Source organism: Phoca vitulina, unplaced genomic scaffold (assembly GCF_004348235.1).
Source record: "Phoca vitulina isolate PV1807 unplaced genomic scaffold, GSC_HSeal_1.0 scaffold23, whole genome shotgun sequence".
NCBI classification, from domain to species: domain Eukaryota; kingdom Metazoa; phylum Chordata; class Mammalia; order Carnivora; family Phocidae; genus Phoca; species Phoca vitulina.
Genome location: NW_022589726.1, coordinates 13,310,998 through 13,383,086, shown reverse-complemented (window position 1 = coordinate 13,383,086; position 72,089 = coordinate 13,310,998). Strand labels below are relative to the sequence as shown.

At 39.3% G+C, this 72,089-nt stretch overlaps 1 protein-coding gene across 1 annotated transcript; it reads right to left on the bottom strand.

Moving 5' to 3' along the window:
* Window positions 1-20,111: 20,111 nt before the first annotated feature.
* Window positions 20,112-65,688, bottom strand: LRIG3 (leucine rich repeats and immunoglobulin like domains 3). Its single transcript, XM_032420943.1, has 19 exons — window positions 65,164-65,688; window positions 59,439-59,510; window positions 59,160-59,234; window positions 37,040-37,171; window positions 36,350-36,493; window positions 35,205-35,348; window positions 34,769-34,912; window positions 34,220-34,363; window positions 33,238-33,318; window positions 32,258-32,329; window positions 30,013-30,084; window positions 29,368-29,531; window positions 27,083-27,403; window positions 25,665-25,946; window positions 24,957-25,409; window positions 24,005-24,163; window positions 22,254-22,397; window positions 21,880-22,155; window positions 20,112-20,566 (listed from the first exon to the last, which is right to left on the bottom strand). Exons 1-19 carry the CDS (start codon window positions 65,406-65,408, stop codon window positions 20,322-20,324), a joined length of 3,369 nt encoding a protein of 1,122 aa, XP_032276834.1. The 5' UTR covers window positions 65,409-65,688; the 3' UTR covers window positions 20,112-20,321.
* Window positions 65,689-72,089: the final 6,401 nt, after the last annotated feature.

Below are 72,089 nucleotides of genomic sequence, written 5' to 3'. Positions count from 1 at the left end.
AGGAGTAGCGCTACAAATTAAATGTGAATTGACAAAATAATTTCTCTTTTATTCAGTCATTGTAAGTAAAGAAATTGTTTCCCACAATCAGTGTTTTAAAATGATGAATCAGTGCCTTTCATCTACTATGGCAACTGAAAAACATCGCATAGTGGTTTTTGGTTAATTAAATATTTTTCATAAAAATTTGTTTCTTTTGCACAAATGATCTTAGCTATAGGGTGTGCAAATATTATGCTTCCTTCTTGTTTTACAAAAGAAAGACCATGAAAAGTACAGTGTAGGGAATATAGTCAACAATCTTATAATACTGTTGTATGGTAAATAATAATAATAATAACCCAAACAAAAGAAAGAAAACCAAGAAGTTGCTTGGCTAGAATTCTATATCTAGTCAGTCCAAAACCCATATTCTTTCCAAATCACAGCACTAAGACTCATAAAATGACACTTTGAAATATGCCTTTCCAAAATGAAGGGGGGTTAAAAATCTAGGAACTGATATGCATAGACATAAGAATTTAGTATGTGATAAAGGAAGCATTTTGTATCAGTAGAAAAGGAAGGGATAGTTTATGAATGGTCATGGAACACTGTTAAATCATCTGAAAAAAAAGGTAGGTCCCTTCCTCACATCAACATAAATTCCAGATGGACTAACAATTTCAATGCCAAAAGGTGAACCCCTGAAAGAACTAGAAGAAAATAGGTGGCTATTTCTGTACCTCTCATATGAAGATCACTTGCTAAATATTACAGCAGGGCAAAAGCCATGAAAGAAGCAACGGATGATAGTAAAGAGATACACTAAAAAAAAAAAAAAAGAAGAAAAGCAAGTGATGTATTTGATTATATAAATTATAAGACTTCTTTAAGCCAAGTTACCATATACAGAATTAAGACAAATGACTCACCAGAGAAACATTTGCAAACTATATCACAAAATGTTTTTATGGTTGATATACAAATAGTTCTTACATATCAATAAAAGATGAACACCTTAAAATAACAATGGGAAAATGTCTTCAATAGTAAATCCATAAAAGTAAAAGAAAGAACCAATAAACATATACAAAATTCAATCTCACTGTTATAGGGATTAACTAAGCTCAAAGTTGGACTGTGTATGTTCAAATCCAAGCGTGGCTACAAAGCTAAACTTTTTTTGACCTAAGATAAATTATTTAGTTTAACATTTTCATCCATGAAATGGACTTAACTTTTTTGTGCCTCATTTTCCTTGCCTTTATTATGATAGTATTAATAGGGCATACCTTATAGTACCTACTTCATAGGATTAATGTGAGGATCAACTAATGTAATTCATTTTAAGTGCTCTAAAAAGTGTTCTTTTAAATCAGAGGGGGAGACGAACCATGAGAGACTATGGACTCTGAGAAACAAACTGAGGGTTCTAGAGGGGTGGGGGGTGGGGGGATGGGTTAGCCTGGTGATGGGTATTAAAGAGGGCACGTATTGAATGGAGCACTGGGTGTTATATGTAAACAATGAATCATGAAACAGTACATCAAAAACTAATGATGTAACGTATGGTGATTAACATAACAAAAAAAGTGTTCTTTTATAGCAAATATTGGAGAATTTTTGTGTAAATTAAAATAGCAATAGGAAAATAAATAGCAATAGGAATCCATTTTTTACTTTTCAGATTGTCAAAAATTTATAGACATCATAATACTTCTGGTTAAGACTGGGAAATTAGTCCCTCATATACACTGCCAATTGAATGTAAATTGATGAACTCTTTCAAAAGAATATATCAAGCTTTAAAATGTATAAATCCTCTGATCTAATATTTCCTCTTCTAGACATTTGTTCTGAGCAAATGAGTAATGTTTGTTAAACATGTTATTTTCATTAGGGAAAAATTAAGTAACTTAAATGTCCAACAATATGAAAATAGTTAAATAAATTATGATATATATATTGTTTTTATTGAGGTATAATTGAAATATTATATTAGTTTCAGGTATACAACATAATGACTTGTTATTTGTATATATTGTGAAATGCTCACCACAGTAAATCTAATTATATTCTTTAAAAGTATACAAGTGTTAAGTATATACATGTAATATATATATGTATATATACAGGTATGTTATATTTAATGCTATATATATAATTTGTATATATGATGTTCTATGTGGAAAATAAGGCACAAAAGTATGATCAGATTATATGTAGATAATACATGAATATGATGTACACACAGGCTTACCACTGAACAAGGGAATGACAAATGATTTGAACTTTCTTAACTATTGTTTCTAAAGCTTTACAACAATTACTTTTATAATAAGAACAACAATAATAAGTGCATTGCTGTTGTTTTCCTTAAAAAGACAAAGGAGACATGGGGAATACAATAGGCATGTAGAGGAAGTTGGTTTTAGTATCTATGTGGTTCAAATTCTAACATGGTAAGTGGGAGCATTATCTCTAGGGCTGCACCTCATCCAAGTGATGAGTGCCAACCCAGCCCTTGTTCATGGATTTTTAACTAACTAGACTGAACGGTTCTTAAAACAAAGGGAGAGGCTGTGAATGTCCTGAGTTAAGACAAAAGGCAACTTCTTGACTTTCCCATTGACATCATTTTTTTTTTTTTTTAATTTGAGCGAGAGAATGAGATAGAGCATGAGAGGGGGGAGGGTCAGAGGGAGAAGCAGACTCCCTGCTGAGCAGGGAGCCCGATGCGGGTCTCCAGGATCATGACCTGAGCCGAAGGCAGTCGCTTAACCAACTGAGCCACCCAGGCGCCTCTCCCATTCACATCATTTAAACTTTAGCAAATCACCGCCTAAATGCATATGAATTAGTAACTCACATGGATAATAGAAAAATTGCATTTGGTTTTCTGACAAACATTTATTGAACATCTAATTCCACGCCAGTGCTTTGCTAGGCCTCGGGGATACTACAGAAAAGAATAAAGGCTCTGACATGCTCTAGCAAACTGCTCTCTCAGGCGAAGCAGAGAGACATGTAACAAGTACTGGCTGTAGAGTAAGGCAGATGTTATGATGAGGGAAGGGCCGCATGTTGCTATTCACCAGATATTTACAAAGTGTTTACTATGTGCAAGGTGCTGCCACACACACTGAGGATATAGCCATGAACCTACTGATCCCTGCCTTTGTGGGGCTTACACTCTAATGAAGGAAGAGAGAAAAATAAAAGAAAGATATAAACTACAATGGAGGTAAGATGGTGGGAAGTTGTAAAGAAAGCCTAAAGCCAGGAAAAATGGTAGGGGAGCTGTTGTAATTAGGTAAAAGATAAAGGGAGCCTGCCAGAGAACATAATATTTGACTGAAGACCCAATGGAGTGAAAGGAGTGAGCCATATTTAGGGTAGGATCATTTTGGAAGAGGGAAAGGAAGAGGAGGGAGAGTCAAGCAGAAGCAGAGGACCCAGCAAGGGCAAAGACTCTGAAGTGAGAGCATGGTGGGACTTTCCAAGGGTTGTAAATGGTCCATGTGGTTAGAGGTAGTGAGGGAAGAGAAAATATAGTAGGTGATGGTGTTAGAGAGGTAAGGGTAATAATTCAGATCCTATATGGCCTTGTAGACAAATGTAAAAGTCTTTGCCTTTTACGGTGAAGTCACTGCAGTGTTTTGAGCACAGGAAGGGCATGATCCGTATATTATAGTAGGATTACTGTGTTATTTTCTTGCAAATACAAAAACAAGGATGCCAAATATGAGTATATTGCAGTGATTTAGGTGAGGATGGAGGTAGATTGGAACAGGTTGGAGGCAAGGGATAAAGTGAGAAGTTTCTGGATTCTGGATATATTTTGAAAGCCGAGTCAACAGAATTTGCCGATGGATTAGAAATAGGGTATCACAGAAAGAAACAAGTTAAAAGTGACCATTTTTTTTTAACATGAGTAATGAAAGAATGGAGTTGCCATTAAATAAAATGGGGAAGACAATAGGAGGAGCAACTTTTGAGAGTGGAAGGTAGGAGTTCAGTGCTTGACATGTAAAGACTGAGATTCCTGAAAGCCATCTAAAAGGAGATGTCAAAGAAGCAGAGGAATAATAGTTCAGGGCAGAGATTAGGGCTGGGGTACAGACATGAGCATCATCAGCATTTAGATGGTATTCAAAGTGATAAGATAGGATAATATTCAGAAAGACTGGGTGTAGACAGAGATGACAAGAGGTTCAGACTCCAATGTTAAGAGACTGGGAGTATGAGATGGAGCCACCAAAGGAGAGTGAGAAGCAGCAGTCCTAGGGGTAGAGGGAAAACAATCTGGAAGCCAAGAGAAGAAAATGCTTTATAGAGGAGGAGATAGATCAACTGTCAAATGCTATTGGTAGGTCAGGTATTGGTAGGACTGAGAAGTGGGCCCTAGATTTGGAAACATGGAAGTCATAGGTGACCATAAACCATAAAAAGGCAATTTTAGGGAAGAGATGGGTATAGAAACATGAAGGAGGTGGGTCCATGAAAGGGCAGGAGGTGAGGAGTTAGATAACAACTGTTCCAAGAGTTCTGTGGTTTAAAAAAATAGAAAAAGAAAAAAAAAGGGAGGAAAATTGAAGCATATGGAGAAGGAAATGGTGTCCAGATGGCATCCAGATTTTTATTTTTAATATGAGAGAGATAACACTGGTCTGTATCCTCATTTTAAAAATCCAGAATGGAGAGAAAAATTGATGATGCAGGAGAGGAGAAATTACTGGATCACTGGCATTGAGAAGGCAAGGGAAGATCGAGTGTCTTAGTGCTATTCTGTAGAAAAACAAAGCTTCATATGTTCACATTTTACTGGGAGGGTAAAATCACAAGGAAGCAGAAATGAGGATAAAGGGCATGTGGTAGGGAAGGAAAGAAAACAAATATGAGAGAATATTACCGATCTGACCACAGCTTTGTGACAAACTGATTGCTCAGTCTTGCAGGACATCTTCAGAGATGCCATATCAGAGAAGTTAGGAAGTCCCCACACAGTGCAGAATTTGTTCAATGGCTCACACCTCCCCTCTGAAAACTCAGGCTAGGAAGAAAGACATGTGCATGCATCGAAAAAAAGTAAGGAAGTTGCCAGTGGGTGGTGCCCACCATGACTCTGGAAGCTGGGAGCCTGCCCCCAGTGGGCCTCTGGTCTGGGACAGTAGTGGTCATGGCAGCAGGAACCTAGTTCTTTGGTTGTGTAAACTGTGGTTACATTGCTCCTGCCAGAGGAGCACTGGTCATTGCCTTGATCTGAGGTGATGCATAAACTGGAAATAGGACAGAAGGTTCTGGCTTTTGACTGGAGAACTGATAGGTTCTCCAAAATAACAAGAACGACAGGAAGTTGTTTGGGCATAGATGCATATAGGTGGGTAGTGGTGGAGTTTGTGAAAATTCTCTTCTGTTTCCTTCTGTTTTCTCAACAAAATCAGCTGGGTGAGAACAGGGGATTGATGAAGTTGGGAGGCTCATGGAGAGAGGAGGTTAAAATGATCATCTAGGAGAGTGGGAGGCATAAAAAGACCGGGAAGCCTGAGAGCGCTCATCTTTTCTAGGGAGTCTGCAAAAGCTTCCTGGAGAAAGGGATCTGGAAATTGAGATGTTAAGAATGAGCTGGAGTTAATCAAATGGGCAGGGGACCTATCTTCTGGAAAAGGGAATATAGTATGTGATAAGACCTAGGGAGTAGAAAAAGCATAACACATATAAATATTACTGACCATAGTGCACAATGAGCAAAGCATAAGAGTTGAGTTTGTAGAAGTAGATGGGTAGAAGATTCGCTTTTCAGGTCTTATATTTTGTAGGGGTTTAGTCTTGTCAACATTGATAATAAAAATACTTGGTGAATTAGGATGATTGAAGTGCAAGTCAAGGGCTAAGAAATTTATACCTACTTGTGCAATCAGATACACTGGGAATTCCTGATGTTCCCAGGGAAAGTCACAATTAGTCCCATGAACAAAAAAGTAAGCATAACTGCAATTCACAATTATGAAAAGTGTTAATCATTTTGCAAATAATAGACTACATTATCTTCAGCTCCTCTGTAATATCTCTATGGCTATTACATCAGAGAGGAATTTGATAATATACTTATGATACTTAGTATCTTCAATAGAAGTATCCTAAGAGCACACTCGGAATTACACAAACACAGATCTATGCACATACATAGATATTCATATATTTGGCAGGGAAGCTAGATAAAATGTGAAATGGAAGAATATAAAAATAAAACCAATTACTATCTTGGCAATAAGAGTTCTTTCACTCTGCTTAGCATCTCTCTGAAAATAAGAGTATGCATTAGCATCAATTCAGATAGTAGTATGTTCCGATACTTATATCTCTAGGAGGCTTTTATCCTTCCCACAAATAATCGAAAGATACTTGGACATAATGACATCTTAAACTGTAGAGAATTAAGAGCAAATATAACAAAGTAAAAGACTCCATTTTTTAAAGAGTCGCACTTGGGGCATATTCAGATTTTAGGTCTTCAACTAAACTTGCTAACACTTGCTAAGTGTCCTACTTATCTAGTATGTCCTGAAATAGTGCATCATCGAGGACACCCCTTTGATTTTATTCATTCCTCACTGTCGCGTTGACGTGTCTACAATGTTCTCAGAGTTACGTTAAAAGCTATAGAGAATACTAAAAGAAGTACCTATCCTTGGGAAGATTCCTAGAGAAAACTCATGAGAACTACAGTTCTGCTTTCATCCCCCACTCAAATAAGGTAATTGGCTTAAGTCCATGAGGCTTCTCAAAGTGAAAGAACGGTCTGGTAGAACCACATGAATCATGAGTGCTTCCATCATTAGCCATTAAAATACAGTGGAAAATTTAAGTCACCACATGCATGACATGCTGTGGTCCACAGAGGGGGAGAAGTGGTGTGCCTCCTTTAATTACTCCCACGGAACTGAGCACATGTCTAGCCATGGTCTTTTCTTTTACTATTTTCCAAATAATGAGTACTCTAATTGCTTCAGTTAGAGCGGCCCTTGCTCATTTTAATGGTTGGCTGCCAGTGTTCTTTCTCTTTCTTCCTTCCCTCTATTCTCTACACACACAGTCTCCCCTCCCTCCCCCGTTTTTGGTCTGAATTTGATGAAAGTCTGGTTTTTACTCCCTGAAAGTTTAAGTGGTTAAATTAAATCACAACTTGCTTTGGTCAATCATCTAGGGAGCTCTTTAGGAATTGGGGAAACATTTTATTTACGACTCAGCTTTCCACCTGTGCTGACATGGCATGGAATTTACAGCTATATTGAAAGCGTTATAGCCAGCACCTCAGAAATTCCACATTCTCCTGAGCTGCATTATTATGGAACATTTGTCAGGCAGCCAATTGCTGTGTCAGCCCCTAATTGATTTATATTAGCGTCTGTAGGAACGAGGTGGAGGGTGGGGGTGACCTGGGCCCACTTCAGACTACCCAATTGCTGAGTCTCCTATGGACATGAGAGATTTGCAAACAGAATTGAATGTAGATACTGTGTTTTCCTTTTGTTTTATTTTTAGGCAACATGTTTAAAATTGCAGATGTTAACAAGGCCAGTATAAACTTTTACTACTTTGTGAAAAGTTTGGGGAGCTTAACTCCCTATCACTCAACTGTAAAGAACACCTGGCCCCCCGAGGAATGGGGTGGGAGGGGGGTGGATAAAGAAAGCTAGAAACACCTTCAAAATGTTTTTCTCTGTCAGCCTTCATTTACAAATAAAGTAGTTAGGTCTAATGGCTCTTTTTTACACTTAGATTCCCCTCCTCCTGGATTAGAAACAAATCTGTATTACTCATTTAGAAACACCTGGACTGAGGTTAGGTCCAAGTTGAGGGAACCTGGAGAAATCAGCAAAAGGGATCATAGAGAGAATGCCCAAGACACTCATTCACCACAACATTGGTTCTCGGGTACAAATCCTTTATACAAGAGCTCCCAAACAGTGATGCTCCCAAACAGTGGTGCTCCCAAAGCGTCTTGGACAATATGATTTTAGATGTTAACATCCTTGATGGGCACCACACTCCCTGCCACTTCCTAATGTATCATATGTGGTTCACTGCACACATTTAGATTATGTGCCTGGCTCCTGTTGGTATATGAATTTACAATGATTCACACTCTGCCATCGTGAAACTTCTGCAAGAGGTATAGGGCAGGGATTGAGGATGATAGGAAATGGCTGTGATGTGAGTGTGGAGACCACAAAACTGTATCATGAAAGGGAGGAGTTCCTTAGATTCATCTAGGCTTTTGGTTACGGGGCAACCACAGCTGAGAGTGACTTTAGGAAAGGCCTGCCTCTTTCTACTGGCCACAGAGAATGTGACTGGCTGGTCAGCAGAGGTCCTGATGGCAGGGCTGGGCTCCGCGTGCCTGGCTCCCAGAGCTCACAGAGCTCACAGTGTTCCTTGATCTCCATGTGTCTGGGTTATAGAATACTTTGTTCATAGCATGCCTGTGTCACAATGTGCCACGTGCCTTGATTACAACCTGCTTCAGTTACACTCCTTAGACTTGACACACCTTGGTCAGAAGGCACCTTGGTCACACCATGCTTGTGCCACAGTGCTCCTTGATCCCCGCATGTCTCAGTCCCTGCATATTGGTCACAGAACCTCTCTCAACATGGTACATCTTTGTTGCGGCACAATGTGCTTTGGTCATAGTATATCTTGGCCACGGTATGCTTGTTTTCTTGTGCCTCTGTCTATGCGGATGGGTCACAGCAGCCCTTGGTCATTGTGGGCCTCTGTCTCTATGGTCTTGGGTCACAGAGTGCCTAGCATGCCTTAGCCATGGCATAATCATGGTCACTCACAGCTGGGTCACTGGGTGCCTGAATCATGCCTCATCTGGGTCATAGCATTATTGTGGTTACAATGTGCCTTCTGTTTACAAAGTAATGGTAATTAGAAATCATCTTTTAGCATGTATATGTTCTCATGGGAGGTGGAGAGATGGGCGGGATTCCAGAAAGACAAGTAAGAGAGGCATCATAGAGCCAGTAAGATAGGTACTCAAAATCAGGTTGATATACATAGCAACAGAATCTGTGTCCCAGAATGTTGAAGTGGGCACTTTAAAAACTATCTCTATGCTAATGACTCCTGAATTTATGAATTCTCCCAGACTCATATATCCATCTGCTAGCTTGACATTACCACTTTTATGTCACTCAGAATTGATGCAGCTCCAAAACTGAGCTGACATGCTCTTCTAATCTGACCTTCCCGCAGTCTTCCCCATCTGAGATCAGACACCTCCCTTCCTCAGGTTGCTCAGACCAAAACTATGATCATTCTTGACTTCACTTTTTCTTGTACCCCACATCCAACACATCAGCAAATCCTGTTGACTCTAAATTCAAAATACGTACACAATATAATCCTCCCTACCTAACTCTAGTTAGTAACTCTAGTCCAAAGGCCATCTTGCCTGGATTATTAAAATAGTCACATAATTAATCTCTTGCCCTCTTTATTATCAACACAGATACTAGATGAACCTGTTAACATAGAAGTCTTTCCTCTGGTGAAAACCCTTCAAAGTCTATGCCTGCTGCACTGGGAAAAGGCCAAAGTCTTTGCAATGACTTCGAAGGACCCACAGTCTGACCTGTGTGACCTCTCTGGTGTTCTCTCCTGCTCTTTTCGCCCTTCGCCACCCCCTTCCGGCTACGTGCTCCCGCTTGGACACCTTTGCACTTGTACTTTTTCTGTTCCATGTGGAGCCCTCTGCCCCCAGATATCAACAGTGCTGAATCCCTCACTTGTTTTCAGCACTTAGCCCAAATGATCCTGAATATTGTCTTACTGCTAATCACATTCCCTTGCTTTATTTTTCTTTTTAGCATTTGTCACTATGTAAAATAGCACGTATTGTACTCATTTTGCTTATTGCCCGTCCTCCACAGTCAATTCAGGGAGGGCAGCAACTTTTTTTAGTGTGTCCTGGTATTCCCTGCTAGTGGAACAATGCTTGACATATAAAAAAGTGCTCAATGCATGTTTGCTGAATGAATGAATATTAGGCAATTACTGCAGTTTAAATTTCATTTCTGCTCTTTGTTTTTTTTTTTTTTTTTTACCCTTCTGAAAACTCTTTTGAGGCTTCAATGTTAATCCCACGTTACCTATTTGTCGCCTACACTTTTGGCTCTTTTATTTACTCCAGCTACAAACTCTTCATCTCATACCTCTCAGGACTTAGACTAATGTACATGCTAATCATTCACATCTCTTCATCAGGAACAATTTTCACTCTCCTCACCTTTCTACTCTCTTTCTAACAGCCCGTTGCAATTTCCATGTGGTTTTCTAATAAGGTCCTTAAATTGTATAAAATAAAATTCATTGCATTCTACCAAACTTGTCATGTTCTATAGCTCAGTTAATGGTGCTACAATCTATCTAATCACAAAAGCTAGAACTTTGGTGTCTTCTGCAGTTTCTCCATGATAGTTACTTCTAACTTCAATTAGAAGACCTCTTTTTGGTCAGGATGACATTTTGATTTCTTGTTTCAATCTTCACCTAGCAAATATAAACATCTATGTATGCGTCTATGGGCATATGTGTATAAGATACATACACACACACAGCACACAACAATAACCCAGAGGCTAAAGTCACAGTTCTTTTTTTTTTTTAAGTTAAATTCAATTAGCCAATATATAGTACGTCATTAGTTTTTGTTCTATTAAGCTCTAAGTCAGAAAACTGGCAGATAGAACCAGAAGTTTGACCAAGAGCCAAAAGTTCCTTGGGTGTCAAAGGGAATGAAGCCAGGCTCACTGCATGAAATTGGACACTGGGGCAGGGCTCTCTACCTGTAAATACAATGGAAAAAGCAGTGACTACTGACCAGGGTGAAGGTGTTTTCAATCTATACACTTGCAGCACTTGAAGGAGATAGACTGGGCTTGAACCAAGCTGCCAGCCAGCTCCCATGACTGAATTTGCTAAGTGCCGCATATCACCCATAGCTTCTACTGTAAGAACTGCTTCTGGACTAGGGGTCCAGCAGTGTCCCCAAGGCAACCATAAAAAAACACTGTAGAGAAAAAAGTTGTCCTGAAGGGAGCAAAGAAAAATTATCTGTAAATGAAAATTCCAAAGCACATAGCTAAAACTAACACTAAAAGAGACAGTCAATAATATTGACAAGTGGGAGACTGTGTAAGTCTTAAAAAAATAAAAATAATGGAACAATCTATATGTGATTTTGAAATCCTTTTGTTTAAGATTCGCAGAGCCACAAAAAAGTAAGACCCAGGGAAGAAAAACTGTGAAATGTCAACTAGCAGATATAACTCAAGAAGAAGTGGTTAAAAACAGACATAACTAGCAATCATGTATATATAGAGAGAGTCTTGACTTTAAAAAAAGAGGACCTTTTAGAATGTAGTCAAAGAATTAGAGAATTCAGACACTACTGAGCATCTGCCTAGAATGAACACAGGAGAGTAAATGAAAAATGTAAAAGATAATTTGAGGTTCCCAATTACATCTTAAAGAATTTGAGAATTCAAAAACAAACAGAAAGGCATGTAAACAGTTTTCTAGAAAATAATTTTCCAGAATTGAGGATGAGTTTTCATACAAAAGTGCATCCTTAGTTTCAGGTATGGTAAATAAAAACAAACCCAAATCTACACCCATTACAGTGAAATTGAAAAGCATGAAAGATAAAATAAAAAGTCTTGAAAGTTATGGGAGAAAAGACGGGTTAGCGGCAAAAGAATGACAATTATACTTAGAACTGATTTCAACAGATGATTCTGGAAGACAATGGAGTACTATCTCTGAAATGCCAAGAGAAAACTACCATCAATTTAACAACTTTATACCAAGCTAAACCCCAATTCAAGAGTGAGGACAAGATGAAGATATTTCTAGACTCATAAAGGCCATGAAAATATACCTTTCAACAAGTTAAAAGAACTCTTAAGGGATAGAGTTCATTGATAAGAAAAATGAATCAAAATTAATGAAATCAAATATTAAAGCAAAAATGATTGAAGGAATGGTACAATTATGTTGGGCAATCTATAAGCCAAGTGAAAGAAAATTCTAGAAACATGATTGAAGATAGTGGGGGTGGTAGGAAGTGGTAGGAACTCAGTGTGTAGGAAAAATGTATTAAAGTCATTAAGAGAAGGACAAAGAAGCGTCACCTCTTGTTAGAAAAAATCAAGAGAGAGAGAAATGCATATTAAAATTTTAGTAGTAAATTCCCAAAGAATGAAAGTACAAACAATAGGTTGAAGTTAGCAAGGGAAAAGAAAAGTGAACAAGAAAAATTTCAGCAAGGGGAAAAATGAAGAAAGCATAGGAAACAGAAACAAAATAAAATGGTAAAAATAATTCCAAATATATTAGCCACCTCAAATGGTAACAGTTGAACTTCTCTATTAAAAACTAAAAACCATGTTGGGGAAAAATTTCAAGTATGTTCTGATTATAAAAGATACACTTTTTTATTGTGGCAAAAAAGACAACAAAATTTAGCTTCTTAACCATTTTTAAGTGTACAGCTCAACAGCACTAAGTGTATTCACATTGTTATGGAACAGATTTCCAGAACTTTTTCATCGTGTCAGTCTGAAACTCTACTTATTAGAGTAGAGCTCCCCTTCCCCTAACCCTGGTAACCATCATTCTGCTTTCTGTTTCTATGAATTTGATTACTTAGGATACCTCAGATAAGTGAAATTATACTTTGAAAATCACACAGAAAATTGGAAAATGATGTTGGAAAAGATACACAAAACAAATAGAAAATTAATTGGTGTAGAATAGATTAATATTGGACACTCCAATCAGCTTAAGCCCTGAGCAACACTGCTTTTTAAGGAGTGGGGTGTGGAAGAAGTATCCATGGAGGAGACCAAGAAAAAAATGATTGGCAGAAAATGAGCAGAATAAGAAGAATGTAGAGATTCAGAAAGTAAGAGTTATACAACAATATATTAGGTCAGTCCAGTGAGGACCTAAACACATGAGGAAATTTAGAAGTTTGGAGTACTGCTGATATCTATTGGTGATCTTGGCAAGAGCAATTTCAATTGAATTTGAGCAAATTCCTCTCTCTTAGATTGAAAAGGAATTATGCTTTTGAGAAGTTGGAGAAAAATAGGAGATGATAATCTAGAGGTGAGGCTGAGGGAAGATAAATATTGCTTTATAGGACTCATATAACTGTATCGATAGATTGAGGGCAAAGGGATTAAGATGGAGGGGTGGCAACTTGTCTCTCCAGCTGCATCTCGTTAGCCCCCACATAAATTACATTTTCTTTAACAGGGGGCCCTTCACTGGTCCCTGAACAGCCCCATACCTTCACCTTTCTTTGATAACAATTTCTGTGTCCAGGGCCTAAAATTTCCTTTCCCTCTTTTGCCACTTCTTACTCATCTCCTTAGACTTAGCTCAAATATTCCCTCCTTTGTTAATCTTCTCTGACTCTTCTACGGGAACCAAACCCTCATTCCATTGTATTCATTGATAATATGATAATAAGATAAATATGTTATTTATATATGGAATATGGTTATAATAAGTTTTTAAACACCCTGTCTATAAGTTCTATTATCTATGTCATTTTTAGGTATGATTTTAACCATGGAATTCCCCCCCCCTTATTACAAGTCATATTTTTTTCTGCTTCTTTACACACTTGGTAATTTTTTATTCTATATCAAATATTATGAATTTGAAATTGTTGAGTGCTGGATAGTTTGGTATTTCTGTAAATATTCTTGAGTTTTGTTTTCAAAGACAGATAAGTTACTTGGAAGTAGCTTGATCCTTTTGAGCCTTGATCCTTTTAGGTGGGACCAGAGCAGTCTTTAGGGCTAATTTTGTCCCATTACTGAGGCAATGTCCTGAGTACTCTACCTGATGCCCAGTGAATTATGAGGTTTTCCACTCTGGTTAGTAGGACCAACTACTGGCCCTGTGGGAACCTCAGGAACTGTTCCTTCTAATCCTTTCGGATGGTTCTTTTCCTGGCCTTGGGTAGTTGCCTTACATGCATGTGCTAATGGGTGTTCAACTAAAGACTCAAGGGTGACGCTCTGCAGATCTCTGGAATTCTCTGTGTAGTCCTCTCTTGTGTAATACCCTAGACTCCCAGCTATGTCTCCTTGACTCAGATAGATGGCTGGGCTCCATTTGGCCCTCTCTTCCTGACCCATAGCCTGGTATTATAGGGTTCACCTCATTAATTTTTATTTTCTTAGGGTCCATTTCCTTTGTGATTCTCAATGTCTAACATCTGAAAATGATTGTTTCAACAATCAGTATGTTTCAATGAGGAAAAAAATAGGAAAGCTAGGAGCATAGTTTTCAGATTAAAAAAAATGTCAATAGTAAAGTTTTTATAATTATAAATGCATAGCTATAAATTTAAACATTACTGATTAAATTCTAACTTTTAATCACAATGAGATTTTGCATAGATTTAATGGCTTCTCTTATCCTATACAGCTATTATTATTATTAGCATAGAGTTTTTTGGATATTAGCATCCATGTAATATGAAATGTAAACTATAAGGCCACTCAAAGGAGATATGCTGTGTGGGCAACAGTCCTTTATTTTCTGGTAGTGATCAGATTATAACCAGTTGTGTCCTGAGAAAGGCAAATCACATCCACTAATTTATTATATTAATACCTACTTTCATTGTGAATTTTACCATAAGAAAATCATTTTATCAGGGTATGACTTCCTCAAGAGAAGAATTCTTCAGTGATCCAGGCCATGTCTCATTCATTTTTGATATCCCAAGAGCCTATCACATTGCTGGTACTCATGTATTGTTAGGAGCTAAGAGACCTTGAAACACAGTTGCGAAAATCTGGATAACCAAGTATACTCAATAAGCCTCTTTTAAAACTGTATCCACAGTTGGGATGGAAACAGGACATTGTAACAGCTGCAGGATGTACTACTGCAAGAGGATATTCAGTGAATGCTAGTGGGGTCAAAGGCTTAGTGAATTACGCCAACAGTGGAACCCAGGTCCTGGCATCTGTGTTGGGGCTGCTCATTGAGGCCAAACTGTACATTTTTAAAAGGGAGCTTTATAAATTAATGAAGAACAAAGTCAATAAGAATCTTGGGCAGTTCTTCACAATAAAATCACTATTTCAAGTTGGTGCAGGACAAGCTGTTGGAAGTACACTCAAAATACAATGTTCAAGTGCAATAAACACTTTTTCCTCACTTACATTAAGTTAGGCTTTGAAACAAATACTCTGGGTTTAGGGGGGAGACCATATTCCATATAGGTGTTCAAAGACCCAGTCTCTTCAAGTGAGGTCAAGAAAGAGTAGCTCTGGGCTATGGCTTTCCAATCAGATAGTTGCAGGAAAAGGACATGGAAGGGTGTGTGTAAAGGTTTTGTGGACCAGGCTTGAACTCGGCACTTTACACCTCTGTTCACATTCCACTGGGGCAAGAAGTCACATGGCTACAGATGTACCTAAATGCAAGGTGATGAGAAATATCTAGTAGCTGGGCAGCCATACGTGCAGTTCCAACCAACCAACCAACACACACACACACACACAAATCTGTTGACACACCTGGCCCTCTGTTTACTTTTAGTAAACTGAACAGGAATGGATATTCCTACTGACTGTTAGACCACATCATCTGGTGATCGTTTAAAAAAAAAATACAGATCTTTTGACTTCCTTTATTTCTTCCTAGATGTCCTATTGACATACAGGTTAACCGTTCTTAGTATTTCTCATACAGTGACATCTCAGCTGGCTTTGTACCTAACAGCTTCCCTCTGATTTTCTCCTGACAGTTCATATAAAGTTCTATGGGAAATCATTGCTATGCGTGGGGCAAAAAGGAAAGGTTTGCTTTTCAAAGTTTCTGGATTCTAACAAAGAAAAAAAAAAAACACTTCAGGGCAATAATTTGTCATGTGTCTAAGGGTTTCTTTGGGGAAGAATATTTAAGAATATTTTAATATTTGTTTGTTAATAGCCCAAACATCTAAGATAGGACCTAGCATAGTACTCAAAAAAGTGTTTGCTAAAACAAAAATGAGAAAATATGCACAAGGACAAGCGTGCTTTTGCCAAATTTCAACTTTGAGCTGCACATAGGTCAGCATAAAGTCACAGAGGTGCATAGGGGCTGGTCAGGGATACTGTTCTGTACTGTGAAAAGTTGGGGGGTTGGTGGTTACATACAGGGTATGGCTTGAAGGGTGGGCTGGATCAATGAGTGAAAGGTCCTATACACCATAACTGGGATTTAAAGCGTAGCCATCAATGGTTTTTAAACAGGAAAGTGACCAATTCAGATCTATGTTAGAAAAATAAGTCTGTGAAACAATGAATTGGGTAAGAGAGAGACAAAGGACAAGACACTGATGCAAGAGACAGATAAGGGCCTGAACTTATCTGTGGCAATGGGCTAAGAAGGGAGGCATAAACAATCTTGAGGACATTCAGGTGCCAAATCCACAGGAGTGGTGGTTACTGATAATTAAACATGGAAGGGAGTACCAGAACTGCAATTGTTCTGGGATGCAGATGGAAAAATCCAGATAATCGACTTGTTCTAGGACATGCAGAGTGAAGTTCATGTAACACTTCTAGGTAGTTCAATTAGAATTAGAGACAAAGTTAGTGTCAGTTTCAGGGGCCCTACTAAGCTATAGCACTTAACACAGTGTACTATAAATATTTATGAGCCTGCTTCCTGTCCCACTGATAATGAGGACAAGGATCATTTTACTCGTTTCTTTATCCCCTATTCAAAATATACAACTAAGTATATATGAAATGTTTGACAGCTGATAGTGTGCTATCATATGTTAATTCCGAGCAGTAGATAGATCAAAACAAACCATATGTAGAAGCATCAAAGTGACTACCGAAACAATGGCAATAATCTCATGAAGGCATTAGGTGTTATGTTCAAACAGGATTTAAAAAAAGTTAAACTTGTTAAAAGCCAAAATCAACCATGAAACCCAATAAAGATATGAGAAAATTATAGCAATCCAAGAGTGAAATTGTAAGTTGTGACTTGCTTTGCCTTATTCCTTAAAAGGCATTCTCAAAAATTCTTTAAAAAATCTAATTCTAATAAAAAGCTACATGTGAATACTGGTTATAATTTCTGTGTTCATGGATATCAATCATCATATGGGAGGATACAGAATTCAGACCCTTGACAATAAATGAATAAGAAATTAACTTGCAATTTTTATAGCAGTGAGAATTTGAGAAATTGTACACATTTCAATCTATAATATAGACTTTCATGTTTTTTATCTCGGTAATATATTTCAAGTAAAATCAAACATCTTTATTAAAAGACACCGATCACTATCAGAGTTCTCAAAAACAACAACAACAACAAATTATCCCAAATATTGGGATAACTCTGTAAATATATGTTGGCAAACCCTCTTTTCTCTTAAAAGAAAATCTCAACTGAAGTACCTCTGTGCCATTTTTGGACAAATCTAAAACCTCTTGAGATTCTTTCAGAACTTTCTTTTTATACATTAGTTTAAGAAATGCCTCATGGAAAAGATAAGTTCTGGTAACTGGATTATTTCTAGAATACTGAAATTATTCAATTCATGAAGAAACTGTACCCCTCTTTGAAGACTCTAATAGTTTTTTTGGCAGGACACTGAGTTATTCAATGTGTTAATAGAATGCTGTCTTAAAAAATAGTGAGTTCTAAATTATCCTATTACACAAGTCCGACCACTGCAGATTCCAAGAGTGGGAGGCACAGAAAGGGCGCTCTGCGGTAACATTTGGTTCTCATTCTCTTTGAAAAATACCACCGTAGCACATCTATTGTAATATTGGTTATGAATTACTTCCTATCACATTAAATCAAAAAGACCAAAACCCCTCAGGTGTGTACAAACACCAAAGCACTTTCCTTTTTTTGTATCAAGTTTTTAAAAATAGTACCATTGGCTTTATTCTGAGAAATAACTTTTGGTTTTTTTCTGTAAGAAGACTGTGAAAATAAGTTTGTTAATGTTCCAGAGATTATATTTATAAAATTCTGTCTGCCACAATTAAGGAATATTCATCTCCCAATATCTTAAAAAACAAACAAGATTATACATAGTAATGATGTTATCATTAGCATTAGTAATGAAGAAAAGACAGTGCCAAAGTTGGGCGAATATCTATTAAGATACATTGTACATGAATTGGTTTTTATCAGAAAGCATAGAAAGATTAAACTGAAAATTTTAAGCATTTCTTCTCATAAATAAGCCAAATGATTTGATTTTTTTTCTGAAGTCCATATTATTTTATTTTAAAACCTACTAGATAAAATGGAGTAGACTCCATTTTAATATGGAGTCTCAATATTATATATATTATTTTCCTGCAAACGTCAGTGAAAAATTGAGCTCCTCCTGTTTCTCTATACAACTAAAATTTATGTAATCCATAGGTTTCAGCACACAGAGTGAAGGGGAAACGTCGTATTAATGTAGAGTGAATCTAATTTTTGAATTTCAAGTGTTAATGATTTAAACCTTTGTGGCTAGGTCCGGAAAAATTAAATTCTTTAAAAGAGGTTCAAAATCATTGAATAGAACCCTATCAATGCTTGCATCACATCTGGCAATAATGAAGACAAATTAACAGTAAGATTTTGAAAATCTGGCAAGATGATAAAGCCAAAGCATACAAAATCATTTCTCTGTACTTAGTCACTTGTGGTCCAGGGAAGGATCAACTTCCTGGACTCTCGTGTCCATATCAAAGGAGGAAAATCTTTCTGTAATCTGGGTTCCAGGTTTCTGGCTCACGAACAACAAGGCCGTATACTCACAAAGCAGGAAAACATCACCCCCAACACATCATCTGAGAGGAACCTGCTTTTCTAATATCTGCTTTCACTTTAGTTCAAAGAACTGACAATGGCATAAATTCACACCTTCATCAGGTTAGATTTTAAAGCTTAATGTGCGATGTTAACTCTTCCCACTCAGGTTTAATTTCTCTTGGCCAAGAAGATTTGTCTTTAAACTACAGATGTAGACAAGAATTTGCTTAAAAAAAAAAAGTTTAATTATTAAACTTAAGTTTGTCAATTACTTGAAACAATATCACTTAATTTTAAAAATGACTGTATTCATATTCTGTGTGTATATATGCCAGTCATGTAATGCCATTTTCATCTAAATACTGTTTAAAACAAATATTTTAAATAGCTTAAGTAACAGATTTGGTACTTAGTTTTTAACAAGTAGAGCAGGATGACCAAATTCGAAAAATATTTTGATTCTTAAAGAATGTTGCAGAATAGTTTAAAAGTACCTTTTCTATTAGAACTGCTCATCTAGCAGAAAATCAAGAATTCCATCAACATCCCATTATCACCTGGAACAGTGGATGAAAATCCACCTTTGTTATAGCCATTTTAACTATAGAAACGTGCAATAAACCACGCTCTTGTTATAATTAAAGGGATGGTGAATGTGAAACTATTTGGAAAAGCACAAGGCATTAGACCACATAGGCATTATTATAATTAAAGAAAGATGGCTTGAACAGTGATTTAAGCAATGGTGGCTGTGCTGCATTATACCAGATTATACCAACAAATCTTTTTTTATTTGTAAAGTTATTGATAAATTAAGGCACCTCTAACCTTTGTAGCTCTTCTTCATTTACAATGTGCTTTCACATACACTAATCTGATTTGAGTCCGTATTAACTCAACACTGTGTGTTAGGCAGAATGGTCATTTTTTTGCTCATATTTTAATGTGCTGAGTATAATTTCCATCAATTTGAGACACGATAATATGAAATTATTAAGCCTAAAATGTGTTGAAAACAATAAAAACTGTAATTGTATAGATGGGGCTTGGGATCAAAATGACACATTTTATTAAATGCAATGTGCAAAATAAAATTAAGTGAACTCTATTCAAAAAGGGTACAAGATAGGTATTATTTAAAATGCTTTAGTACTCGTTTTCAATAAAAAGAAATCTGGCATTATAAAAATACATAAAATAGTCATGGATTCATACCATTAATTTACATAAGATTTTTTTTTTTTTGCGTAAAACAAAGTTAAAATAGTTTAAAAAGGTATTCTTATAAATGAAAGTTACTCCCAGTATAAAATTTTTATAACTTTTTGTAATTTTGGTCCATCTGTATAAATAAGACATTTTATCCTTTTAAAATTCATAACTCCATTTAAAAACATAGGATTCTCTCTTTTAAATAAAAGTCCACTTGAGGTAGTATGTTTGAGCTCTTCTTTGCTCCCAGTCTATGTGTCCAAGTCATAAGACTGAAAATGTGGAGTCCTGTGGTTTTCTAAAGTCTGTTTATAGGTACACGTGTGATTTTCTTGCTGAAAATCTGTCCTTTCTTTCCCATATTCCTCTGACTCAGAGTCCAAGTCTGGGGAAGAACGAGCTTTCAGGTGAAAGGCTCTTGGCTGACAATCCACTGGCTGTCCAAAGCTTGAGAAGGCATCCAGATGAGCTCTCTTCAGCGGCTTTCCAAATGTTCCTGAAAGAAAGAAACCCCTTGAGCATATGGGTCCTTTGGCTAGCATGTACATCAAAACACATTGCAAATGAATGAGCATCTTAGCCCGTAAGCACGAGTAAGTGTTCTCTATAAGTCACTTATAGTATCGGGTGTATGTGCATCTGTGTTACGGAGAGAGAACTCACAGAATGGAGCTGGGGAATGAATACATATGTCCATTCTTTATCACATTTCATCACCTAGAGTAATATTAATCATTGAGCAATGAAGTTCCCCAATATTATTTCTTCCAAATCCTGGCTTTAGTTCTTGACAGTCCACAATTCTCTACGAAGGAGATCTGGATTGCTGGTTCCAAGTAAATTGTGCCTGGATATGGAAAGTTTCTTTCAAAATAATCCTTATGTCTTGCCCTTTCTTCTTTACTGGCAAAATATTTCCACAATTCTCTACAAAGGAGATCTGGATTGTTGGTTCCAAGTAAATTGTGCCTAGATATGGAAAGTTTCTTTCAAAATAATCCTTATGTCTTGCCCTTTCTTCTTTACTGGCAAAACATTATTTAACTGACTCAAATTCTTGTCACAGTCATATAAAAGATATTTTCATTTTTTAAAAAAGAGAATATAAATATACTGTGACAAAATTTCTTAAAAGCTGCATAAAATATTTTAAAATTCTTTTTTTTTTTTAAACAAGACAATTTGTGGTTCATTTTCCCATATCTCCATTCAGTGAAAAGATGATCTCAGTTCTTCCATCCGTTATCCCCATGCACTAGACAAAAAAATTCACAAACGAGTCTTGGCGCTAGCCAGCGTCTACCACCACCAACTTGGGCTTTAAGGCTCTGGCGGTCTCCTCCGCCAAAGCCGTCCAGCTTGGCTGACAAGCAGTTGTTGCCAGGTGGGACACTGTCCACCCTTGGACTATGGTCGAAGGGTGACCCACCAGACATCCCAAACCACAATCATGCAGCGCATACAACTCCACCCCAAAAGCTGCTGTAGCCCAAAACCACTTTTTCCACATGGCTGACAAATGGAGCTCCTAAGTCACTCCCAAAACTTGTCTTCTAGATGATGCCACACACAGAGCTAACCAGAAAGCTCCTAAGGCTTAGTTATGGATTAAACACATAATCAAGTAAAATCCCCCATGTCTGACTTTGCATTTAGGAACACGTATGCTAACTCATAGGATGTCAGGACAACACGATTAAAAAAAAAAAACATTTTTCACAAGTTCGGCATTTGATACTCATTGCTCTCCGACATGCAACTTGGAATAGGAATCCTGAGTCAAGGTGTCTAATAATTTAATAAACTTACCCATGAAAGAATTACTTAAAGTAACTGATGCTGGCTCTGGACTTGGACTAAAACCTAAAGAGGACTTGTTTAGACCCAAACTTCTCATTCCAGGTCCTTCATTTTGAGAGTAAGTAGAGCTGATTAACTTCCTCACGTGTGAAGGCCATCCTATGTCACTGACACTCTGTTCACAGGATTCTTCTGAAGGATAAGGACATGGGTAGCACTCCTTTTTCTTTATGTAACTGGGCTCACAGTGGTCCATTAAGGCTGTTCTCAGGTCAGGGCCACAACCTTTTAAATTTGGCGACAATATCAGAAAGAGACAGAGTTAGTGCTTCTGGAAGTCCCTCCAGGGAACAGAACAGAACTCGGGTAAGAAAACCACATACCTGTATGATAGGCTTCAAACGGATCCGAGCCATACACATTCCCCTTCAAATACACTGGGCCTGAGGACCCCAAAAAGGGACAAAGGAATGGATCCGTGGCAACTTCCACGTCGGCTTCACTACTATTGTCAACATGGCATGTCCCTGTAAAACAGGTATCTCAGTCACTGAATGAATTTGATTCAAGTACCCTTCAACATTCTCTCCACTTGGGGGATTTCCATATTTATAGATAAAAATTTTGGATAGAATAGCATATAAAAGAAAAAACTGGAGAAATTTATTGTAGGGTTTTTAAACATTTACTGAGGCCTACGGATTAGTAACTGACTAAATCTGTGCCATCTTACAACGGGGACTCGATGAACCATTGTACTGGATGCGTTCACCTGGGCGCCGGCCCGCAGTGGCTTCCAAGAGAAACCGATCTGTATATGCACACTGCAGCCAAGGCGGCCACGGTCCGAAACACACAATGCCATCAGCACTGCCCCCTTCAGATGAGCAGGACCAGCAAGTGGCATTCAACAAGTCATCTCTGAATGCCCAGCTCAAAGATGAGCTTGGCCAAAAAAACCAAAAAACCCCCAAAAAACAAAAAACCGCTATTGTGAGTATCTAAGCCAAACAACCCAGAAATGATGTGCCAGTTAGGAGTGGCCACAGCAGTTGAAGGACAAGAGATGCAGTGCAGGTGAGAGATGCCGCGATGGGCCATGTGCCTGGGAAGCAGGAACTGGGCAGTCCCAGAGAGACTGTGCAAGACGTGATCACTAGTGCTGGTGGCCCCTAGAGCTGCTCACAGCTGACAGATCCCCAGCCCCAGCGTCCAAGCAACACAGCACTATTATGTTCCAGTTCTGTCACTTTAAACTTTCCTAAATGTCTTTTCAGTAAACCCTGCTACATTTGAACAAGCTTGCAACCAAATGAGTCTAACCAGAACACCCACCTGTATGTGCAAATCTTCTATCTCTACACCCTCTGTCACTGCCTTGCCAAACACTTTGTGACTATTTGTTGCAATTTTCATCTCACTACTGCCTACACTATGAGACTGAAAACAAATATTCTTCCCTCTCAACTACGGGGTCCACCGTGGAGCAGATATTCAATAAATGCTTGTGGGAAAAGATGGTAAAATGCTTGAAGAGAATGTCAATAGTTTCCTCTTTTGGAGCCCTTAATGTGTGTCAAGCACCATGCAGTTTTCCAATATCATTTTATTTAATTTCACAACAACCTAATAAGGAAGTACTATGTAATTGCCCAAGGATACACAGTTAAGCGTCAGAAGCGGGTCTTGAACCAAGCTTGTGTGCGTGTATTATGGTGCCTCCATGATTATTCTTAAACCATGCAGTTCTTAAAGCAAGAGTCAGAATTTGATTTCTCTAATACAATTTTAAATCATTTGACTTTTAAGACCATACATGAAACCAGTTAATGTCATTTAAGAAAGGGGAACATTCAGGGCCAAAGAACATTTATAGTGTAAAGAAATTATCACGTTGTATGGAGAAATTAAATCTTAATTCTCCTACTTGTCTTCTCTTAATATCAGAAACAAAGACTTTTCTGGTATTTAAGAAAAAGGCACAATAGTATTTAATTTCAGCTTTGCCAATGGTCTTAGGCCAGTTCCTTAATATACGAGTGTATTGACTGCTTGTGAAAATTAATACTGTATTTGAGCCTTCCATCAGATTATTTCGAGACAACTACAGCCGGTGTTCATTTTAAACACTTACCACTGCTGTCATGTTGTGGTAAGAAAAACCCGCCTCCTGAAGACGTGACAAACTGGTGGTGGCTTCCACTTTCTGAGGAGATGTACCCATCCTGTCTGTCGGCTAAGGTTCCCTGAGATGACAAGTAACTAGGGATATCTGCCGGCAAGTTGGTCTCATCTATAATCCAACAACAGCATTCTGTTAACCACGAACGACCATACATACCCCACAGCCTTCCCTGGTGAACAGTATGTACTCTTTTGGCTTCTGTACAAATCAAATAAATCTACTCCTGAAAACCCACCTTGACTGTCTCGTCTTCAGGTAAGGAAGATGAGGGCTCTGCCGCTCTGGGAAGCACAAGCCAGTTCTCTATTTTATCTTCTATTGGATGCCCTTCCCAAATGTCAAAAACAGATGCTTCAAAAGATAAAGCCTTAGGAATTTTCATGGGGTAGTATCTAAACTCTTGAATTAAGTTTGATTTCTGCCATATTTCTGACTTAATATCTACCGATATAGGAGTTTGCACATATTAGTCAATTCACAGCCCCCTCCCACTAGTAACAGAATCCTCCCTAGACGCCTGCACACACATATGCACACGGGTACACACGTGACAAGGGAGCGCTACGTCAGAGCGTAAACCTCATAAATGAAGGGCTGCTCCTATTCTCCATCACCTCTGTGTGAAGGAGTGAGGCTGTTTTACTCCGTGCTTTGGACTATATCTCACAGCCAATAGGATCTCCCGATAAGGTTTTAACAAAAAAGGATTAATCTTTAAACATCAGCTTTATTTTGGTCTGGGGTGTTATTTTTAGCTAACCATATTCCTGCAGCTTGAAGCAAATGAGTCACCCTTCTCACAGGGCCTTGGGCTGTGGGACACACATTCTGCAAGGAAATTACCACAGGACCACAAACACACATGACTACGGCACCCCGTGCCAAGCTTCTGTTTACACACCTGTGTTGGTGATGCTGCAATCCTCGTTCCTCCGCCTTGTGTGGTATATGATGACCACCCACACGAGCGACGTGCCCACCACACAGCAAACCACTGCTATGATCACGACACCCACAGTGGCCCATCCGTCATCGTCTAAGGACGAGGCAGTCATCTGAGGGGAGTCACAGGTGGGAGTGGGCATTACGCTGAGGCGCACGTTGCCTCTCTCAGTGCCGAGGGTGTTAGACATTTCACACGTGTATTTCCCGGCATCACTGACATCAGAGTCCACAATGATCAGCAGCTGATTGCCTGCTGCAAAAAAGTGCCTTTCGGTGACCACCAAGGGGCTGTCATCCTTGGTCCAGTTCAATCTGGGAGGAGGGCTGCCTCCAGCGATGCACTGCAGGACAGCCGTTTCTCCCTTGGTTACCGTTCGGTCCAACAGGGGCCGCAAAAATGATGGTGTTTCTGAAATGACAAGTTATGTCTTGAATCTCCTGAATGAAATTAGGTTTTGCATATGGTAAGACCTACCACTTGAATTTACTAATATTAGAATCCAACATCGTATTCTTCCACGGCTTCATGCGTATGCTCTGTTCTCTCTAGGGAAGGGCAGTGTCCTATGGATTACCTCTCACCCTTACAACTCCTGACACTTAGGGCCTTTGGGTGAGCTAGTATCTTTAATTTCTATCACAGAATCAGACAGCAGCCACTTACCTAGGACAGTCAGAGTTGCATTTGCAGAAATGCTTCCTGCACTGTTCTGAGCTGTGCAGCTATAAACCCCGACGTCCTCGATCTTCACATCCACGATAAAGAACACATCATCCTCAGGCATAACATGCATGCGTCTCTCCCTCGCGGCGGGGAAGTCTGTGCCCCCATCCTTTTGCCAGGCTATCTGTGGGGCTGGATGTCCCAGGGCAGCGCACTCCAAGCGTGCCATGGCCCCAGCGCGGATGGTAAGGTCCATGGGGGTCTTGGTGAAGGAAGGGAGCACTGAAATCAGAGAAAGAATGTGGGCATTATTAGCACTACAGAGTTTTAGAGGTTCATTTTCATTCTTTTTTTTTTTTTTTTTTTTAATATATACTTACAAATGCCCCTGCCATAGGTCAGGCTGGGGTTATTTCTGATTGCAAGACAAGGAATCTGAAGTTGAGATGAAGAGATCCCCTCAAGGTTACACACAGGTACAGAAATGATGAAGTCAGGCCGAGACACAGGTCACCTCCTATACAGACTGAAGGTCTTTCTCCTATTTTCCAGTTATTTTTTAGTTTCCTCAGTAATTATCTGTGAGATCTTGGGCAAATCAATTAATCTCTCTGTACCCTGACCACTCACTTCATCATCATCATCTTCTTTTTTTTAAGTCCCTCCTGGTTCTAACATTCTATGACTTTAGATCTGTGTTTCGTCCTACAATTTTAAACTCAAAATTGTTCTATGCATCAGGCCTCAGCAATCATTTATAGAATGAATGCATTAATGAATCATATACAAAAATCTTCTACCATGGAAGGTACAAATGATTAGATAATAGAGTGGTGAGGTTCCTGTCATAAAAAAATGTATTCGGGTCACACAGAGCAAACAATTACATATTTAATTTATTAACAGCAGCTAATACTTATTGCATTTGGTGAGCGTTCACTGTATTCCAGGCTAAGTCCTTTACACCAATTATTTTATCTAATTATCATATCTCTGTAAGGTAGGTACTATTGTTCCTAAGAGAAAGATGTGGAAATGGAGGCACATGAAGGTTAAGGAACTTGGTAAGAGTCACACCGCTATAAGCCGGAGTGGCAGGAATCAAACCCAGATCTCTGAATTAAAGGTGGTGTGCTGGAACGCCTCATGGCCTCCCACATCCGACTCATATATTGTGAACTCCCAAAGAGCACAACCCACGGGTGGCTCATCTCTGTGCTACCCACCATGATGGGGTCCTAAACGCAATAACTGCTCACGTAGATACCAAGAATCTTAGTTTTGTGGAGTGAGAGGTAGAGAAAGGAAGGGTGAGGTGGGGAGCTGTGAACAGAAGATAGGGTTAGGAATAAGAGAAAGAGAGAAAACCAAATCTAAAAGGTGTCTTTAAATGCAAATGGAAAAGTTAGATCACATACTGTTTACTGTAAGCTTGGCTTTGACAGAGTAGGATGAACCGAAGTGATTGGAGATGACACACTGGTATTTCCCTTCACTGGTAAATTCCACGTTGCGGAGCCGGAGAATGGTGGTGTACTCCATCACCTCGCCCCCTTGGGCCCGCAGGTGTGCATAGTTTTCCATTTCAGCATCATGCAGTAGTTCATTGTCTTTTTTCCAAGCAAAAGTCATTGGGGAGTCACTGCTGCTGGCGGCTGAGCAGATAAAACTCAAATTGGAACCTTTTATTGCCGACTGTGTTTCTGGCTGGACAGTGATCTGGGGCTTAGGAAAATCATCTGTTCAAGATGGAGAGGAGGAAACAGGACAATTTTAAGGCCTAGGAGTCCAAACGCTACTCAGTTTTTAATACCAAGAAACTCAAAACAACTGAGGGCTTAGGTTTTTACCCTTTGTGTATGTTTCATAGATGGACTAACAGTCCTCATGTTGAAATGATGGCCTGGGAGAGTGTTTATATTCCAAAATAATAGTCTCATCTCAGTTAACGATTGATAAATAGGTGTCAGTCTCTATTTGAAGTGAACAAATTAGTTTATAGTTTATCCTAGGCCCCTTATGCTTTTTTAAATATAAATACAAGAAGAAATCAGCTAAGAAACTTTTAGGCTCATGGATCATCCTTAAACGTTACTGGTAGGAACTGCAATTTTTCCCATGTTATCCACAAATAAGCAGCAGCAAAATTAAGAAATCAATATCACTAAAGACAGCAATTAACACCCCATTTACCAAAAACAGAACCCATATTAAAGAGCAGTAATTTTTAGACAGAGTTGAAACAAATAATCCTCAGCAAAAGAAAAACCATCTCTCAAACTCCCTGTTGAGACCCTGGCTTCAGCATGGGGTTGAGGGTGGACCATCAATCAGGCCGCTGTACTCCACTGTCAGAACCGCATGATAATTAGAGCTGGGCAACTCTTTCATTCCTAACGGTTATTTTTAGTTCTCTGTGACTTTTTGGAGAAGTTATCTTTTTTGAACTGCACTTTCTTGGGGATGGTCTAAACCCAGAAGGAAACAGCTTAGATCTACCAAAATGTATTATCTGGGTGCTCTGGAAAAAGGACACCCGCGTGCGCGCACACGCATGCATCCGTCTGAGCGAACGGGCTTTGGGAATGCTCTGGAACTCCAATGCTGCTCACTTCCAATACCATGTTGTCATCAAGATGGTTTCTTCTTCTGTATGATTGTTCTAGAATTCTCATCTGATAAATCAATGTTTAGATTCACAATGGAGGGACTGAAAGAAAAATCTAAAGACACCATATACACGTCCCCAAATAATAGAGAGTTCTTATCTTGGGACTAGAGAACTGCGAAATAAGCACCATGGGAAAGGCATGGCTCAGGCCCTTCTAGACGAATGCCAAAAGCTTATTTAGATCCAAAAGCTACATCAGACATTTTATTTCCAGAAACTGTTGGCACTGTTTAATGCTGCAACCTAAAAAAACGTATTTTTCTTGTACTTGACTAAACAATCGTAGGCAAAGAAGTTTCAAAAAATTTTTAAAGGTCAATGTAAAATTAGGTTCTGTAATATCTTAACACACATGCTAAAATTTAAGCTAACTTTGATTTTGTGTTCTATATGCACGTTTATTTTTACAAAGGTCTCCATGGCAGTGAATAGTAAACAGCAGTGTAGTGTAGTCCACATAAGTCTGCAGCAGGAAGAGGAGAACCTGGGGTTTTGATCCGGATCTGCTGACTAGCTACGTGAGGTTTGAGATTTCTAGCGCTGAGATTGTTAGACATTAAAACAATGGACCTTACGCTGACTGATAATAAATTCAAACTTTCTATTACATGTAATGCTTTAACCACTAGGAGCAAAATTTTTAGCAGCCTGTAAATCACAAGCTGATAATTTTCCCCCTGTACCCCAACACGCAGCATTGACACGGGTTAGGTTCAGCGTCTCCACAAGCCAGTCACTTCCCACTTCACAGACGCAGATACTGAGATTTAGGGAGGAGGGGGGTTGTGACTGCCCATCAGTTCTCCCAAGATCTAAGGTCCTTGTTCCACCCAACCCCCCTGATGTCCAAACAAAGACATTTAAGGAAACTCTTTCTCATCTGTAACATTAAAATCATCAGCACACTATAGATCCATTTTCATCTACCTCAGCAGATATAAAAGCTTCATTAAGAGAATATAAGCTTATTCAAGACCATTTGTTGGAGGGAAAAAAAGAAGAATGAAGGCAGAGGCAACAGTTACAACTCACCACACACAAAGCCATCTGGGCTAACAGCAAAAATACTTCTTCCTTTTAGCAGCTGAGGATGGGCGCAACTGGCATTTACAAAGCTCTGAAAGTTGTTTTCCGCCACCCACTGTGGGAGCCATTTTAGTTGGCAATCGCACAAAAGGCTTGATGTATTTAAATGCCTGAGGAGAGTAATTACGTTCAATTTGTTTTATATGAAATGCAGATTCTACGAGTAAACTAACTCAAGTAAATATTAACAAAGCAATGAATGTGGAAACCAAATACACACACCCCATGCAATAAATATTCTCTAGTCCATCTTAAAATGTACGAAATATTAGCACCATGTTGTTGTTCTTACTGACCTACTGAGGGAGAAGTGCTGATATATTGAAAATACCTCACTCCTGAAGGCTTGCTATCATGATCAGGTCCCACAAATTTAAATTGCAAATTCGTAACAGAAACAAAAAAACTTCTCAACAAAAGAAACAAATCGCCAACTCCCTTTGCTTTCTGGTATAAAAATTAAGTAACGCTAAGAATGCGCTAGATACATTTTATAGACACGTGATCTAGGCTGACATCCCCCCCCCGCCCCGACAGCTTCCCTGACACCATTTTTCATTTGAAATTCTTGGAAAGAAAAGGAAAGCTTACAATTGCTGAAGTTTCTTCATTTGTGAAAATGCATTGCCTTGTAATGACATGATTGCGTTGTCACTCAGATCTCTGAAAACAACCAAATTGAATACTTTAGAGGGAATCACTACCTGCCTCAGGCAAAAGCTGGGCCCACACTGCCCACCCCATTCACCAAACTACTCCATGTGCTGAAATGCACCAACTGGGCAACTCCAGAAGAACCCATTAGGAAGCTTGGATCAAAGAACACGAATATTTGTACCAGAGGCAGGTTCTGTTACAGTAAAAAAGATTTGCTTTATATCATCATGTCCAGGTTATTTGACTCATGAGGGCCTAAGCTGTTCTGCTGTATTTTTTTTTATAGTTTTATGGTTTGTTCTGCTGTATTATTTTATTGTGTTTCTCAATATTCAAATTAGTAACCAATAGTAACTTTTAAATACACAAGTAAAATTTCTCATAGTTACGCTTTTTAAAAAAACCCATCATGTATAAAATACTTTCTATGACATGCACTGCGTTAAATGATTTACATTTACGTAGTATTACATTTATTCCTCATAGCAACCCAAAAGAATATGGTTTTACTACCTTGTTCACCATGAAAGGGGAAGATGTGAACTCAATTATTTTCCATTTCAAAACCTATGCTCTTGGTCAGTAACCCATTCTGCCACACACAACTCACTAGTAGAGACAGTAAGGCATTCAGACAAGATGTACTTGCTTTTAAAACACACTTTGGGCAGGACATTTATAAAACCAGAGAATATTCTAGGCTGACTTTATTTTTAACTAGTGCTTACAAGCAGTTTGAATTAAAGCACTCTCCACAATGATTACTACTCTGTTTTTCTTCATCGGGTCAGAGTATACATAAAGGATTCTGAATGAGATGAGGGTCAACAGATGAGGACAAAGGTACCAAACATGGGCAGAGAAAGAGGCTGGGAGAGTCAAGACGGTTTAAAAAACTGCAGCAGAGGTTAATACTCCACTGATCCACTAATTCCACTTTCCCAGAAATGAAATGGGTCAGATGACAAACCCTTTGGCTAGTTTCCCTTTGAAAATAATTTGTTTCAAGAAGTCCAGCAACACTGTTCCGCCCTTCCAAATTCTGCTTTGCAGAACCATCTGACTCCAGCCTGAATTGCTTCTGTCAGCGTGGCTAGCAATCCAAACCTCCCTCAAACTAATAAATGAGTCAGAAGACAACAAGGTGGTCACAGACAATGGCGAAATCGTCTCTCTCAACACACAGTGCAAATGTGGGTTTGCCCAAATGTGTTCCAAACTTCTTTTGTCCAAGTTGATATTAAAACTTTTGGCTATAAACATTCCCTACTAGAGTGGAGATATTTTACATCACTTTGTACTTTTTCTGTACAAGTGGAAATATTCCCATGGTTGTAAGAAGCTGGTTGGTTCAGTGCCCATGCAGGTTCTGACTCCTATCAAGGCTGGCTAGCTTGCCCTCCTAGTGGCTGGAAGGATCTGCGTTCCCTAAATGTCATTTCAAAAACATGTGAGGGGGTGGCGCAGAGACTGAAGACAAGAGCTAGTGTGGCACAAGGACACGGACAGCAGAGGCAGCCCTGGTGCGAGTCCTGCCTCGGGCAACTGCGAGCCGATGCGCTGGTAGCAAAACCGAACAAGAGAAAGAACGAAGGTGGGAAAACAGGTTTTACGTTTTATAATTAAACAACAGCAATGACAAACTAATAAAAGTCTCAAAGTAGTGTCACTACCCTCCTAATGTCACTCCTAAGGACCGTGGGAAATTGCTTTTTTAATCTTTAAAATGAAAGTCACCATCTTAACTGTTCAACAGAATCAATGGATACTCAAAACCTCCACTTCTTAAAAATAAAGGTACCAGGAGCTACTGGATAATTTTCTCATGAGGATTAAATGAGACTATATATAAATACCTGGCATAATGCCTGATGTATAGTAAGTGCACAATAAATGGTAGGTTTTTGAAAATTACATATATCACTACTTAAGAAAAATAACTGAAAGAAAACCCAATAATGTATAGTGATGTCCTCAAATGCAAAGGAAAATGTATACCTATATACTTTCATATAGATACAGATACGTAGATAAACTGGTAGAAGATAAGCAGATGTGTAAATATACTTTATGGTACAGAGAGAATGCCAACAAAATTAGATTCTAGTTTATCTTTCATGACACATAAATAGGTAACCATCTTAGACTCCTTTAGGGTAACTAAATTCCAGTCACTCACAGATGTTCTAATGCGTCCAAACCGGTAAAGGCTTTTTTGGTAATAGATCGAATCCGGTTTCCCTGGAGTATTCTGAGGGGGGAAAAGAAAAGTTACAATGGAATAGTTAAAGCCCCATTTGGGGGTGGAATTCTCATGAAAAGAATCTCTTTTAAAATCAATGTGGGGAAAAAAAAATCATTGTGAACAATTCTATTTTCTTCAATTAAATGATATACCCTGTACAAACGTATTCATGCCATCTATTTCAGTAATATAGTTCAGCATGGTCTCAAAGCATTCAAGAGAGAACCGGCAAATATAGGTCTTCAATAAGTTACTCCGGCGGTTAAATTAAAGACGTGATTTTCAAAGTCTTCTTAGGAAGAGGTAGAAACTTCCTTCCAGGTAAATGGTCTCAGAACTATAATTAGTAAAACAGACAATAGTGGAGGTCTTCTCCTTACGCTCCCTGCCCATGGGTAGTTTCATCATCCACGGAAGTTTAGGGCTATATGGAACTCGACTTGAAAACTTAGGACACAGGGTCCGGCCACCGACAGGGCCACTGTAAGGCGAACAGAAGCAGGTTTCTGCCTGGACTGCCTGGAGCCTACAGCAGTGTTACCAGTGGGCACTGGGGCTCGCCACTTACAGATTCTGTGAGCAGAACGCAACACTGAAAGTTCCAAAATGGTGAGATCGGGAGTGTCCTTCCACACAACGATAATCCCAAGATTCTAAGCACTTGAAACAATTTAAAATTCTGGGCTGGATATTAAAATAAGTCACAGCTCACCAAAGTGTTGGAGAAAACCGCCATACCATGGTAGGAAGAAAAGCTAATTAATACCCATCTTGTATAACAACACTCATCTGGGGAGATGACCAAGGGAAGAGACCAGATTCAGCCTCTAGTTCTAAACTCTCTCATCCTGCAGAATGGACTTCAACAGGTGTAGGTCAGACAGGGAGGCAACCATGAAGCAAATCCTACTCACAGCCGCCTCAGTTTGTCAAGCCCAGAGAAGGCACCGTTCATGTCTTCAATAGTCCAGGAAATTTCATTGTTCTTCAGATCCCTAATTATAAGAAGAAATGTTACTGAAACTGGTACCAGGCACTTAACAAAAGATATAAGCATTCTCCTTAGAGAGACTCTCAGAAAGCTAAGATTGCCACCCAGGAGGCATGTAATTCGTAATAAATTCCTCATAATCCCCCACATCATCTCCACCCCTTTCAAAACAATAGAAAACGCTTTCCCTCTCCCAACACTAAGTTTTTGTCCAAAATCAGGACAGTTGATTCTGTCCTATTAATTCCTCTATCAAGATGACTAAATTCTGAAAGACCCGAACAATCTGAAAAATACATTAAACTTTAAAACCACCACTCCAACCACACAAGTAGGAGCTGGCCAAAGCACACAGCATGTCTTTCAATTATGTAATGCTTCAAATAGTGAACAGAGCAAAAGTTTCTGACAGTGCAAAAACAAAAAAGCCCATTGCACAACATTAAAATGAACATTTCAGAGATTCTTCAAAGGTCAATTAATCCAACTCTGCCTTCTTCCTCTTAGGACAGAGATCAAGTCTGGATATGATAAACAGGCATCTTCCTTTGCTGCCCTTTGTACATCTTTTATGTTCTGGGTACTTTTCTAATCTGCATTTTTATAAAGAAAAATCAGTGGATTTAAAATCGTTTCCCTTTTGAGCAGTTACCAACTTCCTGGAGATCCTGAGAAGGCTAAGTGTAATCACCAAACCAATCTGATCATTGTCCTTTTTAATCCCTCTAAGAAACACATATGGATGAAATGGACTGATTTTAATCAAACTGATCTGGGAAAGATTAAGACACTACTTTCTGAGTCTGTACATATTTCCTTCACAACAAAGGAAATCTGCTTGGAGAAAAGTGGGCACATTTAGGAACCAATTAGGTTCATGTATGGAGAACAAAATGTGTACTTACAAAGTCTTTAAACTGGAAAGCCCCCGGAAGGCACAATCAGCAATGTAGCTGACTTTGTTATTCCCAATGTGCAGTGTATTTAGTAAGCTTAGGCCCAGGAAGCTTGAATCATCCAACCTCGATAAGTGATTGAAAGTTAGGTCCCTGTAAAAAAAAAACAAAAAACAAAAACAAATAATAGCCTTTATTTTCCAATTCAACACAATGATTTGTTTTCAAACAACAGGTAATATATGTAACCACAATAATCCTTATTTTAACACTCTGCCTTCTTAATAATACTCAGGTAAACATGATTTCTAATCCTAGTAATTAAAAAAAATTCTCTTTATTTGAAAATAGCCCATCACTGATTTAGCCCATGTGCCCTAGAACTCAAACAGCACAGTTGGCTTCAACTTATCACAACAAAAATATGACTAGGTTGCATGTGAAAAAAGCTGTCACCTTGGAAACTTTGTTATGAAAATTTCACAGATCAGTGGTAAGAAGCTCATGCTCTGGCATGATCCCTGCTCTCGAACCTGAGGAGAATAAAAGGCAACTCACAGCTCACTGAGTTTCTGGCAGAACTCCCAGGCATCAGGGCTGATCCTGTTGATGGCATTTTGGCTGAGATGAAGTTCCTGCAGCATCAGCAAGCCGTAAAGCCAGCCTTTGGTAATCTCTGTTAGGTTGTTATGGTCCAGCTGCCTACATTTACAGTAAGAATCAAAAGCAGGATCAAAAGTTCATTATCTAGTCTCTTCAAAGGAGACATATGATTACAACCTATTACATATTCCTATTGTTACAAGATGTTTAGCTTTTGTTATATAAAGACATCAGCAAAAAATACCACGGGCTTATAAATTCTCAGTCATGTTACCTGAAACAAAACTGAGTATTAAATTATAAGATTGTAAATTATGAGATTTTAACATAGGATTTCATAGCACTCCACAATCATACTACCGAAGCAGGAACTGTGATAAGCCACACTTACAAGATCTCCATGTTGCTCAGCCCCCAAAAAGCTCCATCCATAAGTTTTGTTACTCCATTTCTTTGCATTTTCAGAGACTTCAGAGCACCGAGCCCTTGGAATGTGAGCCCATCTACGTTTTTAATCTTGTTCCGGTTCAGTTCACTGCATTGGATAGAACAGTTAAACAGCTTATACGACAAAATTCTGGAGGTGGTAATAAAATGTGACATTACTACAATATAGTTAAAGCAGCCTGTATTAAATTACACAGAAGGTTTTAAATTTCTAAACATTTTTATTGAGAAGAATTCGGATTTATTAGCAGGGAGTGAATTTCCTCCTGAAATGTGTGATATATTTTTGGAATAGTGAAATATTGAAACTAGACTACGCTTTAATTTCTAAAACGCTTATCAACTCAATGTATTTGTTTTCAGATTATCCAGAGTGAGTATACTGAATATTATGTTAAAACATGAAGTCAATTCAGGGGCAGGGCTTATTCTGCTTACAAAAGTTGGTTACTCTCTCTTTCACGGTTCTTTTTCTGTTTAATGCTTTCTCTTCAAGGCAGTCATTTTCAACCTTGGTTGCACACTGAAATCACCTGGAGAGTTTTAAAAATTACCGAAGCCTGGATCTTACCCCCAGAGATTCTAATATAATTGGTCTAGGGTGTGGCCTGGACATTGGGATTTTTAAAAGCTCCCCAGTGCCTATAATGTGAAGCCAAGTTTGAAAACCACTATATTGTAGGAGCCTGTTCACAGATCGTTCCACCACTATTAACGAGACAGCTCTTTGCAGCCACTTAAGCTATTAGAGCCTCCTGGAGTTGTCGGTATTATTTTCATAAACCACAGCTGTTGGGCGTCACCATGATTTCGCCAGTGCCACAACGATGCCTTTGTATGGAGATCGTTCAGTGACGACACTGTTCATTCCTTCAGTAACAATCGAACCTGCCCTGTCAGGCAGGAGTCTGCACTAGGTGACTGTGAAGGCTCTTTCCGATTCAGAAATTCGGCCACTCTAGTTCCTGAAGGAAAGAGAGCCACATCCTTGCCTCTAAACTCCTTCGGTCACGTTGTGGATTTTAGGCAACAGACACCAAGGGCTCAGAGGAGATGAAGAAACACCGTCTAAGAGAATATCTTACTTACAGGTGCTGCAGTTGGGGCAGTTTAAACATCTTGGGTGGGATAGCTGAGATTCGGTTCCTGTTCAGTTTCAACACCAGGAGTGTGCTGGCCAGATTGTCAAAATACCCAGGTTCCATTAAAGTGACTCGGTTGCTGTTGAGATACCTGTTAAAAGTTTGAAGATGAGCTTCTCCTTCTGGCTCTTTGGAAAGTTAAAACACATATACTCTCTGTATTATAATCTCCAGAGAACCTAACCATCATTTGTATCAACGGACACTTAAAAATTAAGTCTTTGGGTCCTTTTGGACCAACGTTGACTACGATTCACACATACTGCTAAGGAAAGAGTGACTGGAATATTTGAAAGGTATAAAAATTTGTTACAGATGCTTATCCAATTTTTATAAAATTCACTTATTAATGAAACAAAGAGTGATTTAATTTTTTAGAGAAGCACTTTTAATTCCACATAGTTTTTCTAATAAAGGATGCCTAATTTTTTGTAATCCGAAAGTGCAACAACAAAATAAAGACTGTGGTTATTTGGGTTTATAGCAAATTACACGTCAATAAGAAAGTTACGTTGCTGATACACCAGCAGTTAAAAAAAAAGGCAGATTTTGTTACATCTTAAAGTTGATTTTTTATTATTATGACATGGTATTTTCATCATAGGTGAGTATTTTTGTTAAAGAAGACTTGACTTACAGATATTTGAGTTGTAGAGGCGGAAGGGGAGTTTTAAGCTCTGTAATATTATTGCTGCTCAGGTCCAAAGTTTCGAGGGATTGAAATTGTTTCAGATGTTCAGGTAATATTTCAACAATTCTGTTTCCAGCTCTGGAATTTAAGGATAGCACAGGTGACAGGGTTAATAATAATACAACAATCTGAAAGGTGAGAAATATTTTCTATTCCTAATCTGTTCTTCAGAAATATGGAAAACTACAGTTCTAAAGCTGTACTTTTAAAAGTTAAACAGCAATTCTTATGTCACTTTAATTTCACCTTAAATAGTAAATCATCATATTAGAATGTATGAAAGCACTCCTATATAAATCTGGGTGTGTTTAACAGCTGTGGCTATCCAAACGCTAAGCACCTAAACACTGTCTGATTTTTATCTTTTTTTTTGGTTACCAGTCCATCTTCCTTATCATTTTATTAAATGGTATATAAATTGACTAACACTGAGTTGGCATTCCAGGCACTGATGTGTTAGTTCCCTATTCTTTTTCTTGATTCCTAATCTATTTCTAATTCTTCTCCTGAACAGTACCCATACGACAGGTACCAATGAACTTAAAATACTCATCAGATTGGTTTTTTCTTTTTTTAAGCCATGCTAGAGAGCTCTCTTTTTCTTCAAGAAATAGCAAGTTTCAAGGTATTGCCACAGTCTTTGAAACCAGTGGATATGCTCCAGGGCTTTGAATATTATAGAGGTTATTACGTAAAAGCACACCAGTCTAAATAATCTCTATTTAATTAGATTAATAGTTTGACATTAACAGTCTTAAACACCAGACCACGATGACCAATATGGTAGCCACATGTAGCACTTTAAATTAAAATTAAAGGTTAAAATTCAGTTCCTTAATCACAGTAGCCACATTTCAGGTTCTCAACACCCACATGTGCTTGGTGGCTGTCAAATGGGTCAGTGCACATACAGAACATTTCATCACTGAAAGTTCCATTGGTGAGCCCTATACTACACCACAGATGAAAAACAAAACAAAACAAAAGAGGCCAAGTCAAATCTCTTAAAAGGTCAACAGTACAACAGCTTTCAAGGGGAAATTCAACACTAAATGACAATCTTGCTAGAAAACAGGAATCAAACTGATGTGCAAGCCATCTTATTTGTCATATTAGATCAGGGAGCCTGCACTTTTTAGACCATCATTTGGCAGGGGAAAACAACATGTCAACGTAGGAAGGCCAGGATGAAAACAAACTCCACTTACAAAGAAGGTCTCTTTACAACCCACGGAACAATGAAAGAATCTGAAGGCTCTAGGCAGAACTCTATACATGATATGTCACACACTGCTATTTTTATACATAGTCTATGGGTAAGCCTCATTTAATGAGAAAACTTAGGAAATACATCTCATGTGTGTATCTTTCTACCAATACCGTATTTCTATAGTGCTTTGAGAGTTTCATTATAACACATAGGCCTCTCACCATCTCAGAAGATCCTTGAGTTAAGAGTACCTTCTCTGCCATACTCTGAGCTCCTCTGAAGTAGGGGGATAGGTCTCTACCCCTCTGTCCTGGACTGCGCATGAAACCTAAGAACGTTGAGAACATCTCAAATGTCAAGCTGAGGCTAAGCATTGTTCATACAGTATGCCATTTAATCATAGAAATGTTTCTCTAGTAGAGATATTATAGATAATTGTAAAATTAGGAAACCAGAGCTTTTAACCTATGAGGCCATACTGGTCCCAAAGCAATCGCTGAAGGCTAGTTTCATAGAATACACTGTCAAATATATTTTGGCAATTAAGTTCTTATGTGGAGATGCACCCCCAGAAAGGGCCACAACTTCTCACCCTTGCAGAAATGCTGAACTTCTGGTTTCAAACTAATGTGGGAATCAACACTGGCTCATGGAGCCATCACCATGCCAACACTAAGGATGCCCTGGAAACAGGGTCTCCCCAGTCTTGCTTGCACCCCAGGAAGACAACCCAGGGGTGTGCATATGTTTGCCATCCACCAGAGGAGAAGACCAACTTCCTGAATACGTGCCAATGTCAGGTGCTGATTTCCCCAAGGAAAGAACAATAAGGGGAGAAAACAGGTTGGACCTTTTCTATTTAAACAACAACAAACAAAACTTCTCAAAACATTGTTAAAATCCTCCATATGTTACTTTTAAGGACTGCAGGGAATCATGTGTTTTGATCCAGGTCATCAGGGAATCTAACTCTTCACTCGGAAGTTATCCTATACAAGGTAACAGGCATAGGTGATAGATCTTAAAAGCTGAATTTGTCTGTGATTACAGTAAGGTTTAAAAAAAAAGGGGGGGTAACAGTCCTATTTACAAGTAACAAGTATCAAGCCCCTTAGTCTCCCGTAAAGTCTTACAGACTTTGTTTAGAGTCAAGTCAGCCATGACCTCTGATTTTGACCATTTCCCACATCTGGATTTGCCAGTGTATAAACTCCTTGATCTAGTTGTGAGGTACAGGGGAATGCAAGCAAGACAATTAGTCAATTTCTAGATCCCGGAGATGGAGGATTTAGTCCAAGAGACAAGCCACAGGGCCTTAGGGTCAGGGTGTGTGGGTTAAACAAAACCACACTTTAGGGGACAAAAATGTTCTCTTAAACACATAACCCAAATGTTTGCATTACCAGGATGTCCTCCCACAAACAGCAGAGTAACCCTGAAATGCTCCCCTCTCTCCAACGCCCCCCCCGCCCCTAGTCACTGCCTCCCCTCAAACTCTGCATCTGGTTTTGGCCCCCCGGGCTGTCTGAGGCTAGGACAGCCACACTTAACATTTAACAACACAAAGAAAGTGCTCAGCTGTAGATTTTTGCAATAAATGGAACAAACTGGTTTTTTGTGGGAGGGAGAGGGAGACCCACAGGTGTCTATCACGTTGGTCAAATAAGGCTACGAGTTAGATAACAGGCCATACAATCTTTGGTTTATGTGTTCATTTGTTTATTAAGTAATTATGAACAAGGTATTAAAACTGCCAATTACTTGAGTGACGAATAAAATTTTCCTTGCAGTTAAAGTATGCTCCAGCCAAAGCCAGCAATTTCCTGAACTGCACACTTCCTAAATTGCAGTGTGAAGGTGCTCAGTGACAGATGGAGCGTGCACAGTGCCCTCTTTGTCAGCCCTGCTTCCTCGCACAAAAATCCTTTACAACTGCCAGGATAATAGGCCCTGTATCACAGAATTTTAACTCTGTGCTAATGGAACTGAATTAAATCCAAATACCAGCTTCATATTAGCTCTCAGACTAACTGACAAATAACCACCTGATATGTCCCAGTTTAAACAAAACAAACTTGCTCTATATCATGCAAGAGTTTTTAAAAAAGGAGACAACTCCATTAAAACTAGATTGAAAAATCTTTTTAATCACCTAAAACCCTCAAAATAAACATAATTCTAATAGAGTTGGTCATGAATAGCCGCTTCTAAAAGACAAAGATTGAATTCAACTCCAGCTTTAATTTTTCTCCAAATATGGATAAATGCCAAAACTGATGAACACACTGAAAGCATTGCGGTTAATTAATATTTTTGGCAGGATGTGCAATGCTTTAAGAAAACAAACAAACTGTGTGAATACCTTTTTCCATGACTTGATGTGGAAGTACCATCTTTCCATTGTTCAAAAATCACAGTATGTAAGTCGTGTAAGTATTGGAAGGCATTGCAACCTTGTGCAAATCCACCTCAAAAGGACAGCGAACATTTTGGTCATCTGTGTCTGTTGACAGTACAAGGTGTTCCAGGGTCAAATCACTGCCGAGGTCAAGTAGAATTAGTCCCTTGTGGACACACAGACAGCTGGGGGCTTGGTCTGTGGGAGCACAGACGGCTCCCTCAGGCATCCAAGAGGCCACAGGAAAAACAGGAGTGCCAGGTAGTTCACTCAGCCTTTGCTTCTCAGGTTCAACCATAACGGTTTCACTTTGCTGCTAATTTCCCCTTTCAACCCACTTTGCCAGATACCTTTAAAATGCAGAGCCAAACAGAGCCTGCCATTTTCTTACAGTGGTATTTGCTCGGAGAGTGCTGGAGATCTAATGAAGAACAAGATGGATACGGTCCCTGACCTCACGGAGCTTACGTTCTAGCAGGGAGAAGAGGCCAGCAGATGGAAGTGGTCACCACGGCGATAAGCGCCATGCTAAGGCGGCAGTGGAAGAAAGAACAGCCTCCCAAAAAAGTGGTGGGAGGGGTCAGCAAAACTTCCCATGGCAAGGAGACAGGGTAGTGTTCCAAGCAGAAGCAAGTGTGTGGAAGGGAAGGCTCCCTTTTGAGGAAATGGAAGAAAGCCTTGATGGCTGGAGTAGAGAGTTCATGGGTGAAGACCGGGGAGAGATGAAGTCCAAGAGTGAGGTAGCTGAGAGGAGAGGAATGTAGGTCAAATGGGACCCTGTAAACCTCGCAGACATTGGGCCTTTATCTTGGGGGAGCAGGGCAGAAGATTTCAGATACGAGGTGACAATATCAGACATGCATTTTAGAAAGTGCGCTCTGGCAGTAGTGGGTAGAAACACTGGCGGGGGACAGGCATGACCAGGTGCAGGAGCACCAGCAGGTGCAGAGGACCAGTGACAGTATACTGGGATAACAATGACCTTCCGCCTAGCGATCCACTTTGGGGGTGAAGCACCACTCTGCATCTGGTTCCCCAGAGCACAGGCTGTGCTTTTCTTGCTGCTTGACACAGAGGCTCGGGTTTCCAGCTCTGCAGCCTCTGGACACTGGAACCCAGTTCGGCACTACTAGAGTTCCCATCCACTCTCCATTACTGCTTCTGTGTGTGTTGCTGACGTGGAAGGCCTTCTAAAGCATGCGGTGCAGACTGGGATCCCAGCTGGCTCAGGTGTGAGATGCTACTGACCATTTTAATGTCTGTCGTCACTGGGAAAATGGACAAGTGTGTTATTCCCATATATAAGATTGTGCTCATTTGTTCTGATCCTCTGAACGCCTGCACTGAATGTAAATCCAGACTAAATTATAACAGTAAAATAAAAGTTATGAGGTTAGTGACCATGATCACTTGGTAAGATGATGACTGGTTTTACTTTCTGACTCACTCCTATCTCCACAAAGCCTAATAAGAGTCTCAAAAGAATTTCATGGACCCTTAAGTGGATATAAACGGTGTCAGTTTATTTCCAGAGTCTAAAAGGAGAATGGAATATTCTTTGTGAGAAACCAGAATACCGGGTTTTTTCACATCGGAATTCCTGAACCAATTAAACTGCAGCCTCTTGATGAATAAGAAATATCTGTCAATAGTTTCAACTGTCTCCTACCTATTATAGATGTTAACAGGCAGCTTAAAGCTTTGCCACTGTGATGTGTGAAGAAAGATGTGTAATCTTAGCTATGTAAGAGAAGGTTATGTGCATGTGGCATTGACCTTTTAGAGAAGGTGTACACAGTGAAGCTTACTTTGAAACCATTTTTTATATGTTGCAATGCCCTCTCTTCTTAGAATGCATCACTCTAGCCACACCCCTTCAGTCCAATTCAGTCAGTGTAGCTAACAAATGGCTGAAGCTGTGGTCATTCTACACAGCCATAGAGAAAGCATATTAACTGTACTGACTGGGACAGTCAGCTTGGCCCCAAGGAAATACTGATTTCTATATACAACCTGCAAGCAAACACGTTAGCACCCGTTTATAAAAGAATTACAAGTTGTTAAAGAAAACACTACATTTTTGCAAATACATTAAAAAAAAAGGTCACTTACATTTCCAACAATAACTTCTTCGTCCCCCAACAAAATGCTTCCTTGAAAACCACCTTGGCTGGAATAACTAACACCCGATAATGTTAGGCTTCTTTTAACAGAGAGACTTGGCAAGCAAAAGAACCTCTCCCATGCAGATAAAAATAAACTGTCTCTGCTCATCTTTTTTCTAAAAAGATAATTAAGAAGTTTCACTAAAAGAACACATGTTCAGACTGGCCCACTGGCACTGTGGCACCAAAGAATAAAGCCAACTGAGGGAACTTTTGCAAGGAGAAAGATTCTTGATTAAGAACTAATGATACTAAGCAGCAAATGGGCCACTGTAAGGAGCAAAGAGTCCGTTCCTTCAGCTAAAAGCCAGGTCAACATAAAATATAATTGCCCTTTGGATCAAGAACATGAGTAAAGATGGCCATAATATTTTAATACAGATACCCTACAACCATCAGGGCCATATTTATGTGCCAATTATAATACATGTTAAAAATGAAAAAAGAAATAGGGGTCAAAAGCCCATTTTCACCACGTAGAAAACAACACTTTTGGATCCCCAAGTGTGAATTCAATTTAGTTCTTTATGTAAACAGAAATTTAAGGGTGAATTCCTTAAAATTTAAGATGCCAAAGATACTTACTGAACAAATATTTTAATCTGAAATAATTTAATTATGTACAATAAAAATTAACTGTGACCAGTGCTTCATTCAGAAATTCTAGATCAAGCTTTAGAATGGCTGGTAAGGGTTTATCCAAAGCGTGGTTCAAGATGCATATGTACATCAGAAAATGGTACGACCATTACAGCTACTGGCCAAAAAAAGGTAAAACTGCCATTCCAGACATTAACCGGCCAGTTAAAAGTAGGATCTTGTTGAAAGAGCAATTCCAATCACAGTTCCCTAGCAAGGGGATTTTGATTCTTTTCTTGGTTGTATTTTGATTTACTAGACTTTGTGGACCTTGATTTTCTCACCTGTCAAGCAGGGGGACATTGAATGGAATGATCTCAGGCACGCCTAAGGAGCTGTGATTCTGGATTTGGATGACAAGCCCTGCAGAAGACCAGATTTGCTACAAAGGCTCAGGCAACCATTATGTAGAAAATGGAGAGTCTTGCAGAACCCGGCCTTGCTCTGGGGGACTTCACCTCTGTTGGAAGTCCCACTGCCTGGCTGCCCATCCTCATCCTTGGTTTCCTCCCTCATTTTCCTGGAGCATATCCTCCACTAGCTTTCCAAGAAACCATAGCAGAGGTACGTCCCTCAATGTTTGGAAATGTCTTTATAGGACTGACAGTTTGAGTGCATATAGAATTTAGAAGCCATTCTCCTTGGGATTTTGAAGACACTTTTACTCTATCCATAGCACTCATGGAAGTACTGACTGAGGAGCCAGAGGCCATTCTGATTCTCTATCCCCATGTTTCTCCAATGTGGGCAGGCATCAGAGCCGGGGGGCGGGGGCTTCTCTTCCAGCAGGTTAGATGGAGCCTGAGAATCTGCATTTCTACCAAATTGCCAGGTGATGCAGATGTCGCTGGCAGCACAACGAGGAGAACCACCGTCAACCCCTACAGGTGACCTGTGTTGTGTTCTATTTTTTTTCCTCCTCTCAGAGCTTCTCTTTACTCCTGATATTCTGAAACTGTCCAGTAATGTCTCCAGTGTAGGCCCTGTTTCAATTGCTGGCACTCAGTAGGGCCCTTCAACCTAGAGACGTGTGTTTCTCAGTTCTGGGATATTTTTTTTGTATGTCTGATAATATCCTCCCTTCTAGTTCCACAGACGTCTCTGTGGAATTCCAATTAGATAGGTGTTAGACTTCTGCCTGATCTTCATATTTTCTCATTTTTTCCTCTCCCATTTTCCATCCCTTTGTTTTTGGTTCTTCTTTTGGAGAAAGTTTTCAACTTTCTTCCAACACTTCTATTACCTTTTAAAGCATCTGTTATATTTTTAAATTCCAAGAGTTCATCCTTATTTTCTCAATATTCCTTATTATTATTACTACTAATGATTTACCATTCTTTACTTGTTTTATGGATATCACATCTCTTTTCTTTCTGCACCTATTAGGTTGGTCAGAGGTTCCCTTTTCCTTCCACTGTCTCTGGTTCTCTTTTCCCATTTATTTCAGACACTGATCTTATTTATTTTTTTAATTTTAGAGAGGGGGAGAAGAGGAGTGGGGGACAGAGGGAGAGAGAGAATCTTAAGCAGGCTCCACGCCAAGCGTGGGGCTTGATCTCTCAACCCTGAGATCATGACCTAAGCTGAAATCAAGAGTCGGACACTTAACTGACTGAGCCACCCAGGCACCCCGTAGACACTTGATCTTATTCGAAACTTCTACAGAAGTCTGGTGATCACTGGGCTAACCATTCATATTTAATAAAAAGCACTCAAAAGCTTACTGAGGACTGTGTGTGGAATAGACTTGTTGACTAGCGAGTCCCACCACAGATGGCAGAGAGGGGACCTATTTCATGATGGGATCTCCACATGTCTTATTGCTCCAATCTTCCAGTCTCTGGTCTGGTGGGTCTAAGCACGACCGCTAATATCTGGGAGGGCTCACAGGTAAACAAGCTGGGGCAAGGGAGTGTCATCCTCAGTGTTCAGATAAGATTTAACTTCTCTGATTGCAGAATATGCTACCCTCAATCCCCACCCCTTCCTTGCCCAGCTGGGCTTGTGTCCCAAATTCTAGACACTGTTTCAACTCTCCAGAGGGTAACTTCTAGTCTCTTCTAGCCTATGACAGTCACTAGGATTTGAGTTTTGGAGGATGAGTATGGAGGAGAAACCTGGAGGTCTCATTGCTTCTTATAAAAGAGTTTTAACCTTTCCCCCATTTTTAGTCCTACTCTGCACCCCTACCCTTATAGGCTTTGAATTTCTGAACTCAGAATGATTCTGCAGAAAAAACAATCTGCTGCTTTTGGGATCCACTCCATTTTCTCTCTTTTAAGTCAGTTGCAATTTGTCCATTTGCTTGCAAAATTTTTATGACATTTCTTATTTGGACTGTCTTCTTCCCTATTTTATCTTTGTTCCTGTATGTGTGCATTTTTTTTAGACCTTACTTCCATTTTAAGGGAGTTTTAAGAAAGAGCAGAGTGAAATGAATACATTCAGTCCACTATGCTTAATAGGAAGTCTTCAATAGAAATCCAATCAATGAATAAAAACAGCTTTTCTCTAAAAAGCAAAATAAACCACAAAACCTTCCCTCAAAAGAGCTACTATAATTTTTTACCCCAAAATTCACCCAACTTAAACTTTGTATATTTTAATGAAAAATTAGCCTATATATAGGATTTTCATTTAAGATGACAGTACAAACCAGAAAACATGACATCATTATTCTGAACCTCAAATTAAACAGTTCTCATACAGAAGATTAATTCTGTATATGAACACATCAGGTTAAATTAATGTTGTTCTATTTTCTGATATGGTTCACAGACCAATGGACTAAGAACATCACATTTAACCAAGTATTTAAATTGTTCTTGTGAATAAAACATAGATAATATGGTGATGATGATCAAAAAGGCAAGCGAGCTCATATCCCTTATCTTTATCCGTAGATTGATAACGAACTTTTAAAGGAAGTTGCTAAGATACAAATCACTGTACAAAATCTGATGCATTACTATAAGCTAATAATGAAGCAGCAAAAAAAGAAATTAAGAAAACAATCCCATTTACAATTGCACCAGAAATAATAAAATACCTAGGAATAAATTAACCAAAGAGTTGAAAGAACTATACTCTAAAAATCATAAAACACTGACGAAAGAAATTGAAGACAACACAAAGACATGGAAAGAAATTCTCAGCTCATGGACTGGAAAAACAAATATTGTTAAAATATCTATACTATTGGTTTAATATTACCCTTCTGAAAATACCAACAGCATTTTTCACAGAACTAAAGCAAACAATCCTAAAATTTATATGGAACTACAAAGACCCTGAATAGCCAAAGCAATCTTAAAAAAGGAAAACAAAACTAGAGATGTCACAATCCCAGAGTTCAAGGTATACTACAAAGCTATAGTCATCAAAACAGTGTGGTACTGGCCCAAAAATAGACACATAGATCAATGGAACCGAAGAGAAAGCCCAGAAATAAGCCCCAATTATATGGTCAATTAATCTTCAAAAAAGGAGGTAAGTATAAGCAACAGGAAAAAGACAGTCTCTTCAACAAATGGTGTTGGGAAAACTGGACAGATGACATGCAGAAGAATGAAACTGGACCACTTTCTTATACCATACACAAAAATAAATTCAAAATGGATTAAAGATCTAAATGAGAGACCTGAAACCATAAAAATCCTAGAACACAGGCAGTAATTCTCTGACACCGACCACAGCAACATCTATATGGGTCTCCTGAGGCAAGGGAAGTAGCAGCAAAAATAAACTATTGGGACTACATGAAAAATAAAAGGCTTCTGCACAGGGGAGGAAACAATCAATGCAATTAAAAGACAACCTACTTAATGGGAGAAGGTATTTGCAAACAACATATCTGATAAAGGATTAGTATCCAAAATATATTAACAACTTATATAACTCAACATCCAAAAACCAAATGATCCAATTAAAAAATGAGCAGAAGACATGAACAGACATTTCTCCAAAGAAGACATCCGGATGGCCAACAGGCACATGAAAAGATGCTCAACATCACTGATCATCAGGAAATGCAAATCAAAACTATGAGTTATCATCTCACACCTGTCAGAATGGCTAAAATCAGACACACAAGAAACAAGTGCTGGTGAGGATGAGGAGAAAAAGGAACGCTTGTGCACTGCTGGTGGGAATGCACACTAGGCAGCCACTATGGAAAACAGTATGGAGGTTCCATAAGAAGGTAAAAATAGAGCTACCCTACAATCCAGTAATTAATCGTACTACTGGATATTTACCCAAAGAATATGTAAACACTAATTCAAAGGGATACACGCACTCCTGTTTATTGCAGCATTATTTACAATAGCCAAACTACGGAAGCAGCCCAAATGTCCATCGACAGATGGATAAAGAGATGGTGTGTGTACACACACACACACACCCACACACACTGGAATATTACTCAGCCATAAAAAAGAATGAAATTTTGCCATTTGCAACGACATGGATGGAGCTAGAGAGTATTATGCTAAGGGAAATAAGTCAGTCAGAGAAAGACAAATACCATAATTTAACTCATATGTGGAATTTAAGAAATAAAACAAATGAGCAAAGGAAAAAAAGAAAGAGACACAAACCAAGAAACAGATTCATAACTACAGAGAACAAACTGCTGGTTACCAGAGGGGAGGTGGGTGGGGGAAGGGTAAATAGGTGATGGGGATTAAAAGTACACTTATCTTGATGTGTACTGGGTAATATGGAACTGCTGAATCACTAAATTGTACACATGAAACTAATATAACACTGTGCTAACTACGCTGGAATTAAAATAAAAAATAAGAAAAGAAGAGGAAGCTGCTAGTGGGTGCGGCTGCATCTGACTGTGGCCCTTGTGCTAGGCATGGACAGCGGTGGGCGTAATCAAGTGCAAATGTCACAGAACTACATGCCTAGCCAGCTCATCTATTCCATGAATCAGGATCTCAAACCTCTCGATGTACTAAAATGATGGTCTAGAAGCAACCAGAGAAATTAAGTTGGGATAAGGCAGTGTTTTGAATTTTTAATCAGTCATTTTTAAAAGGTCTATATGAAAGCAATTCTTATGAAAATGACAATAGACCTGGGGAGCTTGGCTGACCACAGCTCAACAGGAGCCAATAATACAACACGGTCCTTAAAGGCTAACATAATTTTAAGCTTCATTAATGTCTAGTATTCTGGTGAACAGGCATGGTCCCACCACGTTTTTTTAAATTTAAATTCAATTTAGTTAACATATAGTGTATTATTAGTTTCAGGGGCAGAATTCAGTGATTCATCAGTTGCATGTAACACGCAGTACTCATTATATCAACTGCCCTCCTTAATGCCCATCACCCAGTTACCCCATCCCTCCATCCCCCTCCCCTCCAGCAACCTTCAGTTTGTTCTTTATCATTAAGAGTCTTTTATGGTTTACCTCCCTCTGTTTTTATCTTATTTTATTTTTCCTTCCCTTCCCGCCCCGTTCATCTGTTTTGTTTCTTAAATTCCACATATGAGTGAAATCATATGGTATTTGTCTTTCTCTGACTTATTTCGCTTAGCATATATTGTTTGGGTATCATCTTTTACACTGCCATGCTAGATGAAGTGTATATGGGAGGACCTTAAGAGTCTAGACCTGCATTGTTCAGGACAATAGCCACTGGCCATGTGTAGCTACTTAAATTTAAATGAAATACAATTAAAAACGGAATTCTTCAGTACACTAGCCACATTTCAAGTGTTCGATATCCATGTGTCAAATAGCTACCAGAGCGAACAGCACAGATATAGAACATTTCCATCACTGCGGAAAGTGCCACTACATAACACTGGTCTAGACTGAGTATCATATAGGAAAGGGTAATTGGGATTTGAGCCAGGAAAAAGAGAAGGCTTTAAGAAAACCTTGTATTTTAAGACTTACAGGTATTAATTTGCAGAAAATAGAACAAAGTTGTTCTCTCCAACACAGCGAACTAAGACAAGGGGTAAAGGTGGGGGAAGAGTTCAGCTTAACAAAAAGTCCTACTAATTAGGACTATTCACAGTGGAACAGTTTGTCACCAAGAAGTAAGCTTTTGTCCCTGAAAGTGCTCAAAGGAAGGTTGGATACCTCTTTTTTCCAGAGATCTCTCCATAGGGAGAAATGTCCCTTCCCATTCTAAGCTACCAGGATTGCATGCAGACACTCAAAACCACCAACAACAAAAAAATTGGTTTTGGCCAGTTATACAATCTACCAAACCATTTCTAATTCCTCTCATCCTTTAGTTGATACTTAAATGGGGATGATGGTGAGGAACTGAAAGCAAAAAGGACAGGAGGAGGAGAATAAGAGAAAGAGGGATTTATACAATTGACTACATTTCCTGATTTTGTAAACATCCACTCATCTTTAAAGAGTACTGCTTCTATTCCTAGGCCAGTGCCTTGTGCAGGATTACATGGCAATTAGTGATTAACTTCAAAAAGCATTTTTTTTTCTAAAAAAGAAATGCTCGTTTTGATTCTATTCCAATGTTTGTTTTGAAGTAAAAACATTTAAAATTGCTCATGCACAGTAAAACTGACAGTCCAAGAATGTACACCATGTTCATCCCGTGCTGTAGGGCACTTGCAGCATGAATATTACCTTGATATTTCATTTTGCCTTCTGCCTCGTTCTACAGGCTGCTCTATTTGCCAGCTAAAGCTTCACAGGGAGGAAGGGAGACTGTCAGGCAGGTGATTTTAGAAAGGAAGCGCTTATACTTTTAACTGCCTTTCCTTTCATGTTTTGAATTTAGTACTTAAGCAACTTTCAGCCAAGGAAAGAAGCGGTGGTACTGGTTAGCAGCCTGTTTCATTGTTTTGGTCTCTCTACCCAACTAGAGCCCAGAGCCTCTCATCTATGGAAGATGGCAGAAATACTAAAATGAGGACGAGGAGGAGGAAAAGGAACTAGGCCAGGGGAGAGGCATGTTGACTCTTGCTACCCCTATCATGAAAAGCAACTGGCTGTAACTTTATTGTTTTGTCTGTCTTGGCAGCACAAGCCTTGCTCAGCACAGAAACGTCTCCGGCAGAAGTTGCACTAGATACTTCAAAGCAGCCATCAAAATGGCTAGCATGACGTTGAGGGGAGAGATGAGAAAATAGTGCAGGTTCAGGATAAACACTGGTAATACAGGAGACTTTGTGGCAAGCTATGCTGGAAAGTCAAGTTCAAGGGAGTGGGGGTCAAGTTTATGGGCTCCGAGAACCGCCACTGAACAAAGCTGTCTGCTAGTTCACTATGTCATATATAACAATGTTGTTACCTTGGAAAAAGCAAGTTTTAGTCATGAAAACGATTTTAAGTGCATGTGGAGAGGCATGAACAGAAAGGTTAGCTGAACAGTTTTTTCTACAATTAACTATATATAGTATTAATTGGGACTGGGCTACCCAGTCATTCATTCAATAACCATGCACTCCCTCCCAGGTGCCAGACACTGAGCTACATGCTAGAGTTGCAGTGGGGATGTAAACACACATGCGCTCAGCTTTTAGGAAGTTTCATTCTGGTGGGGGAAATGGACATTAAAGAATCACAAATATATAACAAATGCCACTGTGTGTATAATAATGTGGACACTGTACATAAGGGTGATAGGAAAATGTGTCAGGTGACACGAAGTCTGGCTAGCAAACGCTGCCCAAGGGTAAGTACCGTAGGCAGAGAGAAAAGTCTGTAACAGGACCTGACACAGAGCAGGCTGACACACTGCTAGAAGTGAGAAATGAGTCTAGAGGAGGCTCAGTGGGAAAAGAGGATTCAGATCATCCAGAGCATTGTAGGTCTTGTCAAGAATTCTGCTCTTAACCTAAGCCACAACAGGATCACAAATTTATGTTAAATCTAAATTGAGAATTCGTACACCTAGCAAACTTGTATTGTGGGGACTAGTTTATGATTAATTGTGAAGATAAACGTAGAGAGTAAAGAATACATCTCTGTGTAAACTCTTTTATGCGCAAATCACGTATAAACACTTTAAAATCCAATAAGAGAATACAACTTATCATATTACGATGCTTATGTGTTTATTTTGTAAGACTTGAGCTTTATGAGCTTATTTCCATTAAACACAGTAACGTCTGGTTTGTTTATACTGGTGAAGGCTGCAGCCCTCTGATGCAATGTCCTTTAAACACAAAGACGCTAGTCCATTCATCCACATCAGCAGCGCATACATTTGGGAATGAATTTTTTAGTTAAGTGGGTCAAATTCTATGGGATCCTCTACACCCACAAGTGGGTAAAGATGAGATATGGTTTATGTCCACTTAATCAGAACAAAGCTCCCTGATTCCCCAGAAACTTAAATTCTAATTTTGACTAAAGCTTCTCCTCACTTTCCTAATCAATATGACACACTGGTAACCTCCTTTCAAATGCTAACTTAGATAGGTTTGGTTTAAAAACAAATAGGGGCGCCTGGGTGGCTCAGTCGTTAAGCGTCTGCCTTCAGCTCAGGTCATGATCCCAGGGTCCTGGGATCGAGCCCCGCATCGGGCTCCCTGCTCCGCGGGAAGCCTGCTTCTCCCTTTCCCACTCCCCCTGCTTGTGTTCCCTCTCTTGCTGTGTCTCTCTCTGTCAAATAAATAAATAAAATCTTTAAAAAAAATAAAAAATAAAAATAAAAACAAATAAACAACTATTTGAACTTTACCACATAGTTACAAAATTACTTAGCTACATCATCACTTGAAAACCTATGTAACACTTGCCTTCTTATATGAAGCTGTGTCTCTGAGCTGTGAACTATTAAAATATCAATATGCTTTAAAAATCACAAAGTAAGTTTGATGAATTATTTAAATAAACTCTGCCATACAACCAAGCAATAGTCTCTTAAACCACTGTCTCCCAAGATGATTTTTTTATTAGGCTGATTTTTGAAATGTTCAACTAAAAATGCATGCTTACGGATGAAGTTCCCACCTAATATGGTGCTGGGGTCAATACATTGATAAGAGAATACTGCAGATCTGATTTCTAATCACACGCTCAACTCCACTCTTTTCATCATACATAAGTCAATGCTTATATGACACCCACCCTATGGTCAATTTTCCTTTTGTGGGGACAAAGAAAGATGTGGCCCTAACATACAGCAAGGCTCAGAGCTCGGGACTGTTCTAAGGATGAATGGATAGCAGGTATTTATTTCGCAAGTCCTAATTGTTTATGATCAAAAAAAGGACATTATTTATCTTCATGGCATTTGATTTTGAAAATGAACATGGTTTAGTGACTATTTGAAAACAAGGAGAGATGATGATTCTGTGCTTCAATGAAATGTACTCATTTCATTCCCTTGCTTAACAAAAACATCCCCCAAACCTTTAAAACACCTAAGTGCATTGTTACAATGTACCCCCATGTCCTTTCGTTCTCTAGACCTCACGCATCCTTGCCCTCCGCACACACAGAAGCTGCAGCCCTCTTCTGCACTGGCCCAGCCAGGCGTCTGTCTCCCCATCACCCTACATGGAGGTGCAGCATGTCTTTGTTGTCTATTTTCCCGTTATTCATTATTCAAAGCCCCCTGAGGGCAGATGCCAAGTTCTATTTTTCTTTGTTCCCCAGCACTTAGCACATAGTAGGTGGTGTTGCTGGGCACCCGGACAGCTCAAAATCCACCTTATAGATGCACAAGCCCTTGGGCTAGAAATGCTACTCAGTTATTAATTATAACTGAGTGTTCACCAACTCTTTGAACTATCTGAAGAGAGCAAAAGTTTTCCAGATAACCCACTCCAGATGCAAAGTTCTTTCTCCCTCCCTCGTCTACTGCTGCCAGGATAAGGTTTCTAAATCGTGCCTTCCTCCTCTGACCCAACTGCTGTGGCTCACACTTCTCAGAGTTCTCACCTGAGATTCTGTGACAGAACTACCTGAGATAAAGGCGCAGACATCTCACACTGTTCTTACAGATAAACAAAGAAGAGGTAATGAAGTCTGCCTGCGGTCAGACAAGTCACTAGTGAGAGACAAGATAACAACATGTATGCCCCGTTTCCAGCTCAGGTCTCTCCCTCGTCCACTCAGATACTTAACGGAACGTCCTATGGGCCAAATTCTGGCCTGGGCCGCTGAGGGGATGGACAGCTCAGTAAGACCTTAGTTCTACCCTGGAATGAGACATGTGACAAATGCCACTGAAGAACCTGCGGGAGTTTCAAAACTGAAGGCAGAAAGTCACCACTCTTCTCAGAATTCTACAATATTGTTCAGGCCAAAAAGCTGCCAACATTCCCTGCCGCCCAGGACTTTTCTCTGTAGCATGTAAATCACACTGGACCTCAGGAAAGGACATGACTCCCACACTTCCCTGTATCCCAGAGCATCCCCCATACAGGAGGACACGTAATGTGACAGACCGCATCTCACACCGCATCAGGCTCTGAAGCCAGTGCACGAGGGGAAAACATCTATCACTAACACACCCTTGAAGATCCCTTATAACACCAGGAAAGTGTTCTTATGCAAACATATCCTCCTTCCCTCTCCCTCTCTGAGTCCTGTAGGGCCAGTTTTGACTTGTGTTGGAACAGATCGATTTTGTGTTTTGTTATTTTTTTTTTTATTTTGAATTTTTAGTTCAGGACCCGATGAAGTAGTTCACATGTGTGCTGGGCACAGGGTCAATGAAAAACCCATATCTCTGAAGACCAAAGTCATCCCTGGTGGGTTGAGATACTCAAACTTTTAAAAAAGGCAAATACAAAAGGGGACTTTTATTTCCCACACACTTGCATTGCAAACACACTGCAAGGCGTGTACGTGCTCACTGGTGAGAATGGTGAGCTGAATCCCTTCCCTACTTAAACTACTTCTTTTACTTATTATTGTTGCTGTTGTTAAAATTTATTATTATTTACCAAGCATGCAGAGTTGAACATAAGTAAAATGTAGGCATGCTTTTTTTCCATTGTAAATTTCTAGCCACTAGCACAGACTAACTTAAGAGGAGATCTACCTGAATAATGCTAAGTGCACGTGGCTTTCCATAAATATTCCTTAATTGTTATACCTAGCACCAACTATATGCCATACACCTGCATAAAGTGCTGGGGAAAACGAGAGTCAGCCACAAGCCCCAAAGTATAGCATGGGAGAAAAATATAAATACCATGTAAGAAATACCATTTCATTACCATGTAAGAGTTGGACACAATAGGCAGGATGGGCCTGGACAGGGCAGCGGAGGCTTAAGGAGATGACCTTCACCCCCAGGATGCTGCACAAGACCCTTCCCTCCCCCTTCCCTGATTCATGTGTCACCTTCCTAGCAAGCCCCTCCCTGCATCCCCATTTAAAACTGTCAACCCCCATCCTGCCACACACTCCTCTGCCTCCTCTCTGCTTTTTTCCGTCCTAGCACTCACCACTTTCTGACCACATCTCTTATTTATTTGACTTTTTGTCTTTCTCCTTCCACGAGAAGGCAGTTCTGTGAGGGCAGGGATTTCGTCTGTCTGTTCATTGCTGAATCTCAACCTTAGACCAGTGCCCAGCACATAGTAGGATTTGGTAAATACTCAGAAGCCTTCCTGGACCACATTAAAGGGCAACTGCCAGGGCTCTTCTGGTCCTCCTTGCTTTTCCTTGACAACATTTATCAAGAACCTGAAATCATCTTTTAAAAAAAATTTGTTACTTATTGTTCTTTTACTCCTCACTAGAATGGAAAACTTCGTAGGAGCGAGTTGTCTGCTTTATTTACTGCAGTGTCCCCAGCCCTTAAAACAGAGCCTGGCACTGCTCATTTATTCAATGAATTTCACTTGAGTGTGTGATCATCATCATCATCATGATCACAGCTCATAGTCACTGAGCACTGAGCATATGCCAGATGGTTTTATCTGCATTCTCTTTCCAAATCTTCACAACAACCTATGAGGTGGACACGGTTACGTTGTCTCTTTTTGTAGATGAAGAAACACAGACAGACAGTAACTTGCCCAAGATCTCAAACCTAACAAAGGGAAGAGCCAGCAAATAATTCCAAGCCATCCAACTTGAGCTTTGCTTTAATCACTGCCATGACACAATGCTGTTCACTCTGGGCTCCTGTAGTGGTCCCCCCGACCCCCCAACCACGGTCATCTGCCCTCTCTACACCATCCTCAGGCACCGCTAGGACATCCTCCACACTAAAGCCAGAATGACACTGTCAAATAGCAAAACTGATCACCTCACTCAGCTTTAAATCTCTTCACTGTCTGTCCACTGGTAGAGCACACATTTTGGGGTCCCTCCAGCAAAGTGATCAATATTTATAATAACCACTCTGGAAGATGACATTGCCATTTCCAGAAAAATTAGAGACTATGAAGAACATGATGGACGTGGGAGAAATGCTCTACCTTTGAGATAAGAAATAATGAGAAAAGGCTTATTTGATTATAACAAACTGGAGTCTATCAGTAGTTCCAGAAATATTTATGCAATATCTAATCAGAACCGGTAAGGTAGATGTGTTAAAATGGATATTCCTGGGCCCCACCCCACCCCACCCCATCCATTCAGAATCTCTAGGGATAGGGTAAGGAAATCTACATTTTTTAACTAGTAATCTGGGTACTCCTTTGACATTTGGGGACCTAAATCTTTTCAATTCTAACTTACAGGCAAGTACTTACATGTTGGGCAATATTATATAAACCATCAATGTCAAGACTAAGACCTAACCAGCTTTCTTTAATGACCAATGAGAATTCTCTTGTTCAACAATAATATTATAGGACCCGTGGAGTCAAACCTGTCCTAACTCAAGTCACAGTTTTCAAAACTGTCCAATGCTTGAGTGGTTCATGCCACCTCACAGGAAGCCAAAACTACCACATCTGGTAAAATCAACTTACCTATGCCGGGTCAACAGTTTTATTATATGTTCATTCCAAACATTAGTGCATTTTTTCCCTTAAAATATAGCATCCTGCCAAGGCTACAAGATAGAGAAAAAAAAAACGAAACAAAACAAAACCCACAAACCATGTCCTGCCCCTAGCATGTCAGTTGACTTCTGAGCTCATGCTAGGTGGGATTCAAAAGAAAACAAATCTATTCAAGTCTTTTACATTCCAACAGACCCCTAAAAAGGTTAGAGATGAGCTTTGTTAATGGGGGAGTTCAATGCTCATTCAACCACCATCCCAAGACCCTGGTATTTTACCAGGCTTCCCTGACATTATCAGAAGTGGTCTGAACATTATCAGATGTTCATCTCTGGATATGGGGTGCCATTTGCTCCTGAAGATGAGCAAAGAAGAAGGTCTCACCAGGTGAGCTTCCCTGCCTCCAGCTGGGAAGGGTTCCCACTGCACAGATCAGCAACAGGATGGAGCACCAACATTAAATCTTTTGCTCAAGACTCCAACTGATTTTCCTTTCTTTTAACATATTTTCAAATGATTTAACTTGTGCAAATGACCCCCAAAATCTGTTTCCTCCACAAAATGTTAAAAACAAAACAAAACAAAAAAACCCTTGATCAAATAAAAGTCATACAGTCCTGAGAGCCGCTTGGAAAGACATGGTGTTTAACCGTGGTGCCATAGCAATTTTCTAACCTAAGCCATGGTATGTAGTTTAACGATTTCCTTTGAAATTTCAGAAATATAAGTACTGATTTTTAGCTCTGATGTTCAAGTGCTTCTATATAAAAGAAAATGCTCTACCCTATATAACATAAGACAGAAATTAATGGTGCTTTAGAAACAATGACTGTGTATTGCAATATCCAAAGAGGCCTACAGGCAAAACACATTTGTAGAAGAAAACAGCAGAGAAATATATTTTTCAACATATTTCATAGGTATGAAGACAATTTTTCATACCCATATTGAATTAGCAGTCCCATCACATATAAATAACCCTCTGCAGATGCTATGCAATCTAGGTAATAAATAGGATCTACCATTACATAAAATGAACAAAATAATCCCTGGTCAGATGCAATGCAACAGATTAAGGAGAAAGAAAAGTGAGATTATTCAAGGTCAGTAAAGATTACTTAGCACTCACTAGAGTGAAACAAATGAAAATAGGGAGAACAGTTCAAATTTTGAAGGTTTCCATCTTTCCAGACTGAATTTCGGTTTTCTAATTATAAATGAAAGCTTGGAAGTGTAAAATCACTAGGTTATTTATTTCCAATGGAAGTTTCTAATTTCCTTACAAGTTCTTAGGATTTCAACTCTATATCAAGCCAAAGGGAAGACTGTTTTCTCCACCCCACCCAGACTCCAAAACTCCCCTGTGGACCCTCTCAGCCATGAAGCACGCAATGACCCTCAACTCAAGACTCTCTTGAACATGCTGACAGAATCTGCCAATACACAGGGCAAGATCAGCAGGGGGAAGCAGCATTCCCTGGGATTTAGAGAGGCCCCACTGGTCAAATGAGAATAGCTAAAGCTGTTTAAGATACCAAAACCAGTACTCCACTTAGACTCTAAATTCTTAAGCAAATGTGAAAGACAAAGAAAACAGGTATTAATGCTAGCATAAAAATGTTTTTTAAATTTAGTGTTTATTTGTCAAATACCAACTCCTTTTTCTTTCATTCCTTTCTGTGTCTGATCTTTGAAAAAACCACATCAGTATCAAATGTCACTTAGTTCTTATTCAAACAGAGGAAAGCAGACACAGCGGCTGCACCCGTGACTTAGGTGACCTGGGCCCTCCGTAAAAACCAACCTCTATAAATCACCAGATGTAAGCAATTGGGTAGTGATCACTTTAATTAATTGAACAGCTTTCCTGAAATTTACTGTATAATTTTAACCCCCACGACACCTTTCCCAGAAGCAACCAACAATGGTGGGCTTTTCTTAACTTGTTTAAGGAAGGAAAACATTCTAACCTCGGTGGCTTAGATATATTTTTTAATTATTCAAGATTAAGGTGGCAAGCTACTTAAATTTTAGAAATCAAATACTGCACATTCTAAATGCTACCCTTAAGTGCCGAAAGTCAAAATTATTCCAAAACATCTTCAATGTGTGACGATAAACATGTTATCTGTCCTAAAAATACAGAAAATTTAGAATTTTAATTTTATTTGAAAACTCATCTTTGCAAAACAACATGCAATGGTATTTATAACTTCAATCACATACCTAATTTTAACTGTATAAAGTTGATATTTTTGATGTTTCTGAACCTCGGTTTTTACTACAGGTGCCACACTTAAAAGAGAATACTCCAGTGCCTTGTTACCAACTCCCACTTTCTCTCACAAAACAGCTCCAATCACCCTCCACTAGGAACTGTGTAATACCTAATCCACAGATCCCATGCCAGCCACTGAGTAATAAGCAGAATTAGTCCTAGTCTTCAGGACATAATCAAACACATGTCTCTATGAGGTGAAGGCAGTGTCTTGAACCTGGGATACCAGCTCAGCAATGACAGCAACGTGGAAAGTGTGTTGTTACAATGCTACTTAAAATTTAGGAAAGAAAGAGGCTGGGGAACAAGTCAACCAATTTAAAAAATGCTTCTCCATTCTTTACAGAAGGAAGTATTCATATTTTTGCTTGTAAGACCTTTACTCTAGCCCATATGGAACTGCTACCCACGGTCCCTGCAAACATACATGCAAAATCCTGCTAACATTCACTTACAAGGACAGAAGTGTAATATTTGCTGAGACTGGTCCTAGATTTGGAATGGTCTCCAATTCATTGTTGTTCAGTTTCCTTTAAGCGCCAAAAAAAAAAAAAAAAAAAAAGACAGAAAAAGGCTGATTAGGTCATCTGTAAATCACAGAGGTGAAAACTTTATAAAGTTATTTAAAAATACCTCCCAAGTTAAAAGTTTTTAAATAATTTACTATAATCCAAATGTTCTCTACGGTTAAGTAGCATATTTTATTCAAATCTCAAATAGAAAGTAAGACTCACACTTCTCGAAGGTTTTGAAGGTGGCTCATGGAATTTGCCTTGATGAAAGACAATCTGTTGTGACTCAAGTCCCTATGAGAAAACAAAAGTCAAGTTGTAAGTAGTTTCCAAAAATCACTAATAGTGCTTAATGATGTGTAAGACAGAATGGGTTTATGAAATTCCTCTACGACACTAGTGACAATGTAAGGAATAATTGGTTCATCCTATCCCCAAACTAGATGGCAACTAAACTGCCAAAATCAAAAATACAAATTCTGAGGACAAAATTACTTCAGGAGACTGGCAGATTCAAGGGCTTTGGGCCCACAGATTTTCAGGAGATGTGTTTTGGCACAGGGTGAACAGATCTCTTGTGAACGGGGCTGTTTTGCCTCACCCTCCCCATCCCCTACCATCTCCTCACTTCCAACCTGATATGATGAAGTCATGTCCTATGAAAAGTGGCTAATTAGGAAGGCTGCTGAAACTCAAACCTCTAAAGAAACCTTTTTATTATTATCATAAAATTAAGCATCAGTGTTCTTATTACAGGCAAACAAAATAGAAATTGCTCTTCACACATATTTGTTTCTCTGGGTTCAGGCACCAAATTACTTAAGGTATCATGGTGTGTGTATGTGTCGAGAGAGTCAAAAACAACAATTCTGCTTTCCTGAATTCCCCAAATCTCAGTATCAGATAATATAATGTATAATGTAAACCACATAAACCACCTACAAAGTAGGCTATCTAGGAACCTATGATCAGATTTCTTTGCAATCATTAAATAAATCTTCTTACTCAGAGACTTCATCTAACTTAGTAACAATTTCCCTAAGACATCGTAATTTTTTTTAAAAAAAAAGCAAAACAAAACTACATATACAATATCCTAGACTAGGCCATCATCTTGGCATTTAAGACTCCACAATATTAAAGAAAGCCTGGTAAATATTTGCTTACATTCCTTTCTGCGTGGACACACTGAGTGCGTGCCTGCCATGTGGTGAATTGAAAGTGAAATGACTAGAACAGCTACTGAAAAACAGACTTACAAACAGTATGGCTGAAAGCTCTCCCCCCCAAAGAGGTTCACCAACCCTTACCAAATGAATTCTCTCAGTGTTTAAAAATGAAGGCTTTTAACTAACCAGCGTTTTAGAGAACCAAACTGGATTGGCACAAAGCATGAACCAAAAATGAAAGGCAGAAAAATCACACCCAGAGAAACAGTGTAACTTCATCTAGTCTATGAAGTTAACAATTAGAAATCAGGGATCTTTCAGTCTTTGCATGTTTGTTTTGAGAATAAACCTGGATTTCTCTATTTCACCCCCCTCAAAAAAAAAAAAAATCTGCAAAGGTTTTATTTGAAACATGTTTGCCTAAAGACCTACCAGACAGTAACAGACATGAGTAGATTTGTTCTGGTAGAGTTATAACATGAAAAAAAATCTGGCACAGTCTTTAAACTATAAAAATCCTGCAATTACAACCACCGCTGTGCATGCTCACCACGCTGGAGCCAGACACTTTCCCTCACAGCCCAGCTCACGTCCGTCTGGAGTTCATCAAGGAACCCGTGAGCCCAACAGCTCGTTAGGATTCAAACAAAACCTGTGTGCTTTTAGCACCACAGACAGTCACAGATTTCCCACAGGGTTTCAAAAACAACCAGCGAAAAGAGTCCTTCACCTGGGAGGTTGCCTGAATCAACAGAAAGTCTCATTCGGATCCACTTAACTAAAGAACATTGAACAAGCAGAAAACTGCATCCCCTATTGTTTCAATGTTTAAAGGGAAAAGGGGAACCGATCTGGCATTTACATTTAATACAGGTGGTTTTCTTTTTAATTAGAAAAAAAACGAAAACCACACTTCATTTTGAGGATTATTTCGTAGGGCAATCCTATGAGAAAAGAGAGGGTTTAACTTTTTTTTTTTTCCCAACCAGTAATGGGATGAGATCTCCAACAAAAGACTTTTAAAATGAGAAACTGCCTTCTGAGAAATGTACACATGCTGGGGACCACTCATTTCTGATCCAGAAGTGGGAGCTGGCAACCTTAAATATTTTAGTTATTGCAACACACTTCCATTCCTGAGTTTTGTGTACTATTAAAACCACATTATATGTAGGAGAAAAAAAAAATCACCTAAGTGACTTTTACTGCTAAATACTTAAAGCCATGAAACTTTTAATGTGTCTAAATTTAGATTTAATACAGTTTATGTTTCAGAAATGATTACTTTCCAGTTAAAGGATGTCACACTTTCCTAAATCTTCCCTATATTGTTTTTATGGCTAGACCACATTAAAAACAAATACAAGTCGTACAATGTCGGTATTTTCTTAAACCCATGAGAACGTTCAGTAAGAAAAGCAGATTCTTCATTTTCAGAGTTCCATTAATGAACATCTTCCCCAGGAAACCTTTTCAAAAAACTTTGTGTAGTGAGGTTAATAAATGGGATAAGTGGTAAGGCGGGGAGGTGTTAACTATTTACCTAGAACTCAGCTGGCCAAATGCTGGAAAATCAAACTCTACAAGGTAGAAAAAAAAGTCTCTCCTCCTGCACATTAGCAAGTGAATAAATATATGTGAAAATAATTAATTTATAACATTTAGTTCCAGCCACCATTTTGTTCCTTTTCGCATTTGGAAATCTGACTTCCAAGTCAAATTTTAAAATGCAAATCCAGCACAGCTCCTTAATCAATCCCACTGGGGCCTGCAGAGCTGCTAATTCAGCAGAAATCTGGAAAGCTGAAAAACAAAAAGCCAGGCTGTAGCTGTTTTAAGACACTGATCCAAAGTGACTCATAAATCAGCCTGCTATGTTCAAGTTTTAGTCTGGAAAATATAGAAAAACAGCTGTGAAAACCATAAGGACCATGACCCCCCACCCCAGCCTCAATTCTGGTACCGACCACACGATTTATAACAGGCAAACGCTAAAGAAGGCTCAGCAGCAGAAAGTACCTTTCGGACTTTCGCCTCAGCCCAGCTCATGCAAACATTTCTACGTGATAAGATAAATAATTCTGAAATTCCAGTGAGGTTTTAATACATTAAGCTCTCACTGGCAATTGAGCAACTTTTCCCTCTTTTGGCTAAGTACCATATTCCAACAAGCAACTCCTCTTTGGGTTCAGAGCTCTTTGTAAGCACAAACTCTAGATGTAAACTCAAGTCTGCCTTTAACGGCAGTTGTAAGCAAAGCTTCAAATAGTTCCTGTTTTAAAAGCCACTTTCATCAAAGTATTACAAGTCACTTTTTGAAAAGAGGACCACATTATTATCTCACAGCTCAAACTATTCAATTTTTCACACATGAAATTAAGGCAATAAATTACAACTAAACAAGTGAAAAAAATACACACGTAGAGAAATTTTTTTTTTTTAAATTTGCAAATTCAACAAATGACACAAAAGATAAAGTTTTCTTGAATGGTGTTCTCATAAATTAGTCCTAAGGCAAATGTTTACTATCTTAATTACCCAAGAAAAAGTTAGGATATGGGAAAGAACAATATGTATTTTTCTACTTATTTCTGAACTCTGAACAGTCTACCTAAACACTTTTATAATTATGTAAACTTTAAGAAACAGCTATCTTATGCCTCTTGTTCCAAACACCGAGTAACAGAGAATTAAAGCCCAATTCCACGTGTTTTTCTGCTTCTTTCAAAGGTGGAGAGAGGAGACCTCTAGAGCTTTAGGCACAAACAAAAGAAACATTTACAATAAAGAATTTAGACCACATGGTTTGGTGACAACTACAAAGTTGGCTAAAAGTCACACAAGTACAAGAATGACAGAGCTGTCCAATGAGTGATCACAGTGGGGCTTCTGACAACAGACCTAGTGCTTATTTATACAAGTGGAACTTATTTTCACATATATTTAAGGAATGTGGACTTGTATTGAGACAATTTACTGCTGGCGGAAATGTAATTAAAGATTGTGCTAACCAAATAAACTGTAATTTGTTTTTAGTGTGCCACCAAATTATCTGCAAAACGAAATCCTAATTAGGTCAGCTACTTTTAAGACAATGTTTAAATAGGTATCAAAACCCTTTTGGTTTAACTCAACTTTTAATCAATACCAAGTTATTTTTTTTAAGACATCCAAATTCACACAAAAAATATATATTGTACACTGGCATGACCTAATAGGCTACTTGACAATGAGAAACTACTAATATAAGCTAAATTTGGTGAATCATTCAAGCATTTCTAAACACACTCCAGGAAGAGCTATTCATTTTCTTTTTCTCATCTCTCTATTATTTACACATGTTCACCTCCAGTCATTCAAATGTTCAGTTCCATATGTTGTCAATAGAACCATTCACATTTCATGAATAAGGCAGCATGACCTCCACAAGAGGCAATTGAACAGAATTAGCCACAACTAATTGAAAGTCTTCCTGCTTCAGGTTAAAGCCCTTATCTCCTTCTTCAATTATAAAACAAAACCAAAAAACTACTAAACGACATCCCATAAGAGATCAGAAAATCTAAAACTCTAATTCCACTTTTTTTATTAAACTAAGGTTTATTAACACAAAGAGTATGTTTTTGATGGCCAACCATCCCATAATTCACAAATAAAGATTTTGATTAGCACAATGATTTAAAAACACAATTTCTTAAAGTATGGAACCAAACTTCCTATTACTATTAGTAGGATGTTAGGACAGTCTAGTAGAATTGTTTTAAGAATGTAGAATTTCCATTGCAATTCTGCTAGGCCCAAATCTAAGGGTTAAGGATGGACCTCACTTTAATTTCTTTTAGACAAGATAACTTTTTTTTAAGAAACACAAGTTGTAATTGTTTACATTTTACAAAAGTCCGCCCATTTTAACAAAACTAGGGCTGGGAGAGAATAAGGAGACGACGTTTGGAAAGAATCAGCCTTTCTAACTAAACTACATTCTCTTCCTTGTTCTTCCACGCAGTTGGCAGTGATTCAGGTTTTCAGACTTCACAGCTAGCATCCAAAAACTTGCATAACAGCGCCCAGTCCTTCTAAACTGTTTGCTGAGAAGCTATAGAAATCACGCCCTTCGTTCTGAAACCTCTAGCTCCTTTCCTTCCACATCTACTGATTAGTTTCGCCAACTTCTTACTGGAACGAGGATGTGTTACAATTTGGTTGAGGCTTCATGGAACTTCCTATAGCGACATTAAGCACAGGGGAGAGAACAATAAAACGGTGTCTACTATAGCTTGGACAGTGACGGACCTTTGTTGAGGGGCCTTCTCAAATGAAAGGAGCTCATTCAGTTACTGGTTGGGAACAGGAAAGGGGGCCTGAACCAGTTAGAAACTGTAGTTGAGCCACAGGACCTTACACTCTGGGAGAACTGCGAACTCTGGTAACCCGCAGATTGCCACCTCTCCTGTCCCGCCCTCGCAGGGGCGCGCATTTGAATCCATTTGGCAGGCTCTGGGCTCAGGACTTTGACTCTACTCCTCCGAGTTGTCAGTGGCTCCCTTCCCTCGCCCACCTGCGGCCAGCGAGGGGCAAGTCCAGGGCCCACTGCGCGGCTCGCTAGGCACTAGGGTAGGGCGACTGAGGCCTCGACGTCTCCTTTTCCATCTCCACCGAGCGCCGCTTGAGGCCTGGGTCAGGAGTAACTGCCCCAGAAAAGGCAACCGCGCGCCCAGCGCCCCGGCCCCTCGCGAATCTCGAGCGGCTCCCCCTCCGCCCTCAAGGAGAATACTTACAGGCGAGCGACCCAGGGCGGGAGCGACTCGGGAAGGCGCGCCAGCCGCTGGCGGCTGCAGTCCAGGAGGTCCCCGAGGCAGCGGCAGGGAGCGGGACACAGGCGCTCGGCGGCGACCCCGGAAGGCTGCCCCAGCGCCCCCGGGCCGCCGCGACCGCTACCCTCAGCCGGGCCCAGGCGTCCCAGCACCGCACCCAGCAGCAGTCCCAGTGCCACCGACGGCACGCGGAGCCTCGGTGCGCCCATCGCGCTCTTGCGGCCTCTCGCTCTGCCCGGCGCTCCGCAGCCGGCGCGCGCTGGCGGCCCGGCACAAACTTGCAGCCGAGAGCGGCCGCCCGCGCTTGGAGCCGCGTGCGCGCGCCCTTCTCTTGCGCTTCCCGGCAAACTCCTTTCTTTTACGCCCAGCAGCTACGCCCTTTCATGCCCCGGAGCAGCGAGAGGGAAACCAGAGACGACGGCCAGCTGCGGCTGCCCTGCAGCCCGAGCGGCGTCGGCGCCCCGAAGTCCCTCTCGCCGGCAAAGAAACTTTTTCGCCTGCTCCCTGCGTTAGTGCGCAAAGTCCCCGGCGCGGTGGAGTCGGGAGGCGGGGCTTGCGGAGCTGCCGCGCGTCCATTGGCCGGCCGGGCCCCGTCGCCCCGAGTCCACGTGACAACAACAGGGCTCCAGACCGGGGCGGGAGCGCGGGAGAAAGTGGAGCTGAGATTGTAGGAAATTCGGAGTTATATTTTCCAGCCTCTCTGGCCAGCAGTCTCCACTACGTCCTGGGAAACATATATCAAATGCAGTTGAAGAGAAAAAGGGAATGTGCAAACAACTGAACAACTATTAGGCCAGCTTTCGGAGTTGGAGGTATTTTGGCGAACGTGAGGGGAGTAAAGTTAGTTCAGTTATCAGGAAAACTTTAAATTCCAAATTTTTTAAAAAATTAGAAATTATCCTACCATCCACAGATGAAACAGTGGTTTCAGTGAAAATACAGTTGTTCTAACATTAATATTGGTCGATTTTTCCCGTACATATCGGCTCAAAAAATAAAAACAGTAAAATGTAAAAGTTTTTGGAAATAGTATATTGCGTTACAAATAGCCAGCCTTAGTGCACTGGATAGAGCTGGGGGAAATTATGGGAAATGACCTTCTAATAAGTTGTGATGGCAATCATAGAGTGTATGCAATAGCTAGAAATAATAAAAATAGTCACAGTTATTTCAAGGCAAAATGAAAACTAGGACCTTTAAGGAAAAGATTAACATAGGCACCGTGGTCTACCTGGGCTTTGAGTGATGACAAATTCTGATTGAGAACGCTACCAGGCTAGAAGTACTTGTCTACCTGCGTGGGGTCGGGGTGGGGGATGGATTCAGACGTATGGGACTTCACCAGTGAAGTCTGTGTTCTAACTTAACTCTTAAACCCCAGAGTTCATCTGTGAACACCTTGCTCCTCTAGGTGAGGATATATACCCAGAGAAAGTAACTAACCTGTTGTGGTAAAAAGAGGAAGCTTATTTTAAAATTCAACTTCTGCAGTGATTGTTTCTTACGTTGTCTGCCAAAGCATTCCTTTTTTTTTTTTTTTTTTTTCCCTGCCAAAGCATTCCTTAGGGGCTGTTTAAACCTGTTCATTATTGAGGAGTGGAGATATTTTGTAGAGTGGAGACTTTAACTCCAATTCTAGTGTTTTTTAATTTCCACTGTAGCAAATCACGTGTAAAAGCCCACTCATTTTTGAGGGAGAGAAAAGATTCACTTTGAAGAAGAACATTTTAGATAGGATATCCTATCCTCTTCCTTCCAGCTACCGTTGGTGTCAACTCCACCACTTTTTTTTGATGATGTACAACTAGGAAATATTTATAATGATGGCACCTTGGTTTTGAATGATCATTCTGCCTACTTGGAGTGGTCAAGAAATACCACAGTCATGCTATGGATTTTCCAGCTCAGTCTTCTCCATCTGTTTCATGTAAGGAGAGTCAGGCTTAGTGCATTGGAGTTTTTAAAAAGTATGCCATTATACACATGCCTTTATGTATAAGTGTGGTGACTTGCTAATTGACATATCACCCATATGACAGAGATAGTCAGAAATGGGCTACCATTTTGAGGACGTTTGGCTCAGTTTCTTTCCCCATTTTCCACTTCCTTTATTTCATTTTCTGTGAGTTTTATTCACACCTATGTGCTGATATTTACCATATCCATATTTCTAGCCCACATCTTTCTCCTAAACTGTAGACTTATATATTCAACCACTCCCAAACTGGATATTCAAATATAACATGTCTAGAATTAAATTTCCTCACCCCTGAACCTTACTCCTTTTCCTCGTGAGTTTCTTATTTCGAGGAACGATACCTCCCTCTATCCAGATGTCAACTACTCCAGAAACCTCATTCACCCTTAATATTTCCTCATTGTCACCATCACCTCTACATTCAATCAATTAGCAAGTCCTAATGAAGCTAGCAACTAAATGTATATCTCCTCTCCATCTCCATAGATGCAATGCAAACTCAGACCACCATCAGCTCTTGCTTGGATTACTGCTACAGCCTCCTTCCTATCTGGCATTGCAGTCCTTTCTCCATAGTGCACTCAACGTGATAAGCCAAAAGCTCAAATCTGAGCCTGTGACTCAAAAGCGTAATTCCTACTGTTCTCAGAGCAAAGTTTAAATTCTCTAGCATAACATAGTCTTTGTATTTGGCTTCTACTCACCTCTTTAATTCATTTTATTTAATCATGTTCCTTTTATTCTAGGAACTACTGGCAATTCTTTTCCCATGCTGCCCTCATTGCCTTTGGCTCTCTTTCATCCCCAGGGGCCTCTGTCTCTCTTCTGTCTGGTTGGTTTGCGCTTCAACTTAAGCATTCCTCTTTTTGAAGAAGGCTTCCTTGAATCCTCTTTTAACTATCCCTCACACTTTCAGCACATCCACTATTCACTGGAACGTAATTGGCCATTTTACTCTGCTACTTCCTAGATAATGCTTAGAATTTCCATATAATCATGTTTCCTGTATATCCTTTAAGGATTTTAGCAGATTTGTGATATTCATTAAGTTACTTAAAATTTCAGTACCTCAGTTTCTCCATCTGTAAGTTGGGAATACAATAAAAAATTTAAATTTAAAAATCTGATTTCCATTATCAGTTCACTGGATTAGCTGTCACTCTCTATTCCTTCTGTAAGATTTATTGACTAATACCTACGAGTAGTTGAAATCTAGAGGCTATCAGCCCCTCCCCAGTACATCCTTCACATGTTTGCTCCTTCTAATAGGATGTTGATCCATAGTAGTTCCAGGCTTGTTTATATCTATAATTACACAAATGAATTAAATATTATGTTAACCAAATGAATCTGAGTGCAACCAGAAAGTAGCTTTATTCCTTGTAATGAATAATTAATTTGATAGCTTAATGAAAGCTAATGATGAATGTGAAACTTGGGAAAGATTCTTAAAAGGTAATTACTAAAACACAGTGCTATCAGATTAGATATGGGCAAGACAGTTGAATAACTGGGGAGAAATTATAGATTAGGAGACTTCTTCACACAGATTGCTCTGCAAGCATCTCAAAATTCTTATTTCACTTCAAAGTAATTGTAAGTGGGAATCAATCAGCAAAGGATGTTTTATGGATGTGGCTTATGCTTGCTCAGAACTTCACATGGTCATTGAGGGAGCAAACTATGAAGACATGAAATGGTTTTAGCACACATTAAATATGGCTATTCTCCATCTCAATATGACCTCAACCATTCAGTCAATAGAAGGAGGAACTAGTTCTACATGGGAACTTTAAATCACTTTACTATTTTCCCAGACTTCTCAAACCCTTTATGAACCATAGGACAGAACTTGCATGGAGTGGCTACTGAATGAGCAGGTTCCTCACACCCCTGTGCAGCTTCTTTTGTATGTGTGTAGACAGTAGGAATGGAGACAGAGTCCCAGGAATGATGGTCTGTAATAGAGGAGGAAAAGGAACATAAAAATCTTTTAATCTCCTCAAATTTATCAGTGAATAACAGTGGTCCAGGAACAGTTTTAATGTGTCATTGAATTCTCCGATCTTCTTATGAGGTAGTTTATCTGTGTACACACATACACACCCACACAAATATATTAGTATCAAATGTTGATTCTCTGTTCTTGTGGCTAATCTCTCATAAATAAGGATTTAGTGTGAAGGAGCCAGATTCATTTTGAGTGGAGGTCTTTTAACATTTGAATTAAAATGAGATCAAGTGCTGGATTTCTGTACTCCTTCAGAGGTTTACACTGGTTAACTGGGTAGTTGAAAATTGACTCTATTGGAAATGACCTAAATCACTCCAGACAGTTTCTCATTAATAACTTTGTCCTGGTGAATGGCAATTCCCATCCATTTTTAAAACAGCCTCCTATCGCCCATTTTGTGGTTAGTATAACGCAGCCCCAGTTCTCTTTTCAGTTTTCCTGTTTTTTTTTTTCTCCCTCTGGCAAGTGTGAGACTTTCTTATCTTGAGTGTTGGCAAGGGCAATGACTCACCGATAAAAAGTAATAGAGGTGCTAAGCTGTCAGTTTTAACATCCCAGGGCAAGAATGAAAGCTAAACACTCAGTACTTGCTTTATCATTACAATGAATGACACAGTTTGTGTAAGTGTGAACTGTGAAAAGGGAAAAGAGATAAGGCAAAGGAGGAAGAAAAGCACAAAAATCCCCAGATAATGGTGCCAAAAGCAAATGTTGCCATACTCTGTAACCTAACCATATCTTTTCACATTCATTAAGGCATTTTAGAAGAAATAGATAACCCGCCTTTCTCACAAAAAGTTCAATGCTTTACTTAGAGAACAGGAGACTAGAATCTTACTTTATAAACGCCCTGCTATGAATATGTCCTAACTCTTTAGAAAATAGTTAGAAAAATGAAGATAACCACCCATCTGTGTCTCTCAAGTTGGCCAACTGTGTGATATTACTGTAATTGAAAACAAACAATGTTATCTGAACATTCTATTCATTTAACCACAAATTACACATATGCTATCTTTTATTTTACCCATTTCTCAAGTCACCCACTAGGAATACGTGCTCTGAGGAGAATGCATATTGTGAACACAACTGGATACCCTAGAAATCACCTAGGTGTAGCTGGGAGCCACTGGGAGCTGGGAGCCCTGAGGTGGGGTGGGAAAAGGGTGAAGGCTCAGGGCTCTGACCTCCTCCAGATTCTCCTCAGTAGTGTATCCTTCCCCAGCAAAAGATCCTTTCAATGGTCTCCAGTTTCTCCGTTCCTTTAAAGACTTCAGGGCACATTCTCTTCCTTCAATGTCTGTTCCCTTCTTTTTCTGTAGCCAGCAGTATTACTAAGACCCTGCTGGCAATCTCAACACATAAAAAATAGCCCACCCTGTCAGAAATGCAGAAATCCAAATGATTGAGAGTTTGTTATGGAGGATGCAAGGTAGTTAGAAGTCTGACAGGGAGGTCATATGTTCCATAGCTTTGGCGCACATTACCTCATGGTGTTGGTCAGTAAAACAGGTGAAGACTGACACAATGCTGAACAGTAGTATTGCGTGACTGCAAAGTCCTGTGTAGATTTTAGTTCCTGTTACTTAACTCCCACGTTGCTGTTTTCTTTTCATGTTTCAGGGAGATAAAGTGAGTTCCCTACAGAAACATTCTGCTGCTGGGATTTTTGACCAATGGAATGTTGGAATTAAGGAAACCCTCAACTATTTGTCCTGAGAAAAATAATATTTAATCTTAAAATGGAAAACAAACAAACAAAAGCATTTTATAACCTTAATATAAGATCCTTAATCTTTGTGTTATGACACCATACTATACATATCCTGAGATTTTTAATAGGTCTTTTATTAGGCCATCTCAAAAAGTTACTGCATAACTCAATTTATTATGATTTATGCCATGAGGTCAAAAAGAATCATTAGGCATATTTACTAAAAAGACTCATATATTCCTCCTGGGAGCTCTTCTACAGAATATTTTTCTTCCACTTCTTGGATGAACAGTTGGCCTATACACCATTCCGAGATTTAATTTGCATTTCCAAACCGTGAGAGCCCTCATAAATGAGTTATTTATTGCTTTTATTTATGGATTCATCCTCTTACACTTTTGATGTTTACCCAAGTCTATCAAATTATCATGAATCAAATTGTCATGAATATTCTCAAAATCAAGTCCCTTGCGTTAGAAACTCTGCTTCTATTCCTAAATATAAGGATCTCTATCAAGCTACAGTTTTTACTATATCATTACGCATCATTCTCAGAGAATGAAGAAGAATTTTGGTTATATGGGGTCAGCTTCAACATGACGCTGTGCTCCTGTTGTAGCAAAGGCAGAATAAATACTTTCGTTCTAAAATCTTCAGTTTTTAGCCCAAAGCTTTACACATTTCTATTATGTTTATATAGACATACAGAAAGATTCCCTCAGAAATACTGACATAGAGCTTGAAGAAGCTTTCAAGGGCACCTTGCTTATCCATTGCCCCTGGCACAACCATGTGTGCAGCAGGCAACCTCCTCCGCTCCCACAATTCTTTCAGACTTGAACACCTTTTTCAGTCAGAGCATTCGTCCTTACAGCCCACATAAATAAAGTCCTCCTGCTCTCTTGCTGGTCATTTGAGCTTTTCTTCTTCTACTGGGCAAACTAGAAGCTGTTCCCAGAAATATTCCTTAGTTTTCTTCTTTGTGAATTAAATAAGTGCAATTCTTTCTTTCTCACAAGCACTACTGTTCCTCTATCTAACACCCTCATGAAGATCAAGAATGTCTCTTTTCTGGTTATTTGCCTTGTGTAGGTGAGTATGGCAAAGTGGAAGTAAGAGGGCTCGCAAGTGAGGATATTCAACCCCTGTCGAGCTTTCACTATTCTTACAATTTTCCAAACATT

What these genes read in the sequence shown, in the direction of transcription:
- LRIG3 (XM_032420943.1), bottom strand. Translation starts at nt 65,408, where the DNA reads ATGGGCGCACCGAGGCTCCGCGTGCCGTCGGTGGCACTGGGACTGCTG. An exon ending in TGCCAGAAACTCAGTGAGCT is followed by an intron (nt 34,364 to 34,768) that starts GTGAGTTGCCTT and finishes TTTTTTTTACAG; the next exon opens with GGACCTAACTTTCAATCACT. An exon ending in CTTGACAAACTGAGGCGGCT is followed by an intron (nt 32,330 to 33,237) that starts GTGAGTAGGATT and finishes TTCCCCCCTCAG; the next exon opens with AATACTCCAGGGAAACCGGA.